Below are 60,948 nucleotides of genomic sequence, written 5' to 3'. Positions count from 1 at the left end.
CAGAGGCGAACACACGATCCTCCTCCGTGTTGTTCGGTGATCGGACCTTCAAGCTGCGAGCGCTAAGCCTCGTTGCTCTTTGTTTACACTTGGCAATGTCGCGTTTAGTGGCTGGATGCTTTTGAGAGGGCTGGATTTTTAGGAACAAAGGAAAAAGCTCGCTGCTGACGTTGGCTTTCATTCTTCTCTGTTCTTATATTTGTCTTCCTCTTTTGTGCTTTTCCTTTCTATTACAGCAGTGTTTCTTTTATTTGCTGTTTATAAGTTTTCACTTTTATGGCTCGATCAATGCAGATGCTCTTTAGCACTGTTTGTTACTTCCCCTGTGGAGGCGTCCCATCAGGGATGCAACTAATCATTAGTTGTATTATCTACTAAACTAATTGTTTGGTCTATAAAACAGAAAACACTGAAAAATTGTTCCACTTTCCCAAAGATAACGTACCAAACAGTGCCAAACTCCTATTATATTCTTCAGTGTACATGTATCACAAAGGAAAGGCATTTAATTGTCACATTTGAGAAGCTGGAATTTTCAGACTTTTCAGTAATTTTTTCAGACTTTTCAAAGTTCCCTTCAGAGTAAGAAGCAGTTTCACAGTCAGAGGGAAACATTGTAATGTTTACTGCACTACATTTATCTGCAAAAGAATGAGTAATAATACTCTATTTATATAACAGTAACAGGAGTCATTTTCCTGATTGAACTTGCATGCTTTTACTTTTTACTTTCACCGTGTGGTATTAGTACTTTTACTCCAGTGAAAGCCCTGAATACTTGCTCCACAGGGCAGCATCATTAGCTCTCTCTGCATTCCCCTCGTGGCTTCTCTCTGACAGCACCAGCGGCTGTAAGTCTGCCAGCAGAGCTCTGTGGAAGGAGCTCCCTGACACTGCAGCTCCCACTGGGACACATTGAGCCTCTCCTCTGCCCGTCAATGAGCCTCTGTGTGTCACTGTCACTGGTTCCCAGTCCACCACCATGATGACAATGCTGCCGTTCACAAAGCAGCTGGCCGCTTTCTCCCTCTCTCTGCTTTGCCAGAGGATTTAACATCAGATGTACATTTTTTTTAAGTGCTGTATCTGAGATTAAAAAAAGGGTATTAAGGCAAGATATGAAAGAAACACTAAACAATATAAAAAGCAAAGTATTTACAAGTTAGAGCTGCAACGTGCTGCAAAAGTCATTTGCACCATTTGCATTGCTTGGCGAGAAGATACAGAAGCAGATCTAAAGTTTTCTGGGAGTTAGTTCCGTATTTGTGCTGCATAAAAATGTAATTGATCAAACAGAAAATTAGTTGGCATCTATTTTGATCATCAAATTCATTTTTCAAGAAAAACCTTGATAATTCTGGTTGCAGTTTCTCCAAAAGGAGGATTTGTTGAATTTTATTCTTTTTTTTTTGTACTTCTTGTTGGGCAAAGCAAGACATCTGAAGACATCACCATGTACTAAACTAACTAGGAAAACCTGGACTACAGACTAAATGATCAATCAAAGTGTAAATTGGCAGATCAATCAATAATTAAAATAATTGCTAGTTGCAGTATTTCTTTCATAAAAAATACTTTTACCATCCCGGAAGCCTTTGCAAAGATTTGAGCTAAAGAGTGATCGTATGATTAATAATGACTAAAGGCCTCCATGTTGTTTCATCAGTTGATCTGCTCTTTGATCAGATATCAGGTCTGAGATCCAGCACTTGTTTTAGGCCCGTTGCATTCTGGATAAAAGAGATGCTTCTTTCTGGTGGCATTTTCAGTGAGGCTTGTGACGTTGACTCTGCACATCAAAAAGAAACCGCAGCAGCAGAACCACATTTTCATGTTTATATTTAGCTGCACTTCTGTTTGTCTTTTTCTCCACGCTGTAATTTCCATGTGGATGTTCGCACAGGGAGATGAGTGCTTGTATGTCGGCCCTGCTGCCCCAAGCTTTAATGTGCATTAGGTGGAGAGAAAAGCTGGTATTTATAACCATTCGGTATCCAAGGTCAAACGGACAGCTATTATCTGCTTCCGCTCTTAGATGCGCTGCATTGATCAGCCCTCCATTATACGTGTAGATTTGGCCGCGTTCGGTCAATCGCAGCTCAATAAGCTCCTCTACGCTTTGGATGGTGCTGCTTAGGTTTGTCAGTCAGGCTTCACGATCCACAGTGACGTTCGATAATCTTCCTGTAAACGCTTTGCAAAGAGCTCCAGTTACATGAGGCCCAGCAGGTCTCCACTGATCTCTTATGAAACTGTCAAACGTCTCCCAGTAGTGAGTTTTATACTCCGTGTGTTTGATACTGGTGCCAACGAGGCGACGCATTGGGGCTGCAACTAACAATTAACAAGTATTATTTTCTCAATTTACCTATTTAGTCTATAAAACATTTAAAAAAAATTAAAATGCCCAATATGATGTCTTCAAATGTCTTGCTTTGTCAGACTATCAACGTACAGCCCAAATATATTCAGTGTACTATAATAATGACATGGAATGAAATAATGTAAGAAGCAGAAACATTAAATGATTAATAGATTACATTATTAAATGGCAGTTAATTTTCTGTGGATCGTTGCAGCTCTACTTCATACTGTGTACTATACAAATGCTTTTCTACAAATGCTTTTTTTCCAATTTGAAATAACAGCAGTTTTATCCTTTATTGTGAAGAAATCACATGAAAAGGCCAAAACAATGTGTTAGTCTGTTTCTCAATACTTTCCAGTTTCACCACACTGGTTCTCACCCCTAAGACCATTCATTCCCGCTGAAGACATAAATCTTTTAAGCGGCTATAATCAATTATTTTATACTAATAATGGATCACCTGACTACTTGTATGGGAATAGAGTCACTTATAGCGACGCAACCGCGGAGAATTATTAACCGACTCTGCAGTCCACTCGACAGACTTTACAGAGCTTTTTAGCGTGATTCAGCTCATGGATTTGGTTTTCATGGCAGCGACTTGTTTTGCTTCACCCTCAGTGCTCTGATTACATACCCGCTCAGCAGCAAACAGCAGACACACACAACTATAACTAGATGGCGAACATATGGGTGCATTTAACTGTGTGGTTCACTGATATGTTTTTATATACTGTATATAATGGAGCTCCAGGGCACAGATTAATATTATTTATCAGGCTTTGGATGCACAGACGATACTTGTTCGGAAGATCATTCTTTGTTGGTTTTGGTCTTAAATCATGAGATTTAATGATGATATAAAATAGGCTCTAGGATATCATTTAAGATGTGTGATAAAATAATAAGTAACAGAGTCTGATAACCAAGTATTTAGGTGCTTTGAGAGCTAAAGACACATTTTTGTTGTTTTGCCCGCTCAAAATTTGAAGCTTTCTGTGTACATTTACACGGACGTGGTGGTTTGTTTGTGTGTCACCTGTAAACTGTGCCAGTTCCTGATTGGCCTCCAGCCACAGAATTAGGCTCGTCTCATCCGCTCTAATGACTCTTTAAGATGTGATGGTAGGATCTGGGTCCATGTCGACACACCTATTTCCCCTCTGACAACATGCACACGCACACACACACCTACACACACACACACCTGGAGCCATGCCTACTAGACTGGTCCTCAGCCATATGCCCTGCAGGGTAGCGTGCTCACAGACTCGGGCAGCCTGTGCAGCTCAGCGTGGTTTCTGCAGGTTGAGCTGGTGAACCCGTTGAAGCTTTAGAGGAATATGGACGCCGTTCTCTTCGCCACAGTCCATGTTATCTGAAACGATGCAGGATGGATGGATTAATGTGCTCAGTAATCCTAAATATACTGTAGGTATGACGTCTTAGCCCTGTAGATTTGTCCGTGCCAGAACTCTAAAGCAGTGTTGAAGTGAAATGTTGCGACTCTCAGATAAACAGAATATTGTAACGGTGGTAATAATGTTACCGTCGGTGTTGGAGATGAGAGCTGTGTCTGATGTGAAGCAGACCTCTGCTCAGTTAAGCGCTGTTTGTTTTGCTTTGAGAAACCGAACGAATGGGTTTCAGTGCAAAAGGACATATCAGATAAATAGATGCAGTCAGGTTGGGCTGAAATGATTACTATCTATTTTGGATTAATCATTTCAGTAATATATGATGCATGTTCGCTGTTTCCATGTTCTGAAATGAGGATTTGCTGCATTTCTCTGTTTTAGATTAGATACAATGTTATTATATTTTATTATTTACTAGAGACAACAAAATGACGTTATCTAAAATGAAGAAAACAGTAGTGCAGAGGAATAAACAGTCAATATGGTTATGCTACGAGACATGCAGTAACATCAATATCTAAATATGAATACCCTCTGCTTTTACAGTTGTATTTACATTTATATATTTTCTTCAATAGGTGTCCTCCTTCCTGTCGTGCCTCCAACATCTAAAAGAGAGGAGCCCTGAATAGATTATAATGTTGATACATTCATTATTACTGTGAGCTCAGCAATTATCTTTACAAGGCGCAGTGAGTGCTTGGTGGACTTATTTTGCCCTGTGTTTCCCCCCACAGGCTGCATTAAGGCTGCCCTATGTGATTAGGTTGTTGGGAGTGGAAGACACAGCTATGGGCTAAAAAAAAGAGTTTGCATTTCCAATTGTTTTTGTTGGATTACCATTATTATGAAAAGCACAATAACCTATTTCAGTCACAGTTGGGGAAAGTGATTTAAATATATTTATTATGATAAAGTATAATACATAGCATATATAATGTAGGCTGTTGTTGACTGGATTTTTTTCTGTAAAGCAAGACAGTTATTTATGATGAGACTGAATTTATCTTTTTAACATGTATCTTTATCTTTATTCATGCGTAAAACTTTGATGTGGAGTTACCGCTTTCTGATGATTTATTTAGTTTTTCCACAGACTTAAGGGGCAGTAGTGGTATTTTTGGAGAATAGAAAAGAGTGCTGCTACATTCATCATAATGTGGTGTGCTTTAGATCAAGAATTATTATATAAATGATAATAAACAAAAGTACTAAGCCCCTGACTTCATCATGTCCCCCCACCTCTGAAACCTAATCCACGTCCTTGCAGGTGTTGATGCACAGATTTTTCTTCTCCTGAATGATTCTGACACCTCATCTCAGGGTATCTCCAGACACTGAGTACTATCGATCCGATGCTGGTACAAATTTAAAATCTGTATACTCTACTGCTCTGAGCTCATTCAATTATTTTATGTGAGGTAACATGAGAGCGGGGGTTGCTGAACTGAGTCAGCGGCTTGTATGTAACATATCATTACTATGATATTGACAAAGTATTTAATGTGCTGCGTATCACAGTAGGAGCAGGATAGCAGCTTGTGACAGGTCAGCTGTGAGGTATCATACCAACATTTAACTATCTCCAAATCTGTTCCTAAATACTGTCAGACTCAGATCTGATGTGGGATTTTAATAAAAGATAATCAGTTGTGCATACGAGAAGAACATTACATAGAAGCAATTGGAAGTCACAGGGTAGCACAAATAAATAAGATGTGCTGTAACTTCTAAGAAATGGAGGGCATTCTCATAACGCTGGTCACCGCCCAGAGCGGCTGGTGTTTTATTGACCAACGTTGTTTCCAGGAGAGAACATTTTATTGCGATAGAGATTGTGATGGTTGCAGTGTCACCTTGTGTGTTTACAGATGAGAACAATGTCTGATGAGACGGAACAGAGGATGTGTGATGAAGACTTTGGTTCGGACGAGGAAGGCGAGGAGGGAGACGTGGAGTCCTTTCTGGAGGACAACAGCAGCGAGCTCATGGACCGACTGAAGGAGCTGGAGGTGAGGAAACGATAAAAACACACATTAGATCACAATTATATTGATAATGAGCAAATTAAAAAAGGTAGTTAAAAGTGTGTCATGATGGTCAAAATCTGGAAAGTGCGTTAGTCAAAACTGCACTAAAGATAATGTGTGTGTGTGTGTGTGTGTGTGTGTGTACTTCTACAGCAATAGAATTAAAAAAACAACCATAGGAATAACAATATAAAGGGAAAATAATTATCCATACACATAAGAATACATAATATGTTGGATTCTATTACAGTGACCGTGGAAAAATAGTCTGTAAAAGGTGATTTTTTTATTATTTTTTTTTTGCTCGTTATAAGATGTTTTTAAAGGACGAGTTTGACATTTTTGTGAAATAAGCTTATTTGCTTTCTTGCTGCGACAATGACAACTCTCATGTTTGTATCTTAGCTTAGCATGAAGGCAAGAAACGGGGAGAAATGGCTAGCCTGGTTCTGTGCAAAGGCAACTCAATCCACCGACCAGCACCTCGAGAAAGAAGCTCACAAATAAACACGTTGTTTCAACTATACAAAGTGTAAAAACCACAATTTGCCATTTTACTTGACTGGGACCAGTTTGTCTACATCTAATTGTTTTATATAAGAAGTAACTCTGTTCACGTCTGACAAACGTTTCACTGTTGTTTACATACATCCATGTGTAGGGCACAATAAATAACATAACTATCGAACTGTTTGTGTTTAATTGTTGTTTTATCTCATAGGCAGAAAACTCTGCTCTGATGTTGGCGAATGAAAGTCAGAGAGAAGCTTATGAGCGATGCTTGGATGAGGTTAGTTCATGTTGCAGAATATAACATAAAAACTATGAATATAGTATCAGCTAAGTCGTTCTGTGTAAAATGTGATGTTCTCTGATGTCATCAGGTGGCCAACCACGTGGTCCAAGCTCTGCTGAATCAAAAGGTAACAAAAAGCTACATTTCTGCCTCCGTGTTTTGATTTTAAGCATCTGTCGCGTCACCAGTCGTCTCACTGCTCTGTGTGTCTCTGAACAGGATCTGAGAGAGGAGTGCATCAAGCTGAAGATGTTGGTGTTTGACCTGGAGAGACAAAACAGATCGCTTTGTGAGCTCTTTCAGCAGAAGCTGCCCAACCACCCCACGGCTCACTACCAGGTAAATCAACTGTAGTGATTCATAGATGACTGTGTATCGTATGAACGCTGAATTTCTTCCACTGAAGGCTGGCGGACTACTACTGCATGTGTGAATCAAGTTAAGAAGCCTTTTGCGTCTGCAGAAGGAACTCTGTGAAGCTGCATACATGTCCTGGAGTGATGTCCCTTGGATCACTGGTGTTTCGGACAGAAGACTATATCTTTGAAAATGTTAAAAAGTCTCTGGGTGTGGAATTAGAAGGAAGTGACCTTACCAGAACTCTTTAGGCCACTGCTAATCTCCGCTTCATGCTAGCAGCTTGAGGTTACATTAGCCGCTACTAGCATAACACACCCAGACCTCCTGTTAAACTGTCGGTGGTCACGTTGCATTGTGGGTAATGTAGGTGCCATGTCGAGGCAGGACAATGTGTTAAATGTAAGTGGGTCTGGTTCTGCTGAATATATTTTGATCCAGATTTTTAACTGCCAATGACGAGTCTGACAATGTTGTTGGAGTGCATCGATAAATCTGTCTTTTGAGTAAAAAGTATTATCATCAAAATATACTTAAAGTTTTAAAAGTAAGAGTGCTTATAATACAGAATGCCCCGATATAGTGGAACAATATTATGTATATATGTTTGTATTAGTTGGTAGTATAAATGTTGTAGCAAAGTGGAGCTCATTTAAAGTAATTAAACTGCTAGTTTAATCTAAAAAATAAAAAACGTACTATATTTTCCTTTTTAAAATGTATAAAGTAGAGGAAAAGGGAAGTACCCCACACATTCCCTGAAGCACAGTACTTGAGTAAATGAATACAATGCACAGCTCTGATTCTCAAAGACCAAGGGAGCTGCTCCTTAGTCACCTCAGCCTCATTCCTTCAGACGCTGCTGAGCCAGTAATGGTTCTCAGGCTTTTCACTTCTGCGCTATATTGTTCCAACAGATGCCAGGACAATATAGCTACTAGTTGTCTTTGTATACAATAAGCTGTAGTGTATACAGTGTCATCATAATTGCCTCATGAATCTCCCATTACAGGTCCAGGCGGGACCCCTCCCAGACTACAATGCACAGCTGCACAATGACTCTGCCAAACAGGTGGAGCCTGCACAGACTGAAGCACAAGCCAAGGTGATTATTCTAAAGCCTTTTCCAAACATTAGGAGTGAAACAACAGGATTATAAAAAAAAGCCTCCTAGTGAGACCTGTGTGTGACGTTATAACATGCTCTGACATTTGCTTTGTTTTCAATTATTGTGCTTTAAAAAGCTGATCTGCCCTGCACTCATTTCCTGGACGCGAATACTCTAAAGGTCTCGATGAAGTACATTGTTTGGCCTCGCATTGAATTGTTTGCTGATGGAGATCTATTTCTGTCCAAAGGGAAATGGCTACCGCACACAGCATGCCTCCCCTGGCCCCCGTGGCCCTGCCACCTCCATGGAGGCCCTGTCTCCCTTCTTCAAGAAGAAAGCACACATCCTGGAGGTACTTCGCAAGATGGAGGAGACGGACCCTCTGAAATTCCACCCGTCCACTGCAAGCATGTCTTTCTGCGACTACAGCCAGGTGCTCATGTCCACAGAGGCTGTTTTGGCCACTGCGGACCCCGTTCCACTACCCTGCAATTCCCACCACACACACTGCCACTACTCCTGCTCTGACACTGACTCAAACCAGCGTGTCAACGGCGACGGGGCAGCGAAGTGTGAGGGAGGGAACACCTGCTGTTTACACTGCAAGAGGAGCCCAGACAGTCCACCAAAGCCATGCAACCATGTCTGTAGTCCCTCAAAAGCCAACTCGGCCACTCAGAGCCATGTACTTCCTGCAGCTGCTACAAGTGAATGTCACAGTAAGAACCGAACGGCGGAGTCTGTTCCCCCGTCCAAACAATGCACCAAGAATGAAGTCCACCAGCAACCAGCCGGCGCCACCGCCCACTCCTTAGTCACAGACACAGACGATCAGAGTCTGGAGTTGATGGAGGTGGAGCAAGAGCAGGATAGCTCTGAGAGTTGTCTAAACGATAGTGTCCCTGAAGAGCTCACTGGTTTCTGTCCCACCTCCTACCTGCCCAGTTCTGTGAATGAGAGCGCTCAGATCTCCCACGGTGACATGGAGACGAGCGATGCCGTTCACAACGGCGTCGAGACTGCCATGCCGAATGAGCCCTCGGACGTCCCTGAGAGCGACTGCACAGATCAGGAGGCTTATTCCGTGAGAGCCAGTGCCTCCGTCAGCCCGAGCACGTCGTGCCTCAGCGACGTCAAAACCGCCGCCATCAACTCGCCGTCCAAGCTGCTCAAGTTCTTGAAGATTCCATCGATAGGGGAGAAGTCTCAACCGTCAACCCCTGCTGTCCGTCTGAGCCCACAACTCACCCGCAGCTCCAGGATCCCCTGTCGCACCAACAACTACGAGGTGTACCACTCGCCCGTTCCCACACGCAAAGCCACGACCACAGAGCGGTGCAGGCAGCCCCCTCAACCACCCACCAGGTCCGAGTCCTACCCCGCCACGCACTCGGCGCCAACCTCACCTCCTCAGTCTGAAGATGTCTCCCCCCCACCCGCTCAGGATATAAGCTACAGCAGCCTCTCTGCCCCTAAAGCCAGTGCTGCTTCAAAGATGGGAGCTCCCTCCTCCGCATCCTCCTCCTCACCCAAAGTATCTCAGATGGTCCCTCATTATGAAAATGTCTGTGTTATGTCTACCAACTCCAGAGAGGAGGAGCCAACCCAGGGGCTTGAAAAAAGAACCACACTTCCGTCCCAAACCAAGTCGAACGGGGGTGAGAGGAAGCTTGTTAAATCATTACCAGAAAGTGTCCTCAACCCTCCTCCTCCTCAAAGAAAGCAGTCGTCCTCGTCCACGTCAGAATCCACATCCGATGAAGAAACGGATTCAGACAGCCCAGTGTGGGTTAACAACCACAACCTGCCTCACACATCCGGCATCAGCAAGGTCGCGCAGGTTAGAGCCAACTTCTCGCAAACCAGAGAGAAACAGGAAGCAGATGTGAGGGAGATCACTGTGCAGAGCTCTGCGGTTGCCCAGCAGCAGCCGCCGCCGCCGCCGCCTCCAGTCAGGAGGAGCGACTCCTCTTCCATCCCCAAGAGGCCTGCGGCCGGGGCGACGAGACCCCCGGCTGATTCCAGTCACCACGCTTTCAAAGACAGGCTAGCTGCGCTTGGAAAGCTGAGGAGCTCTGAGGATTTACAAGTCAGTCTCAGGCCGGTCGACACGGTGAATGAGGACACCTTTGGAGAAGAAAGGAGCAAGGAGCCCATGGAGCTCCAAAAGGAGGAGCAGAGACATTTGAAATACACAGACTGTTTGGATGGTAAACCCAGAGTTGGTAGTGGTGGGTTGAAGTACCCGGGTTCATCTCAGCTGTATGAACAGGCTGTAAAATCTTCTGGTTCAGTTGTGGTTAAACAAGAACTGTGCGTGAGCAAGACAGAAGGCTCCAAGAGTAAAATTGGTCTGCCGTCCCCCAACACAGACGCTCCGCAGGTATTACGCAACAACATCAAGTGTCCAGGCTCCCTGAATCTGGCCTATAACCTTAAACCAGTTGTTGGTCCTCACAGTAGCAGCAGCCCCAACAGAATTCCCCCAAAGTCTCCGTCCAAACCTTGCCAGGTCACGTCCGTCCACAGAGGGGGGAAACCCGCAGAGGCCCCGCGTTACTCGTCCAAATCCGAGGAGAGAACCAAGATCAGCGGCAAAGGGAAAAAGAATCCCATGTTCGGAGACAGCCTGCCACCGCCTCCCCCGAGACCTCCGATGTCCGAGACGGAGAAGCCGTTGCCGCCAGTTCCCAGCCCGCAATCCGCCATCGAGCAGAAGGTGATGAAGGGCATTGAGGAGAACATGCTGAAGCTCCAGGAGCAAGACAGAGGATGGCAGGCCCCCGAGGTCAAGCAGAAAGCGTCCAACGGCATCGCCAGCTGGTTCGGCCTGAAGAAGAGCAAGCTGCCGGCGCTCAGCCGCAAGACGGACGCGACCAAAGGAAAGGACGAGAAGAAGGAGTGGAAGATCAACATCCCCTCGGTGGGCAGGGACTCTGTGAAAATGGCCAGCAGGACTGGAGTGGAAGGCCTGAACATCTCGTCGCTGATGGAGAAGGCAGAGGGGCTGAGGAGGGCGCTGGAGGAGGAGAGGGCGTACGTGGAGAGGTCAGGGAGAGGTCACTCCTGTGAGGTGGTGATGGACCCGGCTCAGGGACAGCTGGCTGTCATGTACAGGGGAGCCCGCTCTGACAACTTCATGCAACAGCTGTTGAACAGGTGAGGGCTCAGCAAGGCCAAGTGGATTGGAAGGCTGCTTAATAACACATGGTAGTTTAAATGAAAGGAATAGTTTAACATTTTGGGGAAAAGGCTCATCTGGCATATCGTTTAACCTTCTAAGTAATGAGTAAGTGGTTTCAGCTCCTCAAAATCAAATCCACTGGAGTTTTTTGTTCTTCTCGGCTTTAAAGTGAATAAGTATATTTCCCAAAATTGCAAACAATTCTTTTTTTTTATTCTTTTCAAAATCATGTGATTTGTTTTTGAGTAAGTTAAACATAAATATATAATGCATGAACATTTTAAGTAACAAAAAACTAAAAAACTGTCAAGAAAGATACAAAACAATTGGACTCCCAACGAATCAAATGAGGAGAATAAAATTAACGTATCTATAGACCAGTGGTTCTCAACCATTTTTTTTTTTTTTGTGATTTTTGGTTGGGGGGAAAAAAGAAGAAAGCGCTGTGCAATCAGTGTCTGATTTAATATAGAATATATCAAATTCAGTTTATGAACTTACACTTATATTTTATTTTTAAAAGGATTTTTGAATGGATGCTAATTTTAAATATATTTTAAAAAACATATTACATACCCCCTGGAGCGCCTTCACGTTCTCCCAGGGGTACACGTGCACGAGTTGAGGTTGTCATTACATCAATGAGCCTGTTCAAATAGTTGGTATTGCAAACTATCATTTTCAATTGTAGAATGCTCACACTAACTTCTTTGTGGTAAAGCTTGGACAACTTAACTCAACGTAACTTGTGTTTGATAACTACAGAGTGGACGGGAAAGACGTGATCAGCGTGCCTCAGCGCCGGCTCTCGTTCGACTGTAAGTCCTCCAAGCCGGTGTTTTGTCAGCAGGGCGACATCATCAGTCACACCACCAGTCGGGACGATATGGAGAAGGTACTTTGTTAGTTGCACTTAAAAATTTTTATCTCTGTAGTCAGACACAAACTGACACAATGTTTACATTTACAGTAGTAATAAAACAAACTGACGAGGAGGAAGACACGACTCACTTTCAATTAATGCATCAAGCTCTCAGGTTTCAGTCGTGCATCACTCATTCAGTACAGTACATTTACTCAAGTACTGTAATTAAGTACAAACTCTAGGTACTTAATTAATTAATATTCCACAGCATATCAGACAAATGTAGTGGAGGGAAAAGGACAATATTTGTCTCCGTCTCTATCAGGTTGCAATTTTGCATTCCCTTCCTGTCCAATGTCCAAACCATAATGTGTTGAGTTTGAATGTTTCTGATAAACTGAAGGATGACATTTTCCTTTTATAGGTTGAGAAAATCCTGCTTCAAAGCTAAACAAACTAATAAAAGTCCCTGTTGGATCAGCTGGAAACTCCATTGTCACAAAGGCTCTTTTGCTGAGCTCAAAGAAAGTTGACTTTTTAGAGATGCATGGTTCATACACAGGATGCAAAGTATGTTCCGACTTTGGTATTTGTACTTTTACTTAAAGTTACTACAAGGAACTTTATTTTGTGAAGATTTTGGCGTTTTTTCTAGTGAACCTGCATAAATTCATCATTCAATTATGTAGGTCATATTGAGATGTCAGTATTAAATGGAGATAGTTTTTATAACCAGTTAAAAGTTCCTCACAGTAACTTTAAGTAAAGGATCTGAATACCTCTTCTACTCCTGATGAAATTTGTTCAACAGCGTATAATCTTTGACATCTAAACTTGGGTTCTCGTACTGTTGGACTAGTTTCCTGCATTCTGATGTGAAGAGCCGACTGATGGAGCATTCACTCCATCTGCTGCTTTGTTGCTCTTTCATGCAGGGATCAGACAGAATTGGCAAGATCACATCAGATGAAAATCTTGCAGATTCCGTTCACTCTCAACACTTTGCAGGTAAGAGTGTCTGTCAGACCTTTATCTGAGCAAAGAAATATCACATTTTTGATATGTTTGATTACGAGCGTTAAGACCTTGTTAAAGATCAATCAGACTGTAGAACTAGTCCTTTACCGCACTTACACACGTTTATTAATATGCACATAGTGTGAACCCACAAGACGGACCGATTTCGAAAAATCTTTAGTCTCTTTTAAGGACTTTAATCTGTAAAGTATTATCACACTGTGGTATTTTAACTTATACTAACATATCTGTGTTTCTGCCAATAATACAAATTTGCAACAATCTATACGTTTTTTTTAATTAAACATAATTTGCACAGTGGGGGACAATAAATTGGTTCATACCTTAACTAGCATAAAGGTAAATAAACGAGGCCCTGGTGGAATATCGCCTCAGAGCTTCAGTCAACAATCAAATACATTATGGGGTATTCATTAACATACACATGTATCTCTTCATTCCTATGTGTATGAATTGGTTTCCTAAATTATGTGATTTTGTTTATAAATTGAAGTCAGTCACTGAATTTGTCCGTTCTCGTCAGGTTCCGGTGCGTCCACGTACACCCTGGACAGCGGCATCGGTACGTTCCCCCTGCCCGACTGCAGCAGCGGCGCAGCAGGGCGGAGCCTGTCCAAGACCAGGGCCGGGGCCGAGCGCCATTCTTCGGGCTCCCCGGGGAGGGCCGGCCGCCGGGCCCGCACCTTAGACAGAGAGCCGACGTCACAGGAGGAGTGCTACGTGCCTCACAAACAGCTGATTCCTACCATTCAGTATGGCTCCGTGATGGAGGGAAGAAGCTCCGCCGGCGTCATCCGTGAAGGTGCCGTGAAACTGTCCCACTTATTCATAATACCAGAACATTCAAGGCATTGTTAGATGGCACTTAGTCCTTTTTATATAGCCTCCAAACAGGCTTTTGTACGCTTGTTACATATTGTAGTAATTTGATGTTGTCTGCAAACTCGTACTGCACTCAAATAGACAGATAGCAGTGATTCTGTACCAAGAAGTGTTGGTCATCTAACGGGGAAATATTCTGATACATTTGTCAACATTTGATTCATAAGGTTGAGCTACTTCCCATACAGTAGCTCAGACTGATTACTACAGTACTAACGCACTGAAAATGAAATGATACCAACATTCTACAGTCGTGCTGTGAGGTTGTAAAGAACACAGACATTACACTACAAACCAAAGTTAGTACAGATACATCATCTGGGGAACATGAATGACTGTACAAAATGTCATGGCAATTCATCCAGTAGTTGTTGAGATATCTAATAATGATGGGTGAAAACAAGATGAGATGTGTATTTAAAATACTGCATCCACAGACAAAGAGGCCCACGGAGCGAACATGTTCTCCCCTCGCTCGAAGACTTGGACCTTCCCCAACCTGAAGACACCAGCAGGACCTGCAGAGGTTTACCTGGCGGTGGAGGAGGAAGAGGAGGAGGCGGTGTCCTTTGGATCTCCATTCAGAGGGGTAGGAATGCTATTACTTTAATGACTTTATATACTATGTTATTTTAACTTTTTCATCAAGATATACTATTACTTTTTAAATTACTTCTTTTTTTTTTAGACATACTATACTATTGTTGTGACCTTTTTTGACATACTATACCATGCATTTTTTTTTACCTATCTTTCTTTTTTAATCATGCTATATTATTACTACTCTAGACTTTTTTTTCATCAAGTAACGTTTACATATTTTACGATAACGTTTACTCTTTTTATACTATGACTTCATAACTAGTTTGGAACTACTTAACTATATTTTTATGTTTTTAAAACATGCTACACACTAGGATTTTTTTAATTACATTTTTCCATCATACTATACTTTCATGTCTTTTTTAGACATTCTACTACGAATGCCTTTTTCTCAACATACTATGCAATTCATTTTTGACTGGTTTTAGATTTACTATGACTTTTGATGAGCTGTTTTCACATACCATATATTTACGATACAATTAGGTGAAATTCCCCAAATGAAATGCTTTAACAGGGAAAACATCTCAGCAAGCACAACAGAGGTTCCTTCTTCCAGGACGGACATGCATGCAGTAGATGTCGTGTATCTGTTGTTATTCTCGTTTTCTCCCCAAATTAATGTTTTTATTTGATTTCTTCTTATTGAAAAACCGTGCAGGAGCTTATCTGGGTCACTAACAGACTAAAAGTACTTGGCAGGCAGTAAAGTTGAGATACATTTTTAAATCTGCACTCACATCTTACATAATGTAAAAACACAGAACCACATTCTCCCTTTAGAAATTATTAATTAGCTGAGTATTAAAGATTCACAGTTGTAGGCTTTATGTAACCCACTTGAAGGCGTTGCATAAGACGAAAGACGTGACCTAAAATGTTGCTCGCCCCATTGTGCGTCCTTTTAGAGCATGAAGGCCGGCGGTCCCTCCTCCAGCAGGGTGGTCGACCCAGGCAGCTTGCCCGTCCCGGCCCAGTCGGGGATGATCCGCAGGGGGAAGACTCGGACTCCCAGTGTCCCCGAGATGAGCAGAGAGGCCGGGCTGGAGCTGCTCAGGGAGCGGCCGGAGGAAGCTCTCTCCCCGAGCCGCCCTCAGGTCCTGGAGACACCAGAGTCCCTCAGCGATTCTCTGTACGACAGTCTGTCGTCCTGCGGAAGCCAAGGATGATCCCGCCAAGGATCGACGCCACAGACAATGAGTCACGGGCCGCTTTGAACATGTCTTCTGGTGGCTGACGCACCGCCATCTTTTGAGGAAGATAAACTGCTCTGTTGTTCGCAAGAATATTATGGTGATGCTTTCTCATCAGCTGTTTCTCTGTTGCAACTGGAAAGAGATCAATAGACTTCTCCTCAGGATTTCCTATAAACATGAAGCCAAAAGCCACCCCAAAAATCATATAGGTTGTTCACCTTTTTCACAATCAGACTTCTGTGGACACTTTATTCATGTATAGAGGACTACAAAACGCATGGCTATGCTAATGATTAGCACAAAAGTTATCACTCCTGGTAGTTGTTCAGCAACTTGTCTTTTGTTTTTAATCATCTTGGTAGACAGATCGTTGTTCATCGAGAAAGAGCTGATCTGTATCAATACATCCATTCTGGACATCATTCCTTCACATGTATTGAAAAAAAACAACGAGCTCCTTAAACAAAAAAAAAAGAATGTTAATGTCTGTGATTCTTTATTGCTAAACTCATGCATCACGATTTTAAATGTATAAACGATTTTATTGAACATGTTGATATTGTTTTGCAGCCAATGAAGGTTGTCAGAAAATGTCCGTTTTAAATCATAATACATTTAAAAAGGTAATATATACCAGCAATAATAACATAGATAAGAGAAATGGCTACACTATTCAATGAATATGTATTTCTATTATTTATTTATTTTAAATGTACATCTTATTTTCTTTTTGTAATCTCAGTGAAATTGCAGTCTCTTCGCTTAGTAGATTATGTTCATATCTGGTATTTCAACATCTCCGTTGCTGTTCGTTCCCTAGCCAATAGAGGTCCTATGTACCTACTGCCGTTTTTCAACTTTCTAATTAAAATGTTTTGATTTATTTCTTTGTGTGAAGTAGTTATGTCAGCCGGTTCAACCAATAGACACACAATGAGTGGACAGGGCATTTAATTGAGTATTTTTCCTTTTGTTCCCCACCAATTTAGCAGAAACTGATATTGTATCATTTATTCGACACATTCCTCATCCATCAGAAACCTACATTACCCATAATGCAACTCACCCGGAGAGTTTTGCTGGCGATTCTGTTATGCTAGCGCTGTAAAAGTACAATATTTACCTCCTGAAAGTATACAGTATCATAAAATTAATATGCAAGTACCTCAAAACAGGACTTGAGTAAAAGTACTTAGTGATAAACTAAAGTGTACTTACTGATAAACAGACTTCTGATAAACAGAATTAAAAATGAGTAGAGTTCCCTCTTATACTATACTTAAATTTTAATACACTAAAAGTACTCTTACTTAAATGTAGAATATTCCATTTCTGCCAATAGATCTACCTAAATGTTTTTCACGGTTCCTTGAAGCAACATTTTTAGGATGGCAATTTACTGTTATTTTCATTATTGATTAACCTGCTGATTTTATCATGTAATCCATAAAAAAAAAGTTAAATGCCCATCCCAAATTATCTATGGCCAAGTTGATGTCTTCAAAGGCTTTTCGTCTGCCCAAAACAAAATTATATAAACGGTAATATTTGAAACCACCAATTTTTTGGCATGTTAGTTTCGTATGATATTATGTACGATTGTAGAGTTAATAGTAGCAAAAAATATTGCCAGAATAAAAAAAAAAGAATATTATTTCAATACGTTAAACACATTTATTTGAGCAAATGTATCAAATTATTAGTTTAAATTTTACATCCATAAAATAAATTCTTCACAGTATACACTTTCAAAAAATCGTAAAGGTTAACATCACATCATTTGGCAAACTACTTTCTAGACAACAGATATTTAGAGAAATTTACACTGGGAGAGGTCTGAATAACTCGCCTGCTATCCAAGATGAAAGGACAGATGGCACCGACTCGTCCGCCTCCTCCAGCTGCCAACACCCAAAAGGCTTTCAGGGTTTGTCAGCGTTACCAGACTTCACCATTCTTACTCAAAATGTTGGTCTCAAAACAGAATTTGTAGGAACAAAAACAATGACAGGGAAGTTTCTCAAAGGGGGTAATCTGTTGTCAAAATCATGGGACACCATATCTTATGACACTCCACTAAAGAAAATGGAGGAAAACTAAAAATAAGCAAATCAACGACTGAAATGAAATAACTTCAAATAAAACTGATTAGCCTCTGAAGCTGACACGACCCACTAAAAAAGGAGCCAATCGTGTCATTGATTTATGGCACTAAATAATGAGTATCTTCATTAAGTGCTGCTCAGCTTCTGGGAGTCTTCATAGGACAACACTCCCCTCTACAGGCCAAGCACGTTCACTGCAGCATTAGTCTAATTCTCCATTCACAGCCAGCATGGGGACTAGCATTAGTTTATCACAAACTTGCATTCAACTCTTGTTCAAAGTTTGAAAAATAAATCAAAGAAAGTTCAATAATATAAGACCACATAAGAGTTAATTCAATAAATGAAGACAAAGTGGAAAGCACCAATTGCGTTGCAAATTGTGCCTCTTCAGAGAGATTGTTTTTAATTGCCAAATGTTCTTTACTTCTTTTCCTTCTTCTTCTCCTAAAAAAAAAAAAATTAAAAAAGGGACAAATAATCAGAGTTGTAAGACACAACCATATCAAATCTCAGAAATGAAATGTTATGAAAACCCAAAATAAATGTTCCACTTTACTCTAGTGGTATCAAGCCAGGCAGTTAGATGTGATTAAAGAGCGTGTGTTGATTGATTATATTTGAACAATGATGAAGATTTTACATACAAAATGTATAATAATGTATATAAAAAAAGTAAGACCAGCAATCATTTTGTTATTGATTAAGCATCCAAATGTGTTTTTAAGTCATCTTTAAGTCTATGTTCAGGCCAAAAAGGCTATGGAACCACTGTGTTGCATTATCGAGTCTGTATTTTTGGAATGTGTCAATTCATTTTAAGATCTTAATCTGAAAAGTAACTGTTAATTCTATCTGCCAAATTAATGCAGCAAAGTGAAAAGTACAATATTTCCCTTGGAAATAGTAGAAGTATAAAATAGCATTAATTGGATATACTAAAATAAAGGGCAAGTAACAGGCAAACAAAAACAGGCACAAAATACATTGGAGGAGAATAGAAACTTTTTTTTTTTTGCTGCACGGTAAGTTATTTAAATATTATTTGTTTTCTCATTGTATGACGCACCACAAACTAAAAGGCATGGATCTCTAGCAGTAAGGCGGTGTGTGTGTGTGTGTGTGTGTGTGTGTATATATATATATATATCCAAATAAACTGTCAACAGTGTGGCTCATTCATGCATTTAATATTTTTGGACAACAGTTAAGCTCTATAGTAAAGTGGAATAAAATGTATCAGGCTTTGGATACACATTATTGCCTTTGGTCCTTTCAATGCTGCGTTCACACCAAACGCGACAGGATAATTCGGCGTGTTTCCACATACGTCGGAACATCAAACTCCACCGTGTCTGGGTTCATAATATTATCCGTAGTCCCACAACAGCCACTACCAGCGCTACTTCAGCAGCGGACCAGCTGCGCCACGTTTGGTGTGAACGCAGCATTATTCATGAATTTCTAAAACACTTTTTTTTTTTTAAAAGGATAACATTCTGTACCTTGTCGTTCATGGCAAGGATGACCATGAGTTTTCTGAAGATGGTGATGAAATCCAGGAACAAGTCCACGCAGTGCCTTAAAAAAATAAAGTACATCAGGATCGTTTCAGAAACGTGTTTTTGAGGGATGGGAAATGTGTATACATCATTCAATATCTCTAAAACAAGAGCATCTGGCTATAAAATGTATCCATTCATTTTCTAAAGGGCTGAGCTCAGGTTGCGCTCAGAAAAAGTACAATTTTTGGATCAGTCTTTACTTACTTTTAGGAACTGACGCTAATCTACACTGTACTATTTTGCATGGCATTTGGTTATGAGAAAATGTGAGCCAACAGGTAAGGAATACAAAAATACAAGTTCTCACCAGATGTAGTCCTTGTCTCCATTCTCTGCTTTCTCAATGATGAGCTGAGTGTCAAACAGGACGAAGCCGCACATGATGAGCAGCCCGAGGTACATGTGTGCCTGAAAGAATACATAAAAACATGGATTACACCAAAACGTTGACACAGCGGATTAATTGTTTCGTGAGGAATGGTGCCATTTGGTTCAGCTACCTTAAACAGCATCACAGATCCAAAGAACATGTTCATCACAGACATCAGGAACAGGAGGGAAAGGCCAGACATCAGTGTGCCTTGAAAGAATCGTGAGTTAAATAGGTGAAATTCAAGTATTGTTGTAAAAGGTTGAAAAGAGAAGTATACAGTGTAATGGGTGTCAACATTAACAGCCTCTACCTCCAAGGAACAGGTAGCTCCTGCGTTTGGCATAGAGCGCGCTGAGTGTGAAGCAAACGAAAATCGCAGAGGTTCCCAGGAAAGCCGTCACAATGATGCTGAGAAACAAACCAGAACAAAATTTAAGTTTTCAGTAAATTTCCACTTTCAATTATATGTGTACAGACTTTTTAATGTTTAACTTTTAGTCAGCTATCTGCCAGCTGCTTATGTGCATGAGTGACTTTTCAAATACCTCGGATTGACAGCGATGACAAAGTCCAGTGTGGGGCCAAGGCCAACACCTGGAGAAGGAGAGAGGACAGAAAACACTGCTTATAGACTCTTACATGGCGGGAAATTAGCAGACAACAGAGAACACATGCTTAGTGCCAACTGCAACTGTAACATCAGGTACCTGTGAGGAAGGCAAACCCTGCAAGGATAGCCAGTCTCTTCTTCTCCGTGTCAGAGTTGTGTGGCGTCATGGCAAGCCAAAACATCATCCCCAAGGAGCCGAGGACAGACAGCACACCTCCCTGAGAAAGAAGCCACAAGGTTACGATGGAGCATCCAGTGCACCATTTGTGGGTGACGTCACTGAAACTATAGTTGTTTCCTTCACTACAAGATGTTAAGATAAGAGCCGACTCATCTAAAAAGCCTTTTTCCTGTCTTATCACATACCATTTTATGGTCATTCTGCGAGTACTTTGACCTGTGGTGCAAGGAACTTTTATAGTGCGTCCTCATTTTACATCAGGGCAGGTGTAGCAGACAAGTAGAAATTAGAGAAGTTCTTGCTTTTTGTCATCTCAGATTTTGTCTGGGGTTTTTGATGCTCATTAGTTTTAACTTCTATGTCACACCTCACCTATTTTTCCCCAAATTTAATGATCTTATTGACCAGCTTTGTTGAACAAACACTGGATAATGCTGGAGTTCAAAATTAAATTAACTAGATAATTTTGCCAATATGAAAACTTTGACCTATTTATCTTCAGTACATGTCTACCATCACCAGGTAACACACAAAGCACCAATTGGGTTAGATTCAGTAGGACATGCAAAGTAGGCTTGTTTATACTTTGCCTTAGGGAATTATTTGCATAGACATACAGGATCGATCTGGACAGGTAGACACTGTTGTAACTTGTAAGCATTACCTGAAAGAGGCGTGTGACAACATGGACGTAGGAGCCAGCTGCAGCCACAAACATACAAAGTGCCAGGCTGGAGTACACATTCTTCAAGTGCACCTGGGTGGAATGAGATCTGCAAAACAATGTTTACAATGAACATTTCTGGGCAGTGAACACTCGAGTTACTGTGGATAAAGCATGTGACTTAGATAGCAATCTACTGCATGCTTACTCACATTTGGGAGAACTTGAAGAGGGAGTCAAAGTTGATGTTGCGGTCAAACACGTTCATGATGAAACCAGGGGCCGAGAACTGAAGAGATTCTTCAACGAACTAAGTCTCCTCTGCACAGAAACACATAGGATTACACTTGTGCTCCACTTTTACAGGCAGAATCAACACTGTTTTACAACTATAACTGCAGCATTCAAAAAGGTAGCACAGGTGCAATCATTTGTTAAAGATGAATACTGGAGAGCAATAGCTACAGTTCAATATTTGTATGTTGTGCTACTTTTCTCCACATTCAAAAGGGATTTAGAGCTACTTTTAATAAAGTTTCAAACACGCAGGAACAGTCAACCAATTATGGTAGATTAAACTAACCTACCCAACAGCATACCATCAATATCTATCATCCAATAACATAACACTGACAGGATATATCTTACAGATCTTACACTTGTATTATGGCAATGTGCATCGCTACCTTACTTAAACTAAGTATATTTACATAAATATTACATATTTATCAAAAGTGCGCAGTTTAATGAAATGGAAGACGGTTGCCTCAGGAGCTTTCTGCCAGAAATATTTATATATAAAGCCAAAAATATTAACCATTTCTAAACGTAGTAGGTTTGTAGCCTAAGCTTAAGGAGATCAGGAGAAGGCCGTAAAAGATAAACTTCCTCCGCGTGCGTTGTGTTAAGGTTTATGACATTAAACTGCACAACAGGTTATAACGCTCACGTCCACTGAGGCACGCGAACAAGCTTTCCGATAACATATTCTAAATTCGTGTTGACGATGTTGCCGTTAGCTGGAAACAAATTAAAAAGCAACTCGACTAAATCAAAACACGCTGTTATAAACAGGATAATCGAGCAACAGCTCCAAACTATGGTTGACGTATGAGGATATCAAATGAACAGCTAACGCTGCTAGCTAACAGCTAGCGTTAAATACCGAGCAGCTGTGGCTAACATTTCGGTAACGAGCTCGTCTTGTCAACACAACTCGACGTCTCGTTCATCCTCAAGCATATAACGGCAGCAATGAGACCAGCTAACAGTCATTATTAATCCGGGTATTAGTAAATTACGCTAACACGAGCGCTTACCTTTACCTCACTCTGCTACCAGCTAACAACTGTTTGGCAGCTTTTCTTCTTCCTGCTGTACGTGTCAGTGGCCTGGTGATGTCACGGTGGCCACGCCCAGACGATTGGAGTCCTCGCGCCCGTGTGTGTGTGTGTGTGTGCGTGTGTGTGTGAAACACTGTTATTTCCCCATGTCGCCAATGGATATACATCAACAAGTAGTCTGTATTATAGTCACTGGACGTTGAACCAAAGTCATCGTTGCCCAATACTTAGTTCAGAAACCTTTAAAAGGTACTTCCTGGTGTGTCATCGAGTAATGTCCCCGGTACACCTAAAATGGCCGACTCAAAAATGTAACTGCACCATTTCAAACGGAGAAAACAACGAGTTTCATGTTTGATAAGCAGTCTGCAACTTCGACCGTGCGGTTTATAAACGCTGTTAATCAAACACTAGGTTAGCTCTACTGTGAAATAATTAAACTCAAAATAAATGTATTCGTAAGAGTAGAAATGAGTGAATCTTGATGAATCATTACTAACTTGGTGCAACTACGTGCAACATGCTCTGGATGGTGGATTATTTTCTAAAGTGTGTTCTGTTTTTTGCAATGCCTTATGACCTTATATGTGTTTATATGGGAAAGAAGCATGGCAATGCCAAGTTTCGTAAAGTAGAATATACTCCATTTTATATATAACAGTCCCACATCCAAAACTTTAATTTAGTACACACGTCTAACGGAATGTATTAATGTATGTATGTAATAAAATTAATAGTGCAGAATGGTCCCTTTCATATTGAAATCTAAATGTCGTAATACCAAACCAACTGCTTTATTTACTGTTGGATTTCATTTCCTGGGCTTTGTATCATACATATTATGGTCAGATCAATGTAGTGGGGTAAAAAACAATAACAGTTTCTGAACAAGTAGCATAAAATCGAAATTCCACCACTGTAGGTTGAAAATATTAAATGTGTAAGATATATTTTGAGTGGCCAACATATGGATGCGTTCATCTGTGCAAGTTCTCCTGAGAGATATCAAAAAGTAAAATGTACCTTTTCTCAAGGTAACCTCAAGATGTGAGTAGAACTTGATGGCCAAAATGTATTTCAGACCATAATTATATAAAAAAAAATACAGTAAAATATATTCTATACTCTCAGACAAATGAAGAGATGTGTCCTTTGGTGTTAGGAGAGAAAAACACGTACAAAGACTGTACAATATAACCAATTTTTATTATAAAATAAAAACTGGTGGCACCTTATCTTTTAGAGTTTTGGTCTGATTGGTTAGACAACATGAGTGTTTGATTTATTCTGATACACAAAGACAAATTGTGACTGTCGAAACAAATACTTTTGGTCATCACAACTGGTACAATTTCATTGTCATATTGTACTAGTTAATATGCAGGCAATAATTGCATCAGACATTAAACATCATAGAAAAACCATATTACCCAGGAAACACACCCCACAGAATATCAGTTGTACTCAATAAAAAAAATTAAAAAATAAATTGTATTCTTGCATGATTTCATCTTGGATTTACATCTATTTGTTTATTTGATTTAACTGCTTGGGTTTTGAATTATCTTTGAACTGTGACCGCAAAATGTGTGAATTTTAGGCACAGATAAAACAGTTAATTACAAGGCCAGCCTCAAAGCCGGCAAATGGATACAAAACAATGTTAAGCATTAAGAAGTACTGGACAATACAGATTTTTGGCCAATAAATATAGAAAAAAACACTCACAAATGCTAAAAAATTTGATATTTCAAGTGTTGCACTGCAAGTACCACAGCCGCACGGCATTACACTTGCTCTTGACAGTGTTTTCTCACGCTCAGCATGACACATCAGAGTGTGTAGGCCTACAAATCTCTTTTCAGGCAAAACACCATTCTCTGTCCGGATATCAAAGGCACAGTTTTTACTTTCAGCACTGTCGATATAAAACAAGTGCAAGTTGTTTGTCATATCGTAATAAAGGAAACACATAGTAACAAACAAGTTATTATTAAAACTCGAATGAAAACTGACATTTATGGTCGTCCTATGTGCCAACATATTCCAGTGTGTCTGCTTTCAACGGACCATCAAAGACAAGATTTCACCCTGTTTACTTAACTTATATCAAATACTAATCGGACTACTAATGATGTATATTTGCATGGTTTTGTAGAAATTATATTTATAGAACAAATAAGTGAAATACACTTTTGTTTCGCTGCTCCCTTACAGGTAAATAAGGCTACAGTAATGTTTACATCTGTTGAATGCAATTATTGACTGGCTACTTAGGAGGTACTGTCCATGTACTTACAGAACTGGGTTGCATAGAGGAACCATGTTCGGCGTTTAAAAATAGATTTCCTTATAAAACAACCTATAAAAAGAAATCAATAAATGTATAAAATCTGGTGGAAATCTAAAAAAAGAGCTGATGTTTTTTTTTTTGTTGTTCCATAAAAGGCACAAGAATGAAAAGAAAAAGTCCAAAAGTCAAGTCAGGGCAGGCAGGCTTCTGCTTTGGCAAAAGAACCACTTTAATATTGTAACTGGAGTGATTGTGATGGGATTGCTTTGGTTGTTGATTCCCACTCTTTCAAATAGTGGTTGTCAATAATCAGCACTGAGGTTCAGAGGAAAGGCCTCAGATTGCAATCTATAGTTTCAGCTGAACCAAACACATTGTGTTTCTCAGGTTTAGGATTTCCTTTACCCCAACGCTAATACAATTTTATAACAGAGGATTTTGTGCAGAGGTAACATCTGAAAACTCTAGCAACTATTGTCGATAGGAGGTTCTATTGTAGCTGAAGAAGTTTCAAGCTGGAGCTTCTCAGAGAGCTGTGGAGCCGGTCCACGGAGAACTTAATGTCCACGAAGCTGTTCCAGCTGGGTGTAAATATTATCAGCTTGACTAAGTTCCTCAAACACAGGCAGAAGGTTGAGCAGCTCAGCGTCATCCACGTCATCAAACCATGACACCACGGGAACCTGTCAAAAAGAAACAGTCACTCACAAACGGTTGGCTTTTAAGTAAAATAATCACATGAACTGCACCTGGCAGTTGTCAATCAAAGTTTCACAACTGCCAAAAAACCCAACCAAATGTAACCAGGGGCATACAATTGTAATCTGTCCTATATGTGTCTTGCATGTGCAGTGTGCAGTTCTATAAATCAGGATTATAACAACTATTATGATATCAATAAAGTGGTTTTAGTGATTTTTTCAAGCAGAAATGCCCATATTTTAGAAGGACAGAACAAGATGTTTGATGATATTATAGTGGGTGTTTCTCACTATTTAGTACATATACACTATTTTGTATATTATAAACAAAAAGTTGCCATGTTCTTGTTAACTTTTACAGAGGAGCAATCAAAAGCATCCTGACTGGCAACATAAAGCATGGGATGCGCCCGGCCCACCACTGTAAGGCGTGATGGTGATTAAAACCGCCCAAAAAAATCATTGGTACCATCTACCGAGCATCATCTATATTGGTGTAACCTTGTAAGTTGCAGATCGATAAGATTATGAAAAGAATCATTAGTTGCAGCCCTGATTAGGAGGAAATTAGGAATACCAATCGAATATTGGATATTTCTCAAAACATAGAGGACTAAATCTGCTAACTTGTTTAATTTTCCCTACCATGTTTTTAAATGTTTTTGCTTGATGAGACAGAGGTCTAAGAGCTGGTGCCACATCTTTTCGGCAATGGTTATCAATATTACTAATAACAATTGTTAAAGTTACATTCAGCAAAAGAAGGTACATCATTTATGACAGAAGCAGATACAAACTCACAGCATTATTAGGGTGGAAGATGTAGGAGGCAGGAGAGTTATCCAGGATGAGGGTTTTGTGGAGATCTCTGCCCAGGCGGCTCAAATCTTTGACATAGCAGCCCTGGTGGAATACACAAGATTCCCGGAATAACCGGGTCCGGAATACACCACAGTGATCCAGCAGGTCCGTCACTGGGTCTGCATACTGATGGAGGCCATGGGAGGTGGGGAGCAGGTGAGGGAAAGCAGGTTGGACTAATGAAGCACTGTCAGCTAATGGTGCATATGTAATTCTAACAGCAAATAGCTAAAACATCACACATACAAACAAATCTATTAATTTGGATTAGGTTGCACCAGCTATTCGTACATCAAGTTCTACATTTGCGTTGTAAAGTCACAAGTTCTAAGTAAATACTAAGTATACAAACTTTTGGTTCACTAAAATGAGTTAATACATACCAATAAAACATAAGGAAGTCACTGTAGCATCACAAGCTGTAACATATCTGCCAGTTTGAGGGGCATTTTTTACGTGAAATGTACATATACTGGGTAAATATGTGTCTCCGAGTTAGTAGTATTTGTGCATTTATAGAATGAGTGGAAATATATAATTCTGCTTACATTGGCGGTGATATTTAGTCATTTGGTCTGGGGTTATAAGCGTAACATTTGGTAATCTGATCTCTTGTGTTATGTCTTTGATGGGAAGTAATTGAAAGCCTTCCCAGTTTACATCATTATAGAAATCTCATCAAATGCCAGGTCAGATATGTCGACCATATAATATTAGCTCTTTATCTTCAATCTAAATCTAAATATGTTAGCAAGCAATAATTAGCGTTTTCAGTTAGTTCAGTTAGCTATGCATCATTAAATATCAAATATTTAGTACCAACTATTTTGTGTGTGTAAATCTCCACTTACGTTATAATTAGACTAAGTCTAAAAAAAAGTGTTGATGCAAACGGCTCCAATAAACACAGAAACAAACTATAGCTGCTATCACAGTAAATGGAGAACTACAAGGCAAGAAAAAGCAGAAAAAAACTCTGATAAATCTTACATGACATCAGAAATCTTCACACAAAATATCTATTTTAGGATCAGCTTCAGTATCTGATGTACTCTACCTTTGCGAGACTGGCTGTAAACAGGACACATTCAAACAACTCTCCCATTCTCTGCAGGAACTCATCCACGTACGGCCTCTTCAGTACATACACCTGCAATACAAACAGACCATTAATAAACAGTCCCACCAACAGGAATATTTAAACATAATTGACATGTTGTCTGTCTTCTGCCTTCCGTCCATCGGCTGCCAATGGCCCGTTCCTGAAACAAGCAATCAAGAATAGGCCGTGCCAGTGTTAACCAGCCTATCCTGGATTACTTGAACCAGGCAGAGGCCCACAGGGGATGCTGACCTACGGATGGGGTCCCAGGTGTCACATTTCAGAGTTAATTACATTTCCACATGTCCACGAGTGAGAAGCTCTGTGCCCAAATTCAACAAATGTTCCAACACAGGGTACTAGTTAAGCACATCTTCACAGAGGCAGTAATATGTACTGCATCACGTATTATGACATTTTATGAACTGGGCTGAAACGACTCATTTACTTGCTGATGCACCCACTTCCACTTTCTCTTCCCTGTTCAACATCTGGCCAGTAGAGGGCTCCGTACGCCCGTCGGAACAAAAACCTGGCTGATCAGTCACAAAACCCATCCCTATTCAGCTCAGCAACTGCTGCGAACACATCAACATACATACACAAACGCAGACCCCTCCCCTCCACAGCAAACACACTCATACACAGCATTTTACCTGGTGTGTGGTCCCCTCTATCTCCACAGGAACGATGAAGTCTGCATTACTAATAGGCTGGAGGGGGGAGAACACAGAGGGAGTTGGTTGGCATGCTCATTCACATGGCATTATATAACTGAACACTAAGAAGCACACTGCACACCGCTGCCATAAATCACAGTGAATAGCTGACACAAACAGAATGTGATTCACTCGATGTTCCTCGAGCACATGTGATAGTTTTAGAGAAGAAACATGAAGAAATAATTAGAGCAGAACGAGACCAATGTACCACTGCTATAAACATTTACCTGATGTTTTATGTCTGGTGAATCAAATGGAGCTTTCACTCAAACTACACACAAATACTAAAGCATTGACAATAAACTTAATTGGTGGCCGAGTGAAGGATTTCTTTGCTTTGGTACCTTGAATGAGCTGTGCACCAGGGTCTCATCCAGGTCTATGACCACGCATATCTTCCCCTGGTCCTGGGCCTCCATCTCAGGCAGGAGGCTAGGTTCAGGTTGCTAAGAAGACACAAAAACATATATTTTTTTTTAATGGTACTGTCCAACACGCACCTATATCATTTGTCTTGTGCTTTGTTTACACCTAAGGAGCATTATTGGCCCTGCTAGTACACTGATTCATATGAAAATCAGACCGAGGCCATTTAATTTCACTTCTGGGAAATTAGACTCAGTGTTAGAGCTGCATGTACGTGTGGATGAAGGAGTGAGCCTCTTTATTTACGGTAACAGCTTCTGTGTTGCATATCTTTAGGATAAGCATATTTATGTCTTTCATTATAGGGAGAATGCATTAGCTTGACATAATCTAATTTTTAGACATCCATCTTTTCCCCTTTGTTCATATAGTTTCATTCTAGGCTCTTGATGAGCACAGTCAATCTTAAACTAATTATCAATATATTACATAATGTTAACATATTATCCATTAAGAATGTAAATGTAAATTGAGAACAAATAACATACATGAGCAACAGCAATATTATTTCACCAACTAATCAATGCATGCAACACAACCCCATCAGCGCCAGCGTTGAATTCGGTTTCATTTTAGATCCAGATAATAACCAGGCCCTACAGATGCTGCTTCCTGTTTGCTCCTGATGCTGGAGGACACTCCTCAATGTGAACAAACATGGCATCTCATTAAAATGCCCCTTACATGGTACTGAAGCTCTAATCAGGCTGACAGCGCTCACCAGCGTGGCCGGTCGAGTGCAGCAGGCGCTCAAGGCTTTATTTTTTTTCTCCACCTCAGCAATTACGAAGCACACAATACACCATTCTCTACGCGCCGTCTGCCTAAAGGATTGATAGTCGCTCTGACGATCTTATCTTCCATGGAGGATCAAGTGTGAACATCAAAGTGATTCCATATCCGCACACAGTTGCGGTTCGCTTTCAAGACGTTCAGAGCAGGTGCAGTAGTGGTTTTAGTGCGCACTGCAGCTGTAAAAAATAATGCTTGGAGACAATAATAAGCACATTTTTACAACAGCCTGTTCACTTTATACTTTATTCCAACAGATGGCCAAACTATTCAAACACCCTCTCTTAAATAGAAAGCAGTGTGTGAGTGTGTGTGAGTGTGTCACAAGGAAGTGAAATCTTACATAAACAAGAATCAAACAGGACTGAACCGAGGTCTTCAAATTGTTTTTCGGTGAAGTGAAACATTGCTGGAATAAGAATAGTGTTACCTTGACAACCGTCCCATTTTCTTGCGACTCCAGCAAGGCCTGATGGGGAGGTGGTGGCGTTGGCGGTGGTTTGGGGCCATCCTGAGCTCTGAGGCAACAGAAGAGGGCTTTGAAGATGTTACAACTCCGAGGCTGTTTCAGGGTAGACCGGCTCACCTGGCCTGTTAAGCACAGAGAAAGAGAGACTTTCATGAGAAAAGTGGAAATGTTGTGGGGCCTTGAAACACACATTAAGTACACTAATATTTTTGTTTTTCCACACATAAAACACACCATGTTACGTGGAAATAGATAAAAATAATATTTTTTAAAGCAATTACTTAAATTCTGTATAATTAGTTATGAGCTACTTGTAACATGTAGAAAGAGCTTCCCCTTTCCTAAAAGGCACCATCCATCCATTCACAGAGATGCCACAGCCTGCACTTGGAAATCTGTTTTTAATGCGCCTGCCTCTGCTGCTGCTGCTGGAAATGGCTGGTACATGTTATATAATCACAGAGGGCGGGAAAACCCACACTTTTCAGCACTACCTTCAACAGAAAACACAGACAGAAAACATTCCAACCATTTTAAAACACCAAACCCTTCCAGGACTGCCTGAAGCTAGCCAGAACCGACAGTCAGTCAGTCAGTCACAGCTCAACGCTCTGTGCTGGTCTTTGATCAGTCACCATAACCAAGAGTGTCCCAGACCCACACACAACTTGTAGTGAAAGAAAGGGAGAAAAACATTCCTGTGAGTTCCCTCTCGTGTGTTTCATGTGAGGACTTGCCAACATAATTTATATTCATCAATACAGTGTCATGGCGGTAAACACTACTATAAAGAGGAGCTGTAGATAAAGTGGAGGGAGAAAGAGAATTACTCCTTTTTTCTTTTCTTATATTCTCCATGTTGACCCTCATGTGCTCGGAAAAGACATAATGCAGACACACAAATGACCATGTAACACAACACCATCTTTAAGAGACAAAGGACATTGATCTGGTAATTCTTCAGATGTCCTTCATTAGTCCTGCACACTATTTTATGGAGAGAGAAAAATAATCAAGATCTCCTTTCAATATATTCCAAATGATGAATGTGAATCCTGAATCCTGACAGAGAATCAGTGTAAGCCAGCGGATTGATTTCCCACAGGAAGGCGGTATTGGCCATGTATGACATAACAGATGCATTATATCTCGCCTGCATGAAAGGATGGCATAACAGCAGATTAATCTCGAAAGAAGATCCACTTGTGACATTGCATCACTTAAACAAAATCAATCGAACGGAGGAAAAAACACATTATTTGTGTGTAATGTGATCACGCAATATGCACGATGTCATTAACAAGCCAGCAGTGAGCCAACAATCAATGAGCAGCGCTTCTTTCGAGGCCGAGGAAAGCGTGCAAACAAACGAAATCTTAGAAACGGCGCTACAATGGGCGTGAGCAGAGGGGTGTGTTTGTGCATTCCGCTGTCAACACCGCGGCACCTGTTTTTTCTACAAAGCCCCTCAGTTAATCAACAGCCATGATCCGGACGCCCTTACACCTACCCGTCTCTAACATGCATTGTGATGTAATACAGGAGCCGTACTGTTGCTACGTCAAGTAAAATACAAGCAAACTTGGGAACAGTGCAGCAGTCTGTAATGCTTCTACGCACTGATGACCCCTCCCCCCTAAAATATGAACGGAACACCGCATCATAGTTTATAAATGACCCATGCAGCTTGGTTTACACTGTACTGTAGTGCTGCCTGTGGTGACAGACGAGCTCCTCGAGCTGTACCTGGTAGTAGTAGGATATGGGATGGTGCCAAACAAGCTGGAACCTGATCGACATAAATACACAGCAGCTTGTTTTTGGGAGAGCTGACCATGATCACCAGCAGCGGCACCACTACCACCGAGAAGAACTCAGCCCATAATCACAACACCACATGTGAAGAAGCAACAGAGATTTATTTAACACACAAAAAAGAGAGAAAAACAGGGTCAACAATAAGATTTGGGTGGATTAAGCAGTGCGTAATGGAAACTATATGAACTTATACTTGACCATAAATTCAATAATAAAGGGACAATTTATCTATGGTAAATATACATTATAATCTCGCTTGTGATGGATGGTATTCAGCTTTACATTTTTATTCTAACAGTTGTTGTTCTTTTTGATCTGCAGGTGAAGAAAAACGGCTTCTGGGAAAAATAGTCATAATAAATAAGCACATTGTAGTTCTTACAGACTATATGGTTCTGTATGTCATAGTAATTAGATCTAAATATTACAGATTTGTTTGGTAAATGTGAAAAAAACAAAAGGGGGCAATGCGCCTGTTTGACCGCGCGCCACCAGCGTCCGCAGCGCTCAAACTGTCAAATGGGCGCACTACAGGCTTTTCTCAGTACACCGATCATTAATCCTGAAAATATAAAAAATGATAACCGCCACCACACCAAATGAAGCAGGTATAATAACACTTCAAAAGCCCACAGGACACAGGCCCGCCTCACCTGTTTTCGGTGACACTTGAACGTCTTCTTTCTGCACTTGGGTGATAACAGAACTTTCCATCTGACAATCACGGAGCCCTCAAAATCCTCAAATCCTGTCCTCGAGCACTGATGGGCATCCCTCATTGGGTTTTATTGAAAAGTCGACTCAATTATTCGCCGAGGTAACTTGTCATCCGCCTCAGGAACAATCCCCGATGAGAGTAGGATTTATCTGGTTCCTGGGTTTCTTTATTTCCATGCGTCTTCTTCTTCTTCTTCTCTCGGAGGTCCGCCGCCCGGGGAGGGGGCAAGGCACTTGGATATGTTTTTTTGGAGGCTATATGAGACTCTGTCAGCTCCGTCGTCTCGGGTTTACCGCTACTATTACGGGTAGTATCTCCGAGCAGCCCCCCTCTACCCGTCGCTGTGAAGCCTTCACTCTTGCACCAACAACATGGAGAATCCAGGCGAGAGAAGGAAAACAACCGAGGAAATGGGGCAAGGGAGGGCGGTTTCAAGCCCCCCCTTACTACAAATAAACAACATCGGCCAAAAGGCTTTAAACAGCGACGAAAAACACCGAGAGTCGACCTCTACGGTCGGGTTCGATCAAATAAAATCGATTCCCGTGTGCACTTTAATGTAAAATATGAGTTTTGTGGTTATCCGGGGCTTTGTTTTTCTACGGCTGGGACTCCGCGGGCGCCTTGAAACCGTTCTGTTCTCTAATTGGGTGCACGAGTAGGTGGGGGCGTGGCCAATGCATTCCTCCCCGTTCTGCATGCGCTGCATCGTCGAACACATTCCAGCGCTGATTTTACAAATGAGATCACTTTATTTGTAAATTATATTTAAAAAAAATCATGTTCATTTCTGCAAATGAAATAACATATGATTCGTTCGTTTCCTACACAAGGAGATTAATGTGTAATCTTTCTCGTAAATGGGTATTTTTAAAAGTTTAATTTGGTTTCTCTATTTGTTTATATTTCATAACTAGGTCATATGTTTGTAAACAGCCTTTATTTACTGTTCAACTGTAATCATTGTACCAGGGGGGGTGGTGTTGGAGTATTAACCATGAGTCAAAAATAATGCAATTATCTAAAAGAAAAAGTACTGTGTGGTTAATCGTTGACTTTAATATATGACCTAAACTGGGAGGCTATTATTGTCCGGAAGTTGCTAGTTGTAAGCTTTACATTTCACGCTACATAGAGGTAGCCTTTTAGTTTACAAACATAAAATTGGAGGTTTGAATGTGTACAATATATGTGAAAATAAATCACAACCTCTGATTAGCAAGGAAACCAAAATTAGTTTTTAGGCTTGTTTAATAACCTATTAGAGGATATATTCAGTCAACAGTAAACATGTGGTTGTATGCATGTAACAGCAAATGTTTTTAGTTTCAATTCATCCATCTGCACTAAATATATCCCCACCAGAAGAGTTTTATTGGTAAATGTATCTCCATGCAATATACATGCCAACTGTAACCGTCCTCAGTCGTATTTCATGTATGGGGGTAACAGAGAGCAGAGTGAAATCAATGACCCAGGCTCCTTTTTATTTTCTCTCTCCTTATGCTTCCCTTTACTGACACAATAACAAATTGAAACTGTAACTTGTTTTTGCTTGAAAACTGCTGGGGGACTTTTCTTTGGGAACCACTGCATTATGAAATTAGCCAAACATTTGTGCAACAACAGGCTCTAATGCAGTTACTTTATCATGGGACTGATGATCATACACATTATGGTTGCATCATGTAAAAATACAGACGAGTGTAATCAGAATAAGAACCATGTATTGCCATGTATGTTTTCACATACAAGGAATGTGTCCTGTCGGGAGGTGCAAAACATTTAACATTTAATCAAGTATGTTAAAACGTGATAATTGTTTAGCTAAACATCCTGGAGAAAAAACATACATAGACATTTCTATTGTTGCTCTTGTTTTTGATTAAAATAAGTTGTAGTCAGCTGCAGACAACTCCTGTGTATTTTATAATCAGGTTGCACTATACTGAGTATAATGAGAACTAAAATACATTCGTTTTACATTGTTCGCATAAATAGAAGTGGTTTTGACCTAATAGGTAATATGGTCAACCAGTGGGTCCCCAGATATTTACAGCGTGGAGGTTCTGCAGTGCCTTCTTAATGTCTGAAACCTCTTAAGTAAATCCCACTGATCCTCTCACTATGCGCATGTTGAGCACCTGTGATGTGGAGTTTAGCAACAGCAGATATTTCTATATTTAAGCACATAAAACACATGACTGATGTAAATAATACAAACTGCATACATCCTTAAAACAGCAGAGAGAAACTGTAAAATAAATGTGTTAATAAAGGAATAACTACAGTTGAACTGAACACAATCTATTCCAAACACATGTGGGCCCCTTCCACCACAAGCTCAGCCGGTGCCCACAGTGGCCACAATGCAAGACATAAACAAGAATGGCTCTGCTGTTTGCATTCCTGGTGTTGGGAGTTTTAGGGCAGCACTGACAGATCTGTGCAAAAATATATACAAAATAAGTATGGACCGCACAGCTGGAAAAGTCATGCGATTTAAAGCTGATGCCACTGTTTACTAAATCAATTTAAAATTCATTATCTTTGCCTGATCTCTGGTGCGTCTTACCCTCTCCTTCTTGTAATGTTGCATTCCTCTGAGAAGAAGAGCAAAGGGAGAAAGCTGCTGTTTGAGGCCCTGAGCTTGGTGTTGAGTGCTGCTGCTGGTTGTACCCCTGGAAAAAGCTGTGCAAAACATGTGACTTCAAACATCAGGTTCAAGTTAAACCTAAATCCATCTTTCACCAGTTAACAGAACTAATGCGCAAGCATGCATGTAAAAAAACAAACGGGTGAACGTAGAAATTAATCTTACGCGTGGCAGATTTAAAACCTTGAAATTCATATTCACAGAGTGAAAAGAAAATAGATGATATGCAAGCAATGTGATTTAAAAAATAAATAATCCGGACACACAATTCCTGTAGTCCGATGCTGTAGTTTATTGTGTTTGTTCAGTGGGACTTTTCCCAATTCTATAACACACATTTAATGATTGTTATTGCAATTCATTGAATCAGTCAGTTATAGTAAGCCACAGTAATAACACATGGAGCTTTCTGCATTTACAAATTCATCAAGGATATCTTTTTGCAAAAATAAATCAGTGACTTACATCCTACAAATACAACACCGGTAAAATAGCTCATCATATTAATGAAAATCAATTGTAAATATTGAAGAAAAGATTCAGAAATATTCTGTACAAAACTGCGTAGCAAAACAATCTGTGATGTTGACTTTAATGGCAAAAATAACATTAACCTCTTACACACACACATACACACACAAAAATACAAATACACTCCATTTACATCCATCAGGCGTTGTGGTTATATTTCTACATTTCACACCTGGGGAATCCACAGTGTCTACTTACAGCCTCATGCACTCTGCCATGATTTGCTACATCCAATCATGCTGATGACAAACTAGCTGTTGAAATGTGTTTGCAGCATCTGAGCCTCATTTAAGGCTTGGGTTGTAGGGTCTACAATCATGTGATTTGCTGGAAGCGCCCTTACTGCCTCCTCTCCTCTCCCCTCCCCTTCCCTTCCACCTCTGCAGGCCTGCCCCTGAGTGGCCTCTGCGAGGCTATGTTTCCAGGAAAGGGGCCTACTGGACAGGCTGTGAGGCCTAGGCAGGGAGACATTGGCTCATTGAGAAAAACAAAAACAGAGAGGGGCGGTGGGAAGACTCTCCTCGCTTACATAACTCTGCCTCCATGACAGGAAAAAAAAGAAAAAAGTTCTCCGCCACAATGCAAAGAAAAACCTGTCCCTCTCCTGGACTTGCAAATGCTGAAGCACTTCAGGACTGGAATTCAAGCAACACCGAAACCAGCAGTGCTTGCTTGCAGTTGCACAATAGTTGCAACTCTTTAGACATACCATCCCCTCCGGCATGGGCAATTTCAACCGAACGTACAGGAATATAGCAGTCGAATCACTGCAGCTAATTATATTGTATTTGTTTGATCCAAAAATGCTGTTCATGTGCAACTGTAACGACAACATGAAATGTGACGCAACTCATAAAAACGTGATGTAACACACCGTGTCATTTAATGTGTTGTTATGTTGTTCAGCTCTGGTGGTGAGACGTTTACTGTCCTGAGGAGTGTCTTTGGTGGCCTGCATTGCCTCCTTGTGGTCAAAAGAGAGACTGCACAGAGTCTTAAAGTGCATAGGTGCAAACAAATATCTTGGTTATGATTTACAAAAAGTCTTATATATTTGACTGTCGAGAGATGTTACACACTTATAAATTACAGTTATTGTGTCATTATATCTTATTGTGCTGCAGGACGCTGTTGTGTTTTATAATTGGTTATCTGGGTAAAAAATAATCATTAAGAAATATACTTTTGTTATTAATGCTGAGAAGTAGTTAACAAAATGTGGTATTCTAAGCCATATCGTCCCTACTAGTTTTGCATCATCGTACACAGATTTATTTATGTTTAATAAAAGATTACCATATAGTTCTCATGTTTATTGAGAGTTTTCATCATTCAATTAACCGTATTCGGTTTTGTAGTTTAGAAAGGGACCTTCAAGGTGCATCATGCCCGCAATTATAAGAATGTCAAAGTGATGTAATGAAAAACAGGGAGGTTATGTTGTGAGGTAATTTATCACGTTTTGTTTTCAGTATTCGGTTGTCCTACTGGTAGGGCAGGCATTAAAATGGACTAAACGAAGCAGCACATACTCTATTTAGCGGCTATCAGGTTTATAGTTAACTCTAGTGGTAACCAGCGTTACAGTAAAACCTCATTCACACCTGTAAACCAGTTAAGTTGGCAAAACACATCTTAATTGTTTTGTAAAATCAGCATATGGGTAGTGACTAAAGATACAGACATCAACAATATCAGTTTCTTTTTACTAAATAAAAACATTTATTCCATGCATTTCGGAACTTCTATTATTAATAAATCGGCACTTAAGAAGACGAAATGTGCTGGAAGAGAAGATGGTAAAAGGTAAGTCGGGTTGCTCACAGCTGCACTTTTGAAAAAAAGGTCCATATGTGATTCAGGAGTCATACTCCGGCCGCCGCTCTATCAGGATTGTTGTGTCGTTCTCTCTCATGGCGGTCGGATAGAGGCAGGAAACACCCAGAGCTATCAGACACAACCACACCTGCAGCACAGACAGAGAGATTAAACGTGTATCAGTCGATTGATCAGACAAAGATCACATAATCAGTATAAGCAAGGATGCAAGCAACGTATTTATGTGGTACCATTAACAGACAATATGTCCCAAAGTGTTTCACAATCAAGGAAATAAACTAAAATCAAATCAAAGAAACAAAACACCAAATAAACTATGAAAGGGGAAACAGAGAAAAAGCACAAGATAAAACATAAAATGCATCATGTTACAATGCCTCCCTGACCAGATGGGTTTTTAGCTGTTTTTTTTTTTATTGAGCCCAAAGACATCAAGATTATTGGGAAACTATTACAGCTTATAGCTTAGGGCTGCTGACTGGAAAGCACAATCTCTCCGACACTTAAAATGTATCCGAGGTACATGTAAAAAAAACGCCTGGTAAAGGACCCCAGAGCCCGGGTTGTGGTGTGGGAGTGCAGAAGGTCCCTGCTATTCTTGGCTCTGCAAGCGAGCACCAACATTTTAAAATTAACTCTAAAATCACCCAGAAACCAGTGAAGAGGTTAAATTAGGTGTAATGTGTGACCATCTGTTGGATCGTGTTGAGAGCCAAAAAGGCAGTATTTTGGACGGGTTTTAAATGGTGTAGGGAGAATTTATAAAGGCGGGTAAAAAAGAGAATTGTAGTGGTCCAAATGTGATGAGATGAAAGCAGTTATTGGCATCTCCATTTCATTTCTCAACACAACAGACCCAAGTTTGGCTATGTTTCTTAGATAAAAGAAACATGATTGAGTCAGCTCTTACTGTCAGTATAAAACAATCATGGATTGGTTAAAAATCACACCAAGACTATACAGACTAGACCCTGAAGATAACGATAAGGCACCAAGGTTCTGCATGATCTGATGATGAGTGAAGGTTATCAGTAACAATAATCAAGAGATTTATCTGCATTTATTTAACTGCAGAAAATGATTTGCCATCCAGTTCCTAATTGGCTTTAAACAGTTGTTCAGTAAAGACCATTTTTAAAGCTCACCTTGTTTAAATGCAAAAATATAAGATAACATTGTATAAGATGCAACGTCCAAGGGTGAACGATGTTGTGTGATGTAACAATATTTTCTTTTTCTTTATAATTCCATTTTTAAAGAATTACTATTACTGCTGGGATGTACTGAAAACAATGTGGTATTCGCTATTTTGATGATTGTTTATATTATTTGCTTATTATGTTCTCCATTAATCGTTTGTTCTATAAAATGCCAGAAAAATAGTGAAACGTTTAATTTTTCCAGAGATGTTTTGTCCAACCAACAGTCCTGAAATTTAAAAGTATTCATCAAAGACTAAGAAAACAAGCAAATAATGACACTGTTGCTTTAAAAAGTATTGATTATCAAGAAAGCTATGTTTTTTTTAACTCTACGCCAATTATGTATCCCAGTGATTATGGATAATAAGATATAAACAGTGTTTATACCTCCTTAACATTCAATGTTCATTAAACTTTCAACTATCTCTGAATCACCTGGCATGAGAAGGGTTGTCGGATTTTCCCAGCTAATTAGAATAATAACAGGCAGGTAAAAGCAGCAACAATATTGTAAATATCAATAGACTAAACAGCATTTTCTGGTTTTGTGACTATGCTCTGGAACATATTCTGACTGTAATTCTAGTTAGTTTAAGTCGCTGGAACTAGTTTTAGGTTTCACAGTGGAACAACCTAGATCAACTCCCCTAATGTTACCTACCAAATATCCCACAAATGTCAGGTATGCTATGGAGAGGAACGCCGCCAGCACGTACAGCCACACACTGTTGAGGTCGGTCACGAAGACCACGACGAAGTACATGTTGATGGCACACACGATCAAGATCACGACTCCTCCTCCGATCTTAAACACTCTGCAGGTAAAAGAGAAGGAGTGTGTTTAAAGGGACGATTATCATTTGTCTTTGTGTCTTCATGATGTAGATTAACTTACAATCCGTTGGCAAACTCATTCATGAGAGATGGCAAACTGGTAAAAGTGAGGATGGGAATGAGGGCAAATGGCAACTGTGAGAGAAGAATAAATATGTGTTATAATATTAAAATGTAGTTTATACCGTTTCATGAGAAGAAAGCAATAAACTGGTATTTCAAAGAACAGTTCAAACTGATAATTTTTCTCATCGAGAGGGATTTGTTTCCCCAAAACCCCAAAAGTATGGCGCATTGCTTCATTAAAGTACAGTTAAAAAGCCTTTATTATTGTGGCTACATGATTAAAAACAAGAACAAAGTAATGTATTAGAATGTGGGATTTGGCTATTCCAAAGTGAAGCCAGTTTTTTAACTCAGTCCTCTTTGCTGGAATAAAAATCTTTTAATCATTTTATTGTCCTCCTTTTTTATTGAATAAATAAGAATGTGCTATGAGAACTAAAAGGTGAAATGCAGGACAGAAAAAGCAGGTGAAGATGGAGAGCTGTTGATGAAGCTGCCAGTGAACTAGCTTTCACCTTGGCCTGACCTGCATGCTCTGCAACACGTTGAGGAAGTCGTTCATGCCCGTCAGGTGCTGCACGTCCTGGAAGACGGCCACCAGCAGGGTGGGCGTGATGGCTATGGAGCGGGTCAACAACACCCGAGCAAAACGCGACCAGCGCAGGTTCAAGAAACCCTGAGGACAGGAAAACACATTGTTCTATGACATTTACAAGACAACTGCACTTGCTTGTGACAACAAAGCAAACAGTGTGCAGAGCAATACCTCACTTACATTATTAAAGCCTGATTCCACACAGACATTTTCATGTAAAGCTACCAAAACTAGGCCACAACTAAAGAAACAAAAAAATAACTATGCTACGACAGACTGATGTGTGATTGTGATGAATTAAACAACAGGGCTGTCATTTCCACTGTTTGTGTTACATGTGTGTTCTTGTGCACGGCTGATTCCTCCCTCCTCCACTAACCTCCATGACAAACTGGCCAGAGTACGTTCCAGTCATGGTGGAGCTCTGACCAGCTGCAAGGATCCCCACGGCCCAGATGTAGAGCGCTGCCGGGCCAAAGAAACAGCCGAGCACCACTCCCTGAAAACAGACAGGCGAACAGAGAAGTTGGTCAACTCAACAGCAGCATTGAATTCACCGACACCTGTCTGCTCTCACATTCCCGCACATTGTCTAGCGGGAACCAAACAAACCCACAAACACTGGCTGAATAACAAAAATATGATCATCACACAAGGGTTGAGTAAGAGCAACAATACACACAGTGTATAAATACACACACTTTGGAAAAAGTCAAGTAAAGTAAGAGTTTCAGACCAGTACATTCCACCACTGCCTAAACTGGAGACTACAAGTCAGGAGATCTCCGTCTCTGAGACTTTAATTTTGAGCCTTCTTTTATAAATCTACCTCCACTATTTAACAGCTGAAGAGCCCCTTTAAACTGATTGAATTGATATTGCTCAATCAACAAAATCCTACCTCGAGCTGAACTTACCCCTATGTAGAGGTTCACCTCTAGAGTGTCATTGTTCAAAGGGAAAAGATCTGAATGAGGACTTCCTGTTTGATTGCAGACGCTGTACTGGAATAAATAAAAATAAAACACACACACACACACACACACACACACACACACGTATGTAGCAAAGAAAAGAAACACACACCATTTTTTTCTTCCAAAAGAGGTCATGAAATGTCTCTATTTATAGATGATGAGAGCGGGTGCAGAGATACTCACCACCTCTTGGTTTGTGCGTCCATAGAAAGCCTCCGCAAAAACAGCCACCACAAACACGTTGATGAGGAAAGAGATAAACAGCGCGATGGTCGACTCAATGAAGAAATATTTGTTGGCCTCTCTCACTTCTTTCTTGTTGGACCGGTCCACTTCTCGAGACTAAAAGGACATGTGGACACTCAAGATGTTTTCCTGATACAAGTTTCATAAAGCTGATTTAAAAAAAAAGCGGGAATGCCTTAGATATTCAGCAGTTGATCGCACCTTGACAAGAGCAGAGTGGAGGTAAATGTTGTGAGGCATGATGACGGCTCCCACGATGCCCACGGCCTGACTCAGCTGCACGGGGCCGCAGCCCTCGCAGTACGGCATGAACATCCCCTTCAGCAGCTGGCCTTGGTCTGGACTCACCGTCACATACTGCCAAAGAGAAAGCAGTGCATGCGAATGAATGGATTTTTGTTTAGATGGCTGAAATAAGGAAATAAAGTTTTGCTCTACGACATAGAATATGCCAGTAATTTAGGGCATCATTGAAGTATATTAGCCACATTGTGGAAGAGCAAATATGATCTTTATACCGTCTGTTATAATGCGTGTTATTGGATACTGGTGACCGACTCAGGATTGTTAAGATGTTATAACAAGCTGGCAAAAAACATAGATATGGCTGGAGGAGAAATGTCTCATGTTCTCCTCAGCCCTGTCTGCAGATATGTGAATGCCTGTACCTCATATCCAAAGGTGATGGCCATGATGCTGATGAGCAAACCGAAAAAGGCTTCCAGCTTCCTCAGGCCTTCAGAGACAGAAATCAGGATGTTTTATTTATTGTTGTTGTTGTGGCGACATATTTCCCTGGAAAAGTACGACCACAACTTACCATACTTGTCTAAGAAGAGGAAGACAAACGTGTCGATGATCGTGATGAGGACACCACCCCACAAGGGGATTCTGTGGGTACACACACACAGAAATATTAACATAAATTTTGACCAAACTCACCAAACTGTGTCCCAGTGGCTGTAGTGGAATGTGACAAAGTACTTTTCATGCTACTTTAAACTACTCGACAACATTTCAGAGGAAAATGTTGTAATTTTTACCTCACTTCATTTATTTCACAGCTTCAGTTACTTGACAAATTAAGATTTTTACACAACAGAAAAGGTCGGACAAAACAAATTAAGATGTCACTTTTGAGCTCATTAGTTAACCTCTTAGCGTTCCTGTAAAATTTGCCGAAAAACGCCTATCCAGGCATACCCAAAGTAAATTGGAGCCATACTTGAACTGTTTGGAGTAAATACATGGTCTTGGTCTCTTTTGAAAGGTAGCAATCTGAAGCTTTTTTCCCTGAATAGTCAGAATCACTTTAAGTGCTGCTGACACTGAGTTATATAAGTTTGAACACACTAAAGTATAAGGTTTTTATTTCCGCCGGAACATTTCTTTGCAAATAGATGCCTATAAATGGGACTTATGCAATGGAAAACACAATGGGACAATAGCCTGAAGCCTTTTCTAGTCTAAGTAAAAAGCAGATAACAATATCACAGAAAATGAATATTTTACACATGTTTTTGTAATGAAATGTCTAGGCGTTTTTCCATTTTGAGACTGAAAACATTCATGATATATATACTATATACCTTAAAAAGGCTTATAGTCTTGCAAACTTATAGAGGTACTATTCATATTTACTACCAGTATTGCTGACACAGAGAAAATGAAGTATAAATGCATTTTCGTGCTAATTCAATGCCAAACTGAGGCTCTGTGAGCAGCTGTCTCTTCTGGTGAAGCTGTTTTGATTATCTCCACCTCCACTTGTTTAGACCCATTTTTTAGGCAATTTCATTGGCTGTACGAAACGCCTGTCATCCGAGCCGTATGATGTGACAGGCTTGATCCACGTAAGAAAAGAGAGGCTGAGCCTGTTCTTCAACGTAGCTTCTGGTTGGGTAATGTAGCCTGTGAGTCAGGACATGAAGCTCCTATTGGTTCAAGTGAGGATTCAGTAGAAAGAGTGGATTTCGGCGGTCATTATGATGCGCCGTTGTCCTCTGTGCTCTCATGCAAACTTGCTTTTCTTCTAAAAACTGAAAGTTATTGTTTCATATCTTCCAGCTGATATGAAATGACGCAACGCCAGTTCGTGGATATTCATGGATGTAATCACGTGTTTTGGACTAAATCTTATCTTATCTTATTTTTATTAGACCTTGACGACATAACAACGCCGTTGTTGTTGGAATGTTCTGGATGGAACCGTCATCGGTGAGTTGCCTGGCTTTTGCTATCATTTGTTTGTTTGTTGTTGTCTGACAAAAGTCTTGTTTGTAGTTGCTGTGGTGGTCTGATATTGAAACGGATTGCACAGCTGGAATAACAAGAATCGTAGGTTTCCAGAAACATGACACTTGTACCGAACTCGTACCGAACTACTAGAATGTCCAGTAAACAACGCCCGCGGGACGGCAGAACGTTAAGTAATACCAAATGAACAGTACAACAATAACCTTTACATTAATGCATGAGTAATAATAATCTCATGATTGATTGATTATTATATGAATATAAAACAATATGACAATCACAGAGGACATTTTTCTACTTTTAATAGGTAAATTACATATTCCTGATTATGCTTTAACTGTAACATGTTCAATGCAGGACTTTTACTCATAGTATTTTACCAGTGTGGTATTAGCGACCGACACATGGATGTTGTGTCTGTTCACATTACCTGCCAGAGGAAAGCAGGTTAAAAGCGATGGCGCAGCCGATGACCTCCTGCATGTCTGAGCCGATGATCGCCAGCTCCACCATCAACCACAGGATGATACGAGGCACCTGCACAGACGGAACTGGTGTGATTATTTAGAAAATACACACCAAGCTAACATCAGATTCACTAATATTCCAGATGAAAAATGTACATGAACATCTCGGCTTCAAAAGATAATCAATGGAGTTGAATGAAACTGGTCAGACCTTTGTTTGATCAGGTTACAGTTTGTTTGTTTGTTTGTTTGTCACATGATCCAAGAAAGGTTCAGGAGAGTAACTGGAAACACTTGAATTGTGTCTGAATCTGAATATCTGAAGCTAAATAATTAAAATTGTACAATTTTAAATAATCTTCTGGAAATAAAGAGGGGAAGTCCCACCACATACATTCAGATGTGCAAGACAGTTGGTGCTATTGCATTGGTACCTTTCTAATTCATAGTGAAATGCTCACAGCTTTAAACTTTAAAATAGTTTATGTACATGAACACCGACTGGAACGGCTGGGCAATCAGAAAGACAAACATCTGAATTCTTCAGCGGTGCCTCGGGTCCTTTAAACACAGGAGTGGTCTCACTACAATTGGACAGATGCAAACATAATAAATTGTTCCTTTCATGCAGCTCCCTGACATTGTTTCTCTCATGCATTGCAGCCTCGTAAAATGTGTCCAGCAGAGATACAGTAGTTAAGCTCCAGAGAACAAAAGGGCTGCTCACATGTTTTTTTTAGCCATGTGGTTAACAGTTCCACTTCAGGAAGCAGAGGGCATTTTTACACAATAATGTAAAAGTCACTCTGGATTTAACTCGAAATTTCTCACAGTTTTGAAAACTATTTTAGGCTCACATTTCGGTGTAGTGAATATGTTGTCCATATAATCGATTACAGCTGCTGTACAACAACTGAGTTACATTAAACAAGTGCTACTTCTGCTAAGCCTCTCAGTTAGATCATTTCTGCATTGCTGGTGATTATTGGGGAAGCTTTCCATTCATGAAAAAGGGCCCTGTAGATATTTCATGCAAACATCTGACATTACTGATATCTCACCGTGCGGTACTGGCGGTTGCAGACTTCAGCCAGGTGCATCCCGGTGACAACGCCGAGCCGAGCCGCCAGCCGCTGCAGCAGCAGCCCGATGATGGTGGCGGCCAACAGCACCCAGAGGAGCTGACAAGACGAGAACAGAGTCAGGCGTCATCTGTTAATTGAATGATGTTCACAAATATAAAAATAGTTTATACTTGTAAATCCACCTCCTTGGTCCTGTGAAAGAAACTTGACAAGAAAAACCTTGTGAATGTTTTGCACATTTTATTCAAACATTTATTATGGAAATGATATCAATAGACCTACAGTATTCACGGCAGACATTTTGACTTGTCATAGCAGGTGAGACAACCGGTAACAATAGGCGTTTTGAACAGTGTGTTTGGCGAACAGCTAACATAATAACCAGTACACAGACACTGCTGTACCTCTCAGAGGTAAGTAGACAGCTTGGTGACTTTCATTGTGTTCTCTGCAAGCTTGAACAACCGGTTTTATACGACGACTTCGAAACCAATTGTTTGCATTCATCGGCGCTTGTTTTTGAGTTTGGAGGAAGTGCGACGTGTTACAGCCATCATGGTCTAGATGGGGGGTTAGCCAATTGTGGTTTGTATTCACAACACAGCAGTGGTCGTTGCAGACAGTTTCCAATATTATTAATCACAATTGTGCATTAGTCACAACAGCATGCCATTTTCCGGAGTCACAGCCCTCTGGCTTAAACCAGAAAACCGCATGTGAATTTGAAACTGTACCCAGGTGTTCATAAAAGCACTTCTGTTTGCCCAGAGGTAGTCCCAGGGCAAACAGAAGTGCATCTATAAACACCTAAGTCCACACTAAGCCGTATTTTATTCATGAGTGTGAATGTATAATTTCTTTCCCTCTTTCTTTCAACCCCCACTAAAACTGTGTTTTTTTTCCTCACTCAAAAACAGAGCATTGCGTCTTTAAACAGTTGGCTTTGTGTTTCAGTGTGTACAGGAAGAACATAGCTTTCATCAAACAATTGTGCAAGTTTCTCTGTAAAGGTTGATGTCTGTGTGGCAAATCAATTGAATTATTTGCCTGATGTATTATTGAGTTAGCTTTAAGTTAATAAAGACTTTCTCTGCAATCACTCCTTTTATTGCCAGATCATGAAGGTACTCCCCAGTCTCCGTATTTCAGCCTTCGTTCTTGGTTCCGCCTGCCTGCCTCTTGCCTACTTTGTTTTAACTTCCTACCAAGTAAACGATTTCTTTCAACTGCTTTACCTCAGAGTCTTGTGTTTGAGTGAACAGAACAGCTACAAGGAAGAGTTTTCATCCACTTGGCTTTATCTTGATTCTGTCAAACAATGACCAATTATTACATTATTTTATCAGCTCTGGAGTGACTGCTTGTTAATCAAATACAATTAAATTCCTATTTCCTACTTGTTCAGTTTTCTGAAAACACAAAAATGTGTAAATGAGAACAAATATATTGTGAATTTGGCTGCATTATAACACAAAGTAATCACAGTCAACACGAGGAATGAAGTGAACAACTTTGCATCATCTCTAACTTTCTCTGTGATTATTTTATATTTCGATAAAGCAAAGTCAGTTTTGCTGTTTTCCAACTGAAAGGAGGGTGAAAAACAAGAAGAGATGAAACTATGTTTTGGTTGTATATGGTATATGTGTTTCTCTGTAGACTAAGGTCGCTAGATAAACTTTAAAATGAGACGGCTTAATGTAGAGGTAGTCTGAGTCTTCATGTCCTCACCGTTGGTATAATTTGTGCAATAATTTCCTTTCTACACGTTCCACAACTTGAATTCTTCACAGAGAACTTTACTGGTTTACATAACATCCCATTTCATTTGCAATTTCAGATGTTGCATACTTACGTTTTTCTTATTGTAAAAAAGTGTTTTACTCTTACATCATGCTTCCAGGGAAGTTTTAACTTTCACCCATGTGTGACTCTCAAAATAACAATATGTTTCAAAATAACAATCATTCCCTGATAGAAGACCAGATATTGTCTGGGACAGTTTTCTTGTCTTTCCTTGTCTTAAACACTAAAGTGACTGTTTTTTAGAATAGATTCATCCCAACAATATTGGGACACTAAGTACTTTAGAAACACAAATAAGTGACAGTCAGGCTTAAGGCTAAAGGCTCGGTCACACTAAATATTCACTCCACCTCTCATTCACTCCATTTAAAGCTCCTGCGACTTAAGACTTCAGGAATTTGTTTCCAGTTTTTGCAGGACAAAGTTCCCCTTTGTTAAACTTTGACCTGCAGTGCCGAGAGACTCTAATGTCAAGCCAATTTGAGATAAAATGTAAGTGACCGGTCCTTCAGGAAGTATTATAGTTAGTATAGTTTACATTTCTGAACGGTGACAGAAGACAAACAGCAGAGTGAGAGGGAAGCTGCGTGTCTTTTCGCATTTCGCTCTCAGTACTTGTACCACAATGACAGATAGTGGGAGATGACAATGAAGTGTTGGCTCAGAAGTTGTATCATTTTTCTACTTGTTGAATTACATTTTTGATCCTGCCAATCAAGTTATTTCCAGCAGCTTATAATTGTAACACGACCCACATTATTCACATTCTTTCCTGTTTAAAGTCATGCCTAAAAAATGCAAACCAATCTTTCCCTGTCCGTTCTGAATTCAGTCAATCACTGAAATAACATTATGTGATTGGGTGTGACAGTTGTAGGTACTATTTGTTTAGTAGCCGTGGGGCTGCCAATCCAATAGATTTGTTTATTGACTGTCAGTGAAATCATTTTTGGCTGTCCAAATTAATGTTTTTGAGAAATCTGCAACAAAAGCCAATGCTTCATTTTAAGTATACATTATTTCTGAGAAAGAACTATGTAATTTGGCTTAATTTCAGTGTACATTTAACTATAGGGAAAACAGAGACTGCTTGTTTTAGATTACTTTAGTAGTTAATTGTGTTTTTTGGTAACTTGATTCTACATATACAATATGTAAGATTATATGTTTACATGCAGACAAACTGCACATTTCTGTCAGTTCAGGTGACCCGCTGTGCAAAGACTAAAATACTCCAGGTTTTGTAAATTAAAATGTAAGGGTTTTTAATTCATTTAAAGCGTACCAATAAACGTTGTCTCTATTTTAGCTATAGTAGGTGTGTAGATTCAATGAAACATCCAAGGACAGAAATAAAGCTTTACCCAATGATAAACTAAACTAAATTAGTTATTGAAGTTTCTGCTTCACACATGGAGAGCTCGATCTCATGTGACACATAACAGTGGAGCGCAGTTCACTGTTGATCAACAGTTTGATTATTTGATGTGCTCATATGGTGTATCTGAAAATATCCACTTAATATCGTACAAATTAATTCAAACACACATCAAAACATTTGTAATAAAGAGAACACAACAGTCTGTGTCCGTTATTGTGGTCCAAGCATTACTTTAGTTACCTTGAAGCCAGCTTTAGCACCAGACTGCAGGTCAGACTCGATGTTACCTGGGTCCAGGTAGGCTATGCTCATCAGAAACCCCGGCCCAGTGAAGGCCCACAGCTTACGGAAACTAAACGCCCTCTACAGGATACAGAAATACAGGCTGTAACAAAAACAAACAGCGATCTAAACTGGAAATTGGCATAACTTTTAACAAGCTTTCTTATTTGTCACTTTTCATTGACTCATGGATTACCTCGCTGTCCTCTTCAGGAACAGGGACCCTCTGTTCAAAATAAGTACTGGAAAGAGGCTCATTATTCTGTTTCTGGAGGAAGACCGACGGGGCGGACCCCCTGTGTGTGTGTGTGGTTTGGATCACTGCTTTCACTTCCTCCATGTCAGCGGCTGAAATGTGACAGAAAACATGGTGAAAAAAACAACAATTAATCCCCACGAGGATTTTTTTGTCACGTACATTAAAAAGTTTCAATGTTTCACATTCAAATGCAAGGAAATGTATCTGCTCTGGCTCACTTGCCCTTTAAAAAATATAAATAATACGGTTAATAAGAAACAAGAAGAAGAAGAAATTCGACAATAATATACAAATAAATAACAATGAAAACAATAATAATAACTGAGGGTTATCAAAGTGCTTGCGCGTGATTCACTTCACATACAGATCACACGCTGCAGTAAACGCACAGTGAATGACTGCAGCCCATTTACACATTGTAAAGAGGTCGTTTCTGGTCATTAGCTTGTTTGTTAAAAATAATTCTCATGCTTTTTCTTTTCCTTAGTTCAGAACTCTGAATTGCATCTGTGGTTGTAACTTTCATGGCAAACCATCAGTTAGTTATTGAGAGATATTTCAGTCTGGACCAAAATGAAGTGAACCATATTATGTTCTAAATATAGCTGCAGTGACGGTTCTTGGTGAGTAAAGGCAGCCAGATGAAGAGTATTGGATGAGCAGAGAGACGTCAGAGACATAATGAGTTTGTTCTGGTTTAAGGGAGAAATAATGATGCTTCAGTGTCAGGGGATCCACCTCTCCTGACACACAACAAAAAGTGTGGACGAAACAAACATCCTCACCTTGTCCTCCGGTTAGTTCTGGCTCCTGGTCTGTGGGAACACTGGGAGGCAGAGAGGAGATATGGATGTTCTCAGGAAGGGGGTCTCTGACTGGAAGCAAACAGGTTATTATACTGAGATTTAAATGATGTTGGTGGTCACAGTGCACACAAAACAAAATACTTCACTCAGAGAAGAACCATGGGAAAACAAGTGCAAAGATAATCATTAATGTTAGTGGCAGGCCTTCTTTGCAGAGTAGTAATAATAATGTCAGTAATCCTGCACAGAAAAATGTTTCACCTCTGCAGTGCAGTGGTGGAAAGTAACTAAATAACTACATATACTCAATAACTGTACTTAAGTACAAGTTTGAGGTTTAGGATTTTCTATTTACTTTATACTTTTAAACGACTACAACTTGGAGGCATATATTGTTGTATAACACATTTATTTCACAGCTTTTGGTACTTTACCGATTTAGAATATTAATACAAAATACTATTAAATTATGATGTAATATTATAGATTATAAAATACCCGCCGATGTAAAGTAATTCAAATGAGCCCCAGCTATATCAGCTGCAACATTCAAGTGATTCACACATTAATAAATCAATAATTACAATCCATTGAGGAAATTTAGGATTCTGAGAAAAGCTATTCTGCATAATGACTACTTCTATTTTTGGTACTTTGTTTTGTTTGTTTTGACATTTTATCAAATCTGTGGCCACTTTATTAGGTATATAATACAAACAATATAACATTTCTGACATAAATTCTATGAAAATGTTTCTACATACATTTATTATTATTATTATTATTTTCATCACTGTGTGGGCCTCTGCCTGCTGTGTCATACTTGTTAATTCTACACTTCGGTACATACACTTACCGTTACTATATGTGCACACACACATATTTATATTTATATTACCACCTATACTGTATAGTATATTTTATATATAGTGTTTAAACACTTCACTCATACTGTATCATACTTCCAGCTGTTTATTCTGTTATCTTACTCTTGCCATTATTGTAATTATTATTATACATAATGTATGCATTGTAGCATATTTATATCTACCCCTGGCTGCTTATTATTCTGTACATTACTGATGTTTGTACTTCTGTTTAGATGCTAAACTGCATTTCGCTCTCAGTACTTGTACTACAATGACAATAAAGATGAGTCGTATCTGATCATTGAGGTTGAAGTTTGCATTGATGTTGATCTGTACTGAATTACAGTAGGAGGTGTCTCTCAACAACCTCAAAAATAGACATATAGTGAAATTTAAACCTCTCTGATGGTGACAATCAAAACTGCACATTATTAATTTGCAAGGTAGAATTTATGGCTGAGCTGTTTTAATGGGATTGCATTCGATTTTTATAGGTGTACCAGATAGAGTGGCATCTGACTGTAGACGCAACGATTAATCAAGAAAAGTACAAAGTTAATACGGTCTTAAAATTAGATTTGGAGACAGATTAGGACCCATTTTAGTTGCTATTCTACTTTAATGGTGCACATATCTAAATAGATGTGCAATCAATCAGATTGCAACCACTTAGCTTAATATGGAGTGAATCTAAGGCTTCGGTGCTCTGTTGGTAAACCAGCATCACTTTGAGAAAACAGTCATATGTTCTTGTGAAACTTTATTGGTGATGTTATGTTATAACCCAACGAATGATGAGGTCAATCGGAACTGTCGTTACACTGTAAATCATTTGGTAAATGTGTTAAGATATAAAGTCATGTGAGGAGAAAGTCACATCTCAGGCAATATTTGATGAGAAGAATATAAACTGTGGTTGAAGTAAAAATACTCTGCCACAAGTAAAAGCAATGCAGTAAAAATATAGGAGCATTTCTATATTGTTAATGTTGTCACAGGTTGTAAGAACTAGTTTGACCTGCTTTATATATGGTAGTTTAGTCCAGTGGTTCTCAACCTCGGAGTCAAGTCAATTAGTGTGTAAAAACAAATTAGTATTCATCAAAAGAAACCTCTATTATTTCCTTTTTTGTAAAACATTGGATGACTTTACCTTTTTAGACTAAACCCAACCATTTATATTCAACTTCTCATATTGTATTTGGTCGTAAAATATATTTTTTTTAAATAATTACTTAAGTTAATTGTTGGGTAAAAAGTACGCTACGAGAGTTAGTTCCCTCTGAAATGTAGAGTAGAAGTAGAAAACAGCATTGAATGAAACATGTAAAATACAAGTACCTCACATTTGTATGTACAGTACATGAGTACATGTTACATTCCACCACTGCTGGTTTATATTACCGCATTGGACTCACCTGCCCGCAGAAAGGAAAACATCTTATTCTTCCTTTGTGACATTATGTCTTTTTAAAACTTTGTTAAAAAGAACTTCCAACACATCAAACGAAACAAGCAGCTACATTCCGGTAAAGTGATTCATGTTGTTCTCCTCCTTGCTTCCTTGTGTTAACTTCCACTGAGGAGTTTACGGTGAGCAGCAACAGCATCCGGCAGGTTGGACACATATGTTGGACATCGTCCTTCCGAGTGAAGGGTTGACTCACCGGACAGGTGAGGAAAGAGGAGGAGGAGGAGGAGGAGGAAGAAGGGGGAAACCGCCAGAGGACAAAGTACACTCGTTCAATATGTTTTCCAAACGAACCCGATGTCCTGTTTCTAACACGTGACACGCTTACTACATAAAGGAGTCTGAACTGACCCCGGATCAGGAGGAAACGAGACTCACAGAAGGGTTATAGATTCCAAAATAAAACACAGGTGTGTGTATACATGCATAGCACCTTTGAAGAATGTTTATTTTATTTTAGTGATATGATCTTTGTTTATTTTATTGTTCATTCATTCATTATTAAAACAAATTGTTATAGCCCTAAATGACAAATTTGCCTCATCGTTTCGTTTCAAAATAAAGGTTTCGTAATTTAGCAATGGTTGTTTCCGGCTTTCCGGATTTTCAAAATAAATCCAAACCAATCGATGATTTAAAAATAAAAGTCAGTTGTGCTTCTTGTTTATCTGAACACATAAGCCATCTAGTAAAGTATAACTATAGCTAACTCATTTTGTAAATATATCTTGAACTCTGGTTCCTTTTATTATAATAATAATATATCATAAATATTTTTCAGTTTATCTATTTTGTTGGTTGGCCTTTAAGTTGTCAACAATTAACATGTGTACCCTTAAGATACTCAGCCTATATTACACCCAGCATGTCATTTAAATCCTCTAAATGCATGACCCCAATGGTACAGTAGTTACTGCAATGTTCCTAGTAAAGGCCAATATACAGCTAGCTATATTTGCTTTAATACAAAATCTAGAGGTTATTTATTTGATAAAAAAGAAAGGATGTTTTTGAAGGACATGTTATGATGTCCAGCTAGCTCCTATAGTGCAGGTATTTATAATGCCCTTAGCAGCAGTTTGTTTTGTTTTTCATGTCCTGCAGAGAAAATAACTGGTTTCATATTGAAGGAGTGAGTGACCGAAGCAGGAGCAGCCACTGGGTGGAGACAAACACCAACTGATATTTTTGTTCTCCTACATTTCAGATAAACATGAATGTCAAGGTTTGAAATAAAAAACGAATAATCTGTTTTGACAATGACTTTTCCTCTAGCTCCACCACGAGGCTGACATTTGTGTTGAGTGAAATGTCTCGAGCATGTTGCCATGCTTACATTACTATTACTACACTGTTGTCCTTTACACAAGAGAGTGAACATGCTCTCTTTGGACCACCTTGGGTGGGATACATTAATACATGACTGTTATATTGTTATGGGGGTAGTTGTGTGTGTCTTATATGACAATACTGTATCACAAATGTCCACTAGTGTCATTATAACGGTCTTGATGTATTCTTGTAATCTATCTTATTTTAATAAATATTGAATCAGTGGTGCTCAAAAGTACATTTATAGTGATGGTATTGTTATTAATGGGATTTTTTTGCTATTATATTTGGTAACAATTTGTTATACAGCCCATGTTTTACAGTATCATTTGGTTGTATGCCTTGGCTAAAAATAAATACTCAAAAGTTCTTACTGGTACAAAAGTACTCTATCTTTTTGTTAATACTGGATATGGGGTACTGGGAAGCTTGAGACAAATTGTGTTACCAACTCTGATACTCTCCAGGACATATCAAATAATTACAGCCCTGTTGTCATTTTGGGAACATACAACACATAGATATGTTTGTCAATATCCCCTGCATCTAAGTTTTCTTACATTACTGTACCCTTGCGGTTTTATCCTAACTATAAAATATGATATTACTGTAGAGATTCTGCAGAATATCAGTGTTGTTGTATTCCCAAACGTTTTGTATAGTACTGTACCCTGTAGGTTATGAACATACTAAAAGGAAATTCATTTATATGTTCCTCTCAAATGCCCAATTGTGACTCCCTTGTTTTCTACAGTCTTGTTTTCTTCAACTGTATGAGAACTGATAATTATTTTATTGGTGTCAGATTCAAACAAATTTAGTAAAACATGGGGCTGCATTATAAAGTTTTGCTCAATATTCATTCTGTATATTCAGTAAAAAAAATGAAAATTCTGTAAGAAATCCATTAAGCAATTATTCTCAAAACCAAGTTTGTCTAAACTATAAGAGTCGCCAATATGAATAATTAGAGTTCATATTAGATTCATTCAGGTTTGGTTGATTATCTGCAAATGACATTTGAATCTGAGAAATATATATATTTATATATACTTTGTAAAATTACTTGAAATCAACATTTTTAAATTGTACTAGGGCTTCCACTAATGATAATTTTTTATAGTATTCTGCTTAATGGTTTCTCAATTAATAATTTAATAATTTAGTCAGTAAAATGTCAGAAAATAGTGAAATACGGCCATCACAGTGTTTTACTTTTTGTCTGGTCCAAAACTCCAAACATATTCACATGACAGTGATACAAGACAGATAACAGCAGCAAATTATTATTATTTTTTTATTTATTTATTTTTGCTTAAAAATTGCTTATTTGATTATCAAAGTCGTCCATAATTAATTGATTGATGTACTATTTGTTTCAGCTCTACTGATCATATAATCTCAGCGCATCTGCTTCCCAGTGATTTCATTTTGACTATACAGTTAGGAAGAGTTTTAGCCCGTTTAATAAATTAAAACAATTATTGAAAGTAAAGGATGTCCCATTGTGTTTCCCACAAACTACATTTACACCAAAACAATTAACTACAGCACATTGGACCAGATCACGCATGCTTTCAGCCGCAGGTGGAGTAATGAAGAGACAAGAGCGAGACTGAGTAGTAAGAGATCATCTGATCCCCATGTTTAATCCAATAGTTTAGTTATTATCAAATCTGAATCAGCACACAGCAGCAACAATCTGTATTTTAGCTGAAATAGCTGTAACACACTGCCATTTGTCATGTTGACAAAAAGTTGGTGCAATGAAATCAGATGTTTCTAAAGTGTTTATTTTGGCAAGCACCATTGGAAATAGAGCAAATTTGTCATGTGCTTATGTTATGTGATGAAGAATAAAATTATATACCCATGCAAAATTCCCTGTGAAATGTACATACGTATCTTTATTGCAGAAAGGTTAAGTGTCACTGAAATCTTTCAGATTTCTTTTTTTTTAATCCTTTTTTTCTTTTCTTTTCTTTTTTTAAAACTTGTATTGACTTATTGATCAGTTGTCACCTCTGTGTTTGCCCTCATGTTTGTTTGTTTCAGTTTTCGGTCTATTTCCCAGCATCGGTTGTCTTGTAGAAATGTTAAGATCATTATACATAGTTGTCTGGAAATGTTTGGCATGTATGGAGTTACATGATTTCCTCTAAAATCATACATCCGTACAAAATCAAAGTGAGTAAAAAACAAACAAAAAAAGAATAGATACAAATCAAACAAAGAGGATCAACTCAAAGAGAAATGTCTGTGCATCCTGATATTGAACTGGAAAAAACGTCTCACCATCTTGGATTCAGTTATAAAGCCTGTGTACACTTTTTATCCTCCACACATTTCTATGCCTTTTAATGCATCCTTATTTTTCGGTTAATTATTGAAAAGGAGCATCTGGCTTCCTTTTGTCGTACGAAACGAGAGGAAAAATCCTCAAGTGTCTGTTGATGTGGCCTCACTCGGCTCCTCACAGGACTCCTGTCGTCTACATGAGTCTGTAGTGTTTAATATAAGGTCCATGAGTTCACCATCTCATTTACATCTTGACACACCGATGAGGTCTCTCTCATCACACACGCTCGGCCCGACTCATACGGTGGTCACCCTCATCACCACTTCCCGGTTGCCGGCGGCGCTGATCCGAGGGCCATGGGGCCGCAGTTGGCTCAGGATGTGCAAGATGGTGTATCCACAGTGGTGGTTCAGAATAGTTCTTAACCTCCTGCTCTGTTGCCCACCACTGCTGCTGGCCAGACCGTGAGGGTTACCGCGAGAGCTGCCCGCCCTCGTTTTGCTGCTCGAACTCAGCGGGTCGCCCAAGTCTTTTGATTTCTCATAGTTCAGTACTTTCCACTGCTGATTGACAGCCTGCCATCGTTTGAAGATTCGATACACTGATGATCCCTCGTGGATGATGAGGCCTGGGCAGAAAGAAGAAGAGTGAAGGACAGGGCCTGAATAAATCCCCACTGCTTTACATCAGATATCATGCATAAAAGGCTGCAACCAGCATCATAACAGGTAGGAACTTTCCATCTCGCCTCGACAGTTGGCAATAATCACAGTGCAGATATCAGATGCCATCTGTTCCCGGTGTTGTTTTACACTCACAACTCACAACTACACAAGAAGCGTCAGCCAGGTTGCTCCCTAGAAAACAGAGTCTCTTGTTCTCTGTGTCATCTTAGAAATGTGCTTTTATAGTGTAGTTGTCACTTATGCACCATCTGCTTATTTTGTCTAGTTGCTGTGTAATTTTGTATGACCTTAACAACCAACCGAATGTGAACTGAATACATGTTTTTTAGTTTGTCCTTGCATAATGCAACCTATGTTTATTAATATATTTGTGTGTTCTTGTTGCATAATGTATCTTTGTGCTCTGTAACCTAAACCTTCTACTACACTCAACTTTTCATGTGATATTTTTATACAATTCGTCTATAGCTGCTGCTGCTGCCAAAGCTATTTATATAATACTGCCGTGCGATTTAATGTTTGCACATCTTGGTGTCCACGTTGTCCTTTACCTATGCACACGATATCCATGAAGCCGTACATGCCATAGCAGATTTGGAAGAGCAGGTCCTGACGTTGCCACTTGGCCGAGGGGCTGAGGGAGGACCAGATGAGCCAGGAGATGCTGGCGATGAGGAAAAGGGAGCCCAGGATAATGGCCGCTATCTGCACCTTCTCTATCACCGTCAGAGAGATGGCCTGCCACTGGAGGAGGAGAAAAAAGTCTAAATGAGTGGTGAGAGAAGAACTCAGATTCTTTACTTAAGTAAAATACTAATTGAACAATGTGAACAAAGGATAAAAGCAAAAAGTTCTGCATTCAAAATCCTGTCCAACGTCAAGGTTATTTTTCTGCTTCCTACGCATTCATTTGTTGTCCTTTTCAGCACCTTGTCCTTACTCCACACGCCCACATTTTCCTGCACAAACTCAGCTATAAATCTATTATATAACCGCTCATGGTTCTAAAGAAAATATTGAGTTGCCATTTATACACACAATTAGTCTATTTACAGTCTATTTACATGTTAATTGATTTTATTCCAACTGTCTTTTGTATTTTATATCACTGAAAAATATTAATAATGTAATGCTTGAGCTCATTTGAACTACTTTACAGTTATATCAAGTCGTTCTAAACCTAGGGGTCACACATCTGAGTGGTTGTGAGATGAGATAGAAGAGAAACGAACAATTCTCTTAAATTTCTTTTCATGGAATTTGCAGACTTCGTTAATCTTTTATTGTGAAATATTGGACATTTTACTATTATTTAAATGAGAACCCCAAGGAGCCCTAACTAGACACTGCTTTACTGGTTCCCACATATTTTTGTCTGATTTATATTACATTTAAACCATTCGCTAATTATTTGAACTGTTAAATAAGTACTTTCAGGTAATTATTTCAACCAGTTTTCTTTACAAATTATGATGATTTAAGAGAGATGCATGAAATAACTTGACTAAACCCTGAAATATTCTGGTGCTAAACTGAGCAAAGATTGGATTAATTGTTTAATTTGAATGCGTTTAAATTTGCCACTTCTTTCTCCGGATTGTGTATGAGATGACGAGTATTTACTTTGTGTTTCAGTGCTACGTGCTAAATATTGCTGAGTGATTTCATGAATTCTGAAATTGAAGGATGCTTTAGTTGTTTTTCTACTTTCTTTGTTGTTTGAACATGTGTACGCTGTATTCTGGTCCTGGCTTGTTTGACCGTACGGTGTCTTGTTGTTATATGCATGACACAATAATAAAAACGTAATTCATTCATATCCAATTATTATTTCAAATGATTATTGTGTCTTAGCTCACTTTTTAACACACCATTATTTTTCGCTGACTATTTCGACCTCTTGAAACTTTTAAAATTACATTTTTATTTTGTCAAATTAGCTGAACTAATCCAAAATGTGTCCATGTACCCCAAGCAAGTACTGACAGATTATTACTAGTTTAATCTGTGACAATAAATAGCATGTATAATGTGTTTTCATTTAAATTCTTAATCTGTAAAGTAATTTTCGACCCATTGCTGTTAAATAAATGCATTGGAGTAAAAAGTGCATTTTTGTCTGATATGTTGTGTCGTAGAAGTTTAAAGGAGCATAAAATGGAAATGCAGGACTGTAAATTATACATACGTGCAATACTTGAATAAATGTGCACTTTCCACCATATTATATCTCACCAGTGAGAGAAATCACCATATGAGTCATGGCGAATATACGCGCATTAGCAAATATGTCACACACACACACACACACACACACATGGCAACTTCTCAATAGGTTTTAGAGTTATTGGCTGCCTCTGAAAAGGAGGGCAGAAGGACAGTGACGCAGAGCGAAAATGTGTCAGCACAATATGGCAAACAGTCCTCACACCACAGCGACGGCCTGAGATTTGTTCTCAGAGAGTGTTGGTCTGATGCAGCAGCGTTTGTATGTTGTATGTGTGTTATTATGAAATGTCAGCACCAACTTTAGCTTTGTTCTCCCAGACGATGAACAGCTCCCAACCTCAAACCTCACAGAACATGACAATGTTTGTGTTTACCCAAATGTTGAGATGCAGGTTTACATAATCACATACTCTATCTCTGACTTGTTTACGTTCAATAAATGAAACATGTAACTTGTAACCTTGTAACCTTTTGTAGGACGGGCACAGCATCCGCTATTTAGTGGATTTTCAGCCGAATTCAGGGTACTCAGATCTTTCACTTAAAGGAACATTGTCAAACATCAATAAGTCGTTTTTGTGTGTGTATGATTACCGAAAAAGCCCAGAAAATAAATACCAAACACTGGCTCGAGGTAGGGCCATTCACTTTTTAGTGTTTTTTCATCGGCCGCAGTAGTTCTCCTCCACGCTTAGCACGCGGGAGAAGTTTTAGTTCAGTACAACCTCACTGATAGATGCTGCCAAATACTACACACTACACCTTTAAAATATACTCTGAAATACTCTGCTACAAGTAAGTCCTGCATTTAATAGTTAAAATAGTATTTGATATAGCATAAAATAGTTATATTTATTCTGCCTGTGTATATACTAATATTTGGTTATTGTAAATTATTTACTGTTTTTTTATTACTGTTTTACTGTTTATTACTTATATTACTTAAAAAAACTGTTGTGCAATATACCCCTTTGCTGCTGTAATCCTGCAAATTTGCCCACTTCAGGAATAAAGGATTATATTCATTTATTTAAAATGTAACTCCTGTAAAAGTACAGAAGTATCAGCATCAACACATACCTAAAACAAACTACAAAAAGTACTTATTATGCAGAAGTCTTAGGCTTTGTTTTCCCCCAAAGTTAGTTTTTCTTTGTGTTATTAAGATCAGTTTCTCCACAGTTTTGTTGGTGTGTGTTCGTGCTGCAGATTCCCTTTGTGTTACCTGGAGGGGGTTCTTGGTGCTGATGGCCAGGACCTGGTACTTGAAGTAGCAGAGCTCGCAGCTCCAGGACCCCCTCTCGCTGATCCAGCGGATGAGACACGGCTGATGGGTGCAGCGCACTGAACCGTTACAGCGGCAGGGATTCAACAGTTCGCCCTGCAGGACAGACGAGGAAAAAATAGCGTGATGAATTCAGGGAAAAGCAAATATTGTTTTGATATTTTCAAAAAATCTATTCAGTTTGCATTTCCGCAAGGGAAATATACATATTTTCGTTTCTCAAGAGACCTGCAAATAAGAATACAAACAGAGATGCTGCTTTAAATACAAAACAAATGTGTTTATCCAAAGGGACTGTATACAATGTATTGTAGATGGGAGGAGGGCGGAATCTTTCACAGACTTTCAAAACCCCCATCCTAATCAAATATTATTTTACCAATACACATTCATTTAAATGTAAGGCAACCAAATGATCTGTGCCTTTTACTAAATATTCCCGCTCCTCTCAAGTTCATGTTTTAAATATGGATTTGGTTTTATATGTACATAAATATACACAGCTTAAAGTATCTTGGCTACATTTCAGTTAATTGTGAAAGAGCGGATGATTACATTTGTGAGTTCAACTGAAAACGCAGGAAAAGGTCATATTAGATCATATCTTAGATCATATGCTTCATCTCTCAACACTGAACACATGTGTGGTGCTTAACCTACATGTTAGACTAACTTTATATGCTGCATTTAATTTAATACAGTTCTACAAGAGATAAGACCTTATGAAAAAAATGCTCCTTTGTGACTGGTTAGCGCATGAACGCATCTTATTAATAAACCATTTTTATTTATGTATTATGAAATAAATATCACAAGGAATATACTCTGCTTGAAGCAATTATAAAAATGACCCTTCTCCTTTTCTGACCCCACCCTATGTCTAATAATTTCGGTAGAG

At 39.4% G+C, this 60,948-nt stretch overlaps 5 protein-coding genes across 6 annotated transcripts in view; 1 reads left to right on the top strand and 4 right to left on the bottom strand.

Moving 5' to 3' along the window:
- Positions 1-5,657: 5,657 nt before the first annotated feature.
- Positions 5,658-16,439, top strand: nckap5l (NCK-associated protein 5-like; the record flags this gene model as incomplete). The annotated part of the gene is made up of 11 exons (XM_079226798.1): positions 5,658-5,798; positions 6,538-6,606; positions 6,701-6,739; positions 6,832-6,951; positions 7,982-8,074; positions 8,328-11,239; positions 12,030-12,159; positions 13,065-13,137; positions 13,691-13,969; positions 14,487-14,638; positions 15,561-16,439. The coding sequence occupies 11 exons, from the start codon at positions 5,658-5,660 to the stop codon at positions 15,819-15,821; spliced, it is 4,269 nt and encodes a 1,422-aa protein (XP_079082924.1). The 3' UTR covers positions 15,822-16,439.
- Positions 16,440-17,480: 1,041 nt separating this feature from the next.
- On the bottom strand, positions 17,481-22,720 carry tegt (testis enhanced gene transcript (BAX inhibitor 1)). The gene is made up of 10 exons (XM_079226801.1): positions 22,666-22,720; positions 21,559-21,667; positions 21,347-21,455; positions 20,599-20,719; positions 20,437-20,485; positions 20,202-20,299; positions 20,019-20,098; positions 19,826-19,926; positions 19,459-19,534; positions 17,481-18,400 (listed from the first exon to the last, which is right to left on the bottom strand). Exons 2-10 carry the CDS (start codon positions 21,612-21,614, stop codon positions 18,377-18,379), a joined length of 714 nt encoding a protein of 237 aa, XP_079082927.1. The 5' UTR covers positions 21,615-21,667; positions 22,666-22,720; the 3' UTR covers positions 17,481-18,376.
- Positions 22,721-23,876: 1,156 nt separating this feature from the next.
- On the bottom strand, positions 23,877-32,952 carry ctdsp2 (CTD (carboxy-terminal domain, RNA polymerase II, polypeptide A) small phosphatase 2). 2 transcript variants are annotated; one of them, XM_079226347.1, is made up of 7 exons: positions 32,527-32,952; positions 30,017-30,177; positions 28,713-28,814; positions 28,303-28,359; positions 27,602-27,694; positions 26,485-26,670; positions 23,877-25,665 (listed from the first exon to the last, which is right to left on the bottom strand). In XM_079226347.1, the coding sequence occupies exons 1-7, from the start codon at positions 32,585-32,587 to the stop codon at positions 25,540-25,542; spliced, it is 786 nt and encodes a 261-aa protein (XP_079082473.1). In that variant the 5' UTR covers positions 32,588-32,952; the 3' UTR covers positions 23,877-25,539. The 2 variants fall into 2 exon arrangements, with proteins under 2 accessions (XP_079082473.1, XP_079082472.1); XM_079226346.1 differs by lacking the exon at positions 32,527-32,952 and adding an exon at positions 31,802-32,301.
- Positions 32,953-35,554: 2,602 nt separating this feature from the next.
- LOC306743253 (natural resistance-associated macrophage protein 2-like) lies at positions 35,555-49,162 on the bottom strand. Its single transcript, XM_079225758.1, has 14 exons — positions 49,011-49,162; positions 48,773-48,895; positions 45,322-45,441; positions 44,224-44,330; positions 42,358-42,428; positions 42,206-42,273; positions 41,739-41,894; positions 41,475-41,633; positions 41,232-41,318; positions 40,694-40,813; positions 40,246-40,395; positions 39,715-39,788; positions 39,481-39,634; positions 35,555-37,744 (listed from the first exon to the last, which is right to left on the bottom strand). Exons 1-14 carry the CDS (start codon positions 49,152-49,154, stop codon positions 37,637-37,639), a joined length of 1,641 nt encoding a protein of 546 aa, XP_079081884.1. The 5' UTR covers positions 49,155-49,162; the 3' UTR covers positions 35,555-37,636.
- Positions 49,163-56,146: 6,984 nt separating this feature from the next.
- The window catches only part of marchf9 (membrane-associated ring finger (C3HC4) 9), a gene marked incomplete at its 3' end in the record, with an annotated part of 11,302 nt that continues 6,500 nt past the window's right edge, over positions 56,147-60,948 (bottom strand). The window contains exons 2-4 of the mRNA XM_079225642.1: positions 59,991-60,146; positions 57,088-57,280; positions 56,147-56,478 (exon numbers count right to left, since the gene is read on the bottom strand). Coding sequence (XP_079081768.1) covers positions 56,147-56,478; positions 57,088-57,280; positions 59,991-60,146 — 681 coding nt within the window. The remainder of the gene's footprint in view (positions 56,479-57,087; positions 57,281-59,990; positions 60,147-60,948) is intronic.

The sequence above is a fragment of the Taurulus bubalis genome, assembly GCF_910589615.1.
Source record: "Taurulus bubalis genome assembly, chromosome: 11".
Lineage (NCBI taxonomy): Eukaryota > Metazoa > Chordata > Actinopteri > Perciformes > Cottidae > Taurulus > Taurulus bubalis.
This window is presented reverse-complemented; position numbering and strand designations above follow the sequence as displayed.

Coding starts and splice junctions, on each gene's coding strand:
- tegt (XM_079226801.1), bottom strand. CDS start 21,614: ATGAACGTGTTTGACCGCAACATCAACTTTGACTCCCTCTTCAAGTTC. Junction 20,486..20,598: donor AGGGTTTGCCTTCCTCACAG/GTACCTGATGTT, acceptor CTCCTTCTCCAG/GTGTTGGCCTTGGCCCCACA. Junction 20,099..20,201: donor GAGCTACCTGTTCCTTGGAG/GTAGAGGCTGTT, acceptor GATTCTTTCAAG/GCACACTGATGTCTGGCCTT.
- ctdsp2 (XM_079226346.1), bottom strand. CDS start 31,892: ATGGTCAGCTCTCCCAAAAACAAGCTGCTGTGTATTTATGTCGATCAG. Junction 28,815..30,016: donor AAAATGGGACGGTTGTCAAG/GTAACACTATTC, acceptor GTGTCTTCTTAG/CAACCTGAACCTAGCCTCCT. Junction 27,695..28,302: donor TAGAGGGGACCACACACCAG/GTAAAATGCTGT, acceptor TTTGTATTGCAG/GTGTATGTACTGAAGAGGCC.
- LOC306743253 (XM_079225758.1), bottom strand. CDS start 49,154: ATGGAGGAAGTGAAAGCAGTGATCCAAACCACACACACACACAGGGGG. Junction 39,789..40,245: donor ACGTGTTGCAGAGCATGCAG/GTCAGGCCAAGG, acceptor CTTCTCTCACAG/TTGCCATTTGCCCTCATTCC. Junction 37,745..39,480: donor TGACATTTGTGGGATATTTG/GTAGGTAACATT, acceptor TCTGTGCTGCAG/GTGTGGTTGTGTCTGATAGC.